The 71664-nt window shown below is 39.0% G+C and overlaps 5 protein-coding genes, 2 long non-coding RNA genes and 3 pseudogenes across 9 annotated transcripts in view; 4 read left to right on the top strand and 6 right to left on the bottom strand.

Moving 5' to 3' along the window:
- Positions 1-412, bottom strand: part of LOC146450952 (uncharacterized) — a 1307-nt gene extending 895 nt beyond the window's left edge. The window contains exon 1 of the mRNA XM_085099807.1: positions 1-412. This exon is cut by the window's left edge and continues 895 nt beyond it. The gene's annotated coding sequence lies outside the window, so the exon portion shown is untranslated.
- Positions 413-1552: 1140 nt separating this feature from the next.
- LOC146450951 (uncharacterized) lies at positions 1553-4505 on the top strand (annotated as a pseudogene).
- A 7476-nt stretch (positions 4506-11981) lies between these two features.
- On the top strand, positions 11982-15884 carry LOC146450949 (uncharacterized). Its single transcript, XR_014860183.1, has 2 exons — positions 11982-12349; positions 15592-15884. It is a non-coding gene; the product is annotated as an uncharacterized LOC146450949 (long non-coding RNA).
- Positions 12367-15699, bottom strand: LOC146450950 (uncharacterized). Its single transcript, XM_085099805.1, has 3 exons — positions 15574-15699; positions 15329-15422; positions 12367-14964 (listed from the first exon to the last, which is right to left on the bottom strand). The coding sequence occupies exons 2-3, from the start codon at positions 15420-15422 to the stop codon at positions 14681-14683; spliced, it is 378 nt and encodes a 125-aa protein (XP_084955931.1). The 5' UTR covers positions 15574-15699; the 3' UTR covers positions 12367-14680.
- A 223-nt stretch (positions 15885-16107) lies between the features above and the next one.
- LOC146450947 (uncharacterized) lies at positions 16108-20956 on the bottom strand (annotated as a pseudogene). The gene is made up of 5 exons (XR_014860171.1): positions 19459-20956; positions 18750-18953; positions 18216-18461; positions 17929-18074; positions 16108-17705 (listed from the first exon to the last, which is right to left on the bottom strand). The product of XR_014860171.1 is annotated as an uncharacterized LOC146450947 (transcript).
- LOC146450948 (uncharacterized) lies at positions 17631-18202 on the top strand. The gene is made up of 2 exons (XR_014860188.1): positions 17631-17758; positions 18034-18202. It is a non-coding gene; the product is annotated as an uncharacterized LOC146450948 (long non-coding RNA).
- Positions 20957-26932: 5976 nt separating the features above from the next.
- On the bottom strand, positions 26933-30846 carry LOC146450946 (uncharacterized). Its single transcript, XM_085099810.1, has 2 exons — positions 28150-30846; positions 26933-27606 (listed from the first exon to the last, which is right to left on the bottom strand). Exons 1-2 carry the CDS (start codon positions 28166-28168, stop codon positions 27293-27295), a joined length of 333 nt encoding a protein of 110 aa, XP_084955936.1. The 5' UTR covers positions 28169-30846; the 3' UTR covers positions 26933-27292.
- Positions 30847-37246: 6400 nt separating this feature from the next.
- Positions 37247-40895, bottom strand: LOC146450945 (uncharacterized). Its single transcript, XM_085099840.1, has 3 exons — positions 40890-40895; positions 37973-40423; positions 37247-37285 (listed from the first exon to the last, which is right to left on the bottom strand). Exons 1-3 carry the CDS (start codon positions 40893-40895, stop codon positions 37247-37249), a joined length of 2496 nt encoding a protein of 831 aa, XP_084955966.1.
- A 14340-nt stretch (positions 40896-55235) lies between these two features.
- Positions 55236-57549, top strand: LOC146450944 (uncharacterized; annotated as a pseudogene). The gene is made up of 2 exons (XR_014860200.1): positions 55236-56794; positions 56890-57549. The product of XR_014860200.1 is annotated as an uncharacterized LOC146450944 (transcript).
- Positions 57550-60611: 3062 nt separating this feature from the next.
- LOC146450943 (uncharacterized protein F54H12.2-like) lies at positions 60612-61502 on the bottom strand. Its single transcript, XM_085099839.1, has one exon. The coding sequence runs from the start codon at positions 61500-61502 to the stop codon at positions 60612-60614; it is 891 nt and encodes a 296-aa protein (XP_084955965.1).
- Positions 61503-71664: the final 10162 nt, after the last annotated feature.

Here is a 71664-nt window from a genome sequence, read left to right as displayed (position 1 = left end):
TTTTCCTCATCTGGTAGTCATGCATTCTAACAACACCGGGATAGAGACACCCAAGAACATCTCTTTCAACAATAACATTATGAATGGCAACTCTAAGACCACCCCAGGCAAGAACATTACGAACAAATCTCCTAAGTTATTTACAAATCATAAAAAATAATAATAATCGAATTAAAGCCTTGTTGAATACACCATGGGACACTTTGTGGACTATTGTATAACCAGTTTTATGAAACAGACAAATTGTAATGCATTAAATATTAAAACAACTGCAAAACAAGTTTGGTTGTACTTTATTCACAGAACTAAACTACACGGCCGGGCACTACCACAACGCCTCAGATTGTTTTGAATACCCAAAAAATTCCCTACTTAATCGAGCAGCTCTTCCCAAATTTTCTTAACCAAAAATTCCCAGAAAATCGAAAATTTTAAACCCAAAAAATCCAGAGTACCCCCCCTGCTGGGACATTACAGCCCCTCTCACGCCCTCTACAATGTAACAGACCTTTCCACGGTTTTTGATGCCATCTTGGTTTGGGGGCAAAAACGGCTAAAATTACAGTGAATGTACAGTATGGTATTTTGGCCGACTTTGAACCGCTTTAATGCCGCCACAAAATGCGGATTTCCAACATTTGCCACTATTTGTAATAGTTTTGTTGATATCATTCATCCAACAGAAAATTAGGCCATTAAAGAAGGTACAAAGTCCGTAAATTGGAATTATAAACTTTCTTATGTGGCTTCTAATTTCGCGGTAACTTGCATAATCAGAAGGGTTTGTATGAAATCTTAAAAATTCGTTTATGGTCGTTGTAACCTGAATCTGTTTTTTATAATTCAAGAAAATAATCTCAGTAGAAATGTCTTTCAAAAGCCATTTTCGCTATCAAAAACGTGCCTCCGTGGTGGAGTTACAGCGGTTCAAAGTCGGCCAAAAAAATCCCATACATTTACTGTAATGTCTGGCTTGCCTCGCAAGCCATGAAATCATAAGCTTAAATGTAATCGATGGCCCTTGCAGTGAAGCCGGCTTTAAACAGTCATATGTATAAGTCTTACATACATAATGTAACCTTTAAGAATACATCTAAGCTTATTTACATCTAGCTAGGTCACTGCCATATTATTTGTGTTCAATGAGATGCAAATTGGCAATGTTGTCTGGTTTGTTCAAGGGAAAAGACTACGTGCATCGCTGTATGCAAAGAAAATACAAAAGAATACGTCAAACTTACCTCCTAAAATCTCACGTTTGAAGCCTTGGATTTGCGCAAAACCTTCAACTCATGTCAGGCTCGTGTGTTCCCCGCTGTGCGATATCGGTAGAATCGCCTTTTGAGCCTTTGTGTTACGGGTCAGCGAATCTCAGAACCCGAGCGAGGCGAGACATTTATAAAAAAAAGCGCACAAAAACTCTTCGTCTTCGTTGAGAGAACATTGACCCTTGCTCTCGTTGCTCTTGAGCCCACTTCTGAACGTTTTTTCTTCCTCTGAGCTTTTAGATATCGTATTTATATTGTTCTTGTACACTCGGGTAAACTGCACAATGGAAGATGAGATCAGCCAAGTACGTTCTGTTATGTCCAACGATTGCGTCGTTCTATTAGAGGAACTCATACGAAGCAACCGTGATCTTGCCGCACAGAACGAAAGGCTGCGGCAAGAGCACGAAAAGACAAACAAGCACCAAGCAGAAGCACTCAACCGGATTAAGCAGAGGTTAAAGGAGGGTGAAACTCCAGGCATTTCTCGTGGAAGAAATCTCCGCAGACGAGCAAGAGACTCGAGGAACATTGCCGTTCCCACTGCTTGTAGAGTAAGTAGAGGAATTGCACCTTTTAATCACATAAATACTGCATATGCATGGAAATCAAATAATTTTATATTGAATTCAGCATATTAGAACAACATGACGCGTTGACCCGTAAAATTCGGTATAGATCGCTTTGTTTTTGAAATAAGTTTTGGCGCCCAAAGTTTGCATAAATTATACGCATTTAAATAATTATCTCAATAATAATGACAGTTTGGCGGTCGTTCCATTGCAATTGCTCTGCGAAGTAAAGTTAAGACTTTAGACACAAGTACAAGTTTTTTTGGCTGAGCTACAGTATGTAAACAGGAGGGGAACAACGAGGACAGTCCTTTAGCAGAGGAGGTTTAGCCTGTTAAAACATCAGACAATATTTTTTCATCTTGTTGTTTAATAGAGATCTGTCAGGAAATTATACAGAGTCCTGATCAAAAGGGAGGATTTCAATGGATTTCACCTAGATGAAAAGTGAGTCTCTGTAATTTCTCCAAAGAGGAACAATAACTACAGTATTACAGTATAAGTACGGTATAAGTACAGTATTACACAATAATTATTATTGTGTAATACTATTATGCTTGGCTCGTGTGTAGAATTTTTAGCAATATTATCCTTCCCAAACCTGAGTCTGATTACCGCTCAGCAGAATATATACTGCATTGACAAGTATTGATAATAGAGTCCTAAAGTGTGACATCACAAATATTTGAAGTTTTGAAATTATTGGGTTTGTTGAGATTTCAGAAAGAGCAAGATAAAAACGCTTCCTTGCCAAAAATCAGGATGTAAAGGCAAATTTGCTCTGAGATGTTAGCACTGTTATGCTCTAATGACTCCATACAAATCCTTCTAAATTTGACTCGGGTCATAATGTTATGACCCAAGTCAAATTTAGAAGGATTTATATGGAGTCATCAGAGTATAACAATAATATCTCGCTCTTCAGCTGTAAGAAAATGCCGATTGATCATTTTTGGCAAGTGTGTCTGTTTTATCATTTTCTTTCTGAATTCACAAAATTAATTTAGTTTTTGTGACGTCATCACTTGAGGATTCCATAGTCTTTTCACCCTTGCACACGGTACATATTTAAGTTGAGGTTGATGTCTGCAGAAATATACATTCCAGCTTTGTGATGTGATAAATATGCATGTATTGTTTGTTTCCTTTGTTCACAAGCCTCATCTGTGCATTACACCTATCTAGGGATTAGTGTAGGGGTGGTTGTGTAATTAAAATGCCATTCCATGGCTGTCATTTCCCAGGTGATATGGCTATGCGCATGCATCAGGTACTGGCCAGGCCATGGCTTGATGTCTGAGTGTGTCACGTGAATTGCTTTTAATGCCATTTTAATTACTTGTTGTACAATTTCAGATAACGCTTGCTGTTCCCCTGTTTGGTTTCCCATTTCTTTTGTTTTACTATTAGGAGACCTTGAGACTCAATGGGCAAGCTCTTTCATTATATTTTTGCTGCTGGCTTCATTTGCTTTGTGCAGACTAAAGCAGTCCCTGTACTTCACCGTGGGTTGTTTCCCTCTGTTATGATGTAGTGTGGTTGTTAAGCAGAGTGCAAGAGAATACTAACATATTTAAACAGAGACCCATTCCCAGTTACAATAGGTCTGAATATGGGTTTGGAAAATGGCAAGTTTTGGGCTTAATTTAAGGTTAAGTCTAAGGGGCAGGGAGCAACCCTCTCTTCCCTTCTTATATGCTGTTCACGCCTGTAGTTCATATTGATAATACAAGCATGCCAGAGTACAACTGGACAAATCTGCATGGATTTTCAAAATCGATATCGATTTTATAAAACCGTAACAATTCTAGTTTAAAAACAAATAAGGTTCATTGTTTCTTAATGTTTCCTTCCAAAGTACTGAGCAAATTGTAGGGAGCAAGTGAAATGTTTAATCAAAATTGGATTACAACTGACATACTACCTGTATTTTTTTCCTTTTCAGCGCAAATTCAGACAACAACAGGGGAATTTTTGATAGGGTGATTGAGCAGGTCCTTCATGAGTATGGAGGACAAAAAAGGTGTCTTGGTCAAGGGCGATCATGGAAGGTAAATTATCCATGAAAACAATGCATGTATTGGTCTTGACACTGACGTAGCTGCATGGTTATCAAATTCAAAACCAGCCAAAAAATTAACTGCGCAATAATTATAAGTGTAAATGCCTTTTCTGAAACCTAGTGAGCAAATACTATGTCTTGTATTTCCACCCTAAGGCATAAAAATAATAATTTACACTGATCATGAATAAAAGGTCACCATAATTACAGTGTTGCCTGTATAGCTAAACCATATTTAAAGAGACCAGTAAATCCAGACTTTCATATAAGGAGAGTAGGGGGTGGGTGGAATTTCTTTTTTAAACTGGAATCAAATTTTTCTCTAACTGTAGATTCCTTTATCATGCTTTGAACTAGAATTACATGTACTTATTTACATGCTTTTATTTCTTCTGAGAAGATAGTAATAATACACTGTACATTTGCTTATGTCTCTAATGATGATTATTCTAAATGGTATTTGACGGCTTCACTGGCTAGTCTGGCCACATTGTGATTGTTGTTTCAGCTTTGCTTTCCCTCATTAAGGGAACAGTGTCACGGCCGAGGGTGCATGATGACACACGATTAAGTCCCAAAGTTTTCATCGGTCTGCCAACTTGAATTTGGTTCGTTAATTCGCTCTCGGCTAATATTCCTTATAATACACGTTGAAGCCGTAGCTATTTTGCGCTTTTGGAGTTGGTATTGTTTTTCCGTCCCATAAACCGCTGTGTTTGCATGGTATTCCTTGTAATAAATGCTGAGGCCAGTAGAGAGTCTTCAACAGAGACTGTACATGTGGTAAGTTTCTTTGCGAAAGTTCATAGGTTGAAGGTGGGGAATTTGTTTTCATTATTGTGGATAAATTGAAATCAATGACATCGTCAATTTATAGGAAAGTAGAATTTCGTGCTCATGTAAGAGCACATGTTCCACGAAAAGGACAAGTGGATCTAATCGTGATTGCCCTTACAAGGGCGAAGGTCTTCAATGTGGCTCCAGATGCACGTGTGATTCGACAGCGAAACCTTGCAGAAATAAGGTATGTTTGCTGCGTTATTAGTGTATAATGCTTTTTTTTTCTGGATGGCTAGACACTATTTATTTGTTACTTCATACCAATAAATTATTGAGTTTCAATCAAAATTGACGCTGATACTTGTGTATTATGCAAATTATTTGTGACAGCACTGTATTCTTGGTTCCCCTATTTACATTTGGCAGCGAAATGGGGATCAAAGGAAAAAAGAAATAATATATGGTCAATGGACACATTTTTGTTTTCTTCTCTATACAAAGTCATAATGGACCAGCCCATTGACCTCCAATCTCATACCCAGAGTCCTCAGGCTTTTTGGTCAGCGGGTGGGCGCCAGGAGAGACTCTGGAGAATTCGAAAAAATTTAAATTTTTTGACTGGCTGTCCCGTAGCAGTTTGCATTGTTTTACCGCAGATATCCCGTGGTAATAAAATTCCAATACCCCAGTCTCTCTCCTGGCGACAAACCGCTGGCCAAAGAGCCTGGGGACTCTTAGTACGAGATTGATTGACCTCAGGAAAAATCTAGAACTCTTGAAGTTGACCTCTGTCATGAATAACTGTGGGAACACTTCTATTTATGATTAGCAGTGTACATAGTCTCAACAAGAACTCGGCTGCGATTTTTGCTATGCAAGCCGTGTGTTTTCAAGAAAATATTTATCGTGCGCGATCGTGGCGGCCACGCAATTTCAAGCAGACAATTGCGAAGATATGGAACGTCTTTTAACCCACGTCTGGGCATCTGAATCGGATGAAAACCTTGGAGAGAGTTCCGATAGTGAATTTTCTGAGTTAGGAACAGAAGAAAGTGACGGAGAAAGTGAGAAGGCTTTCCAAAGCTTTGAACAAAATCAGGATTTTTCTAGCGAAGCAGCAATTTTTGTGATAAGAGGGAAATGCCACGACCTTCTTTCTTCACTTTTGCTGCTCCATCGAATGGTTCAAAAAGAAAACGAACAGCAAAATCAAAACCACCATCGAAATGACCTCAAAAACACGAGGAACAAGACGGCGAGTTAGCGCACGTGGTCGATCAGCTGGTGGAGGCACATGTACAAACCGCTAAAATCTGTCAAGTCGATTCCAATGGAAAGAAGATTTCGCACCAAGAAATGGGAAAACCTATTGACTATTTTGAACAGTTTTTCTCACCTGAAATATTTGATTTGTTCGTGCCAATGACAAACTTAAATGCCAAACGAAAAGTAGAAGCAGGAGCCAAGGGACAGTGGAAGAATGTGACTTTGTCAGAGATGAAAGCTTTTTTCGGTCTGTGCGTAACAATGGGGATTTTGAGGTTGTCTAGAGTAGAAGAGTACTGGAGAAAAGTAGACTGGTTGTTCCTGACTCCATCTTTTGGTGAGGTCATGAGCGTTGGACAGGTTTGTCTTGATATTTTGATATTTACATGTCTGTGATGAAGATAAAGCCATACCAAGGGGTCAGCCTGGGCATGACAAACTCTTCAAGGTAAGAAGCCTTCTTGATTTATTATTGACAAACCTGACATCCCACTATCAGTTGGATAGAGAACTATCAATTGATGAAAGCATGATACCCTTCAAGGGGAGACTGTCTTTTAGACAGTTTTTACTAAGCAAGCCAATCAGATTTGGAATCAAGTGCTTCGTATTTGCAGAGGCAAAATCTGGATATGTTGCAAACTTTATGGAAAGGAAGAAAATGCTACAGAAGTCAACCTCTCCTCAAGGGTAGTAAAAGATCTAATGGAGAAATTTCAGAACAAAGGTCACCATTTATTTACTGACAATTATTACACCGGTCCTGAATTGTTTGATGAAAGATCTGGAAAGAAGCAGACTGGAAACAATTGTTATAAGAATAACGACATATTTGAGTTTACAAGACATGTTTCGGTCGTGCAACGGCCATCTTCAGTTGAAAGTAGAATTAATTTGAAGTTACATTTGAATTTATAATGTAATGCTGAACAAAGATAAATGGCAAACGTGTAATAAATAAGGAATGTAACGAAATAGCCAAAGGTAACAAAACAGTGTACAATAGAATGTAACTTCAAATTAATTCTACTTTCAACTGAAGATGGTCGTTGCACGACCGAAACATGTCTTGTAAACTCAAATGTGTCGTTATTCTGATAAAAATTGTTTGATGACCGTGCCAATGTTGATGTGCATGCATGTGGAACAGTGAAAGGGCAGAGAACGGGATTCCCAAGGAAACTTGTTTTGACTAATGTTAAAGATAAGGAGATAGGGTACACAGCTTCAATTCCAAACACTTCATTGCAACCCTCCGAAGTCTTTCCCATCGATGTAAAATGAGATTCAACAGGGGTATTACTCTTATCTTCTTTTTCTCTTTCTCTGTTGATAATTGCTTTTCATTCCGGATATACACCGTTTTAACTTGTCCGAAATTGATAACATGGAAAAGATTAATTCAGATGTAGGCCAAGAGAACTCAACGGCTGATGTGGCTGCAAGGGTTAACTCTTTAAATGTTGATCATTCTTCTGACTCCCGATCAGATGAAAATGAGTGCTGCAATGAGGAAGATAGCTTCACCCATCCACAAGTCTCATTCAGTGAGAGCCACAGAGCCAGAGTGTTAAGCTCTTCGAAAACTATGGAGGAACTTTGTACATATATACAGTCAGTTGGCCAATTTGAAAAATTCCGGCCAAACGTCGTATTGTTTGCACGTAGTTCATTAGCAATTCTAAACTCTGATCTACCAAACCAAAGAGAATCTTCTGTTCTAGACAATGTTTTAGCAAATTACAACATGGTTAGGATTGGTTCTGCACCCAACGGTAACTGTTTCTTTCTCTCAGTAGCCCATGCTTTAAAAAATAGCATCATCTCAAATAAGTCTACCTCAAGTGATGTTATCAAACACCTTGATGCGCTGGGGTTGATAAACAACGGTGACATAAATGGTATATGTGCAGGACTGAGAAAGTTTATTGTCGAAGAGTGGTTAGCACATTCTGCCTCCTACAGTCCATTTCTTACTGGCAGCCAGACATTTGGAGATGAAGCAAAGGCATTTTTAGTTGATGGGCACTTTGCAACTGATTTAGGCAATTCAATGCCTCTGGCAATGGCAAATGTACTGTGTCTCCCAATTGTTGTTTTCGCACAGATGGAAAATTTACCAGTCTTGCCTATTAGCCCGAGGGACTGTATTCAATGCATGCCAATTTTCGTTGCCTTTGACCAATCAGGTGTGGGGCATTATGATGCTGTTACTCAAATAACACACTCGGAGCCATCCTGTGAAGTTGAAAAAACTGATGAACTGCAGAACAAACATGAGTTTTGTCGATGTGGCCAGGGGGCGAAAAAGAATGAGAAAGACATTGTCTCATGTGACCAATTTAAAGAACGATGTAAGTGCTTCCAACGGGTCAGAAGTTGCACAGACAAGTGTCAATGCCTGGGCTGTGAAAACCCGTATGGAAAAAAGATTTATCAAGAACAGAAAACTAGATCAAGCACAGGTACAAGGAAAAGGAGACCAGCACAGATGACATCAGAGACCATGTCAGGAAGTGAGTTGATGAAGAAGAGACCATGTCAAGGCATTGTTTTTTCGATGGACCTTAAGTGAGGAACTTGTTCTTGCTCAACTGCTTCAGGCACAGTTACCTAGCACTGACATTGACATTACCACTATTCACGTGCAATTTCAACAACTAGTTGATAATGCAAGTATTCATCCAAAAACATTGCAGCAAGTTACAAGGAAAGTTATGCTTTATCTAAGTGAGAATGAAGCATTCCAGACATTGTTTAAGGAACAAGTAAGATTGAATTGGTTTGTGTAGCTGTACATTCTACTTGCGTATTCTGCTTGGGTGCAAAACAGTTCTCAAGTGATAGCAAGTTTATACGTATGAACAAACTATCAACTTCCTGGAGATGGAGTATGTAGTTGTTGCCAAACATATGCTGGATGAAACTCTAAAACACAATTAACAAGAATAACAATTATTCCCATTTAGCATGAGGTTTATTTTTCTCTCCCTTGATTGGTTGTTCACATAATACAATAATTGTTTTTATTTACCCCAACTTGTAAGTGACATGCCCTTACTTGTTAGATTCATCATGCATTACTGTACTCAACTTTATTTGACTATTTTTGTCTAAAATTAGTTTACTTATTGACTTTATTTTCGACAAAGGTTTCACCATTTTAAACAACATTCTTTGATTTACCAAAACACTTACTAGTGATGGGCCACTTTCTTTCGAAATCAGAAACTGTATTCCAAAACAACATAAACAACAGCTATCAGCTTATAAAATTCAATAATATTATTTGACATCAACAACCTTAATTAAAATTGTGTTGTTTAAGAAATTATCTGAATATGAGTTTTTTGGTTGGAACCACCCCCCCCCCCCCCCCCAACACACACATCCGGAGATTCCTTTTCAGCTTCATGCTTTCCTTAAAAACGTGTGTTGGCTTTTGAGACCCCCAATACCCCTCGAATTCCCAATGGCCATTCATGGGGTGAGTGTAGATATTTTCTGGAACCACACATTTTAATTTCACTAACAGTAACATGATACGGTCATGATTATGTGCCATTTTTAACAGAAACAATAAGAAGCCGAGCAGAAGTAAGATTGCTCCAACTGCCCTCCTTGAATTAAAACTCCAGCAACTGAGTGAACCCATATAAGTATATAAACATTTTTCTTTGTTTAAATAGTTATATGATATTGAGAATAAATTTTGAGAAATTAATGCCAATAAAGAGTAGTAAAGTTTCCACAATAACGCTTTAAAGACAGTGTAATGCTATTCAGGTTACCTTTAAAGCTAAGATATTTATTTGCATCAATAACGGAAGCCCAAAGATAAAGGTCTACTTTTGTTACCGGAGCTTGTTATTATTGCATTAACGCTATCATTTACAAAAGATTTGTGTAACTGTGTTTAAAGGAATTTTCCAATAATTTGGTATGGCTTGCTCTTCCTAACAAAATGTTTTTAACATATTCCTTGTAATTTTGCAGATGCATCTTGTATACAGCTATTTCAATTAACGTTGTCGGAGTACAATCAAGCTAAAAGACAAGACCGCAATGTTTTGTGGGATTATTTTTTATGAATAATTTCATCAAAATCATCCCTGCACGTGCAGGTCATTGTACTGCTAATTACAACCTATTGTTTTCTCCAGGCATGACTGATTTTGATGAATTTATTCATAAAAATCCGACGTAAACTTTCGGTCTTGTCTTTTAGCTTCATGCTTTGAACCGACAACGTTAATTGAAATAGCTGTATTGGTAAAGGTACTAAGTTATAACTGTTTCTGCAGCTTTGACCTTAACAGTGACAACCCCTGTGACTGTGCCCCTGTAAGGCTGTATAGAATGCCCACACGTTGTATTGGGAGAGGGGAGAAGGTGGTTTAAGAACAGTTGACCACCAATTAACTGAAACTCTCATGACGTGGACCTCCTGATAACTTAAAGAAAATTTATATTCCCTTTAACAAGGCAATTTGTGTAAAAACACTTTGAAGTTTTCTTCTCCAAGTACAGCAGTTATCAACATAACAAGTTTGAACAATCTGTTTCTTTTTGTCGCAACATCCCTTAATTCCTTGTAAGAGATTCCTGACATTTTCAAAGGAAGTCCCCTTAGTAAACTGCCATCCCATTAGCTGTCCCTTTTCATTCATGACGCAGAATAGTGAGTCATATAGTGTTTCCCATTTATTATCTGATTTCCTCTTTATTCCAATGTTACAGGCCACTTTTAAGGTATGGTCCATAGATATCCATCGATTTGGTCCAATATCAATATCTACCATTCTAGCTGTATACAGTTTCTCTTTATCCATGAAATCAGCTAGGAAGACACTTTCTATAAAATCATTGCTGGGTGCACTCCAAATGTCTCTCAAATCCTTTTCCAAATTCGAAGGGGAGAGCTTTCCAGTGTGTGGAAAATGTACATGAAATGTTTTGCATCACTCTGCTAGACTGTTCCACAGGTGTTGTCTCAACATGTTTTCAATATGATAAACACAGAAATAGTAAACACAACACTAACACAGAACATTGCACATGAGGCTTATCACAAAAGAAATGTCTCACTCTCAAAAGCAGGCTGTCATCTCATTAATTGAAAAGAAAGAAAAGGACAGAAATTATTTGGAAAACTGGAGACCAATATCCCTAATTAATGTACATGCAAAATTGGGGTAATTAAAGCCCTCCCAGAAATAATTCACTGTAATCAAACGGGCTATGTTAAAGGCAGGTTTATTGGTGAAGCAGCTAGATCAATTATGGATGTTATGGATAACACGAAAAAACAAAACATACCAGGGATATTGCTCTTCATTGTCTTCGAAAAAGCTTTTGATAGTATTGACTGGGAATTCATGGTAAAATGCTTAGATGTGTTTGGTTTTGGGCCAAGTTTAAAAGGGTGGATAGAAACATTCTACAAAAACATATCTAGCTGCGTCATAAACAATGGAACGTGCACTTCTCAATTTAAGATACAGAGAGGGGTCAGGCAAGGAGATCCGATGTCACCTTATCTTTTTATTATTGTTGCTGAAGTTCTAGCAACTGCTATTCGTACAACAAATATTCAAGGCATCGAACTAGGAAAAGAGGAGTTTAAGGGCCCTCTGACGTATTTTTCAAGGTCGTTGCTAAGGAAATTCAAGGAAAGTTTCCGTGATCGCTTTTTGACGATCAGTAGTCGTTTTGCAGGTATGCCTATGGACATCGGTCTCAAATGGAAAAATGACGTCATCAGACCACGCCCATGATCACGTGACCAAAACAGAAAAAGTCTATAATCTTTTATGTTTATTCATTCGCTGGTAGTTTTTCTGTGAATTTGTTAATTTTAATTAAATTTACATGTGCTAATGTATCGAATTTGTATCATTTTGGAAAAAACATGTTTTTAAAAGAGGTTTCAAGGTTTTAAATGCTCACATTTTTGACAGGAGGACAAAATTTCCGAGAAGGAATGCATAGATATATTTGTACATCCGTTTTACAAAGTTTGTCTCCTGAAAACTTGTTCTCTAAACAAAAACGGCGAATATTTTAGAGTTTTTGTAAACCGGAAGTAATTTTGTCGAAGCATGCGCAGTTCACTTGACCAGAAAGCCGTGCGAGCATGGGGAACTCTCGATCAGAACAACCACGAGGGACGGGAAAAATCTCTCTGTGGCTGTTGATGTTTTTGGAACTTTCCGAAACTGACTTTGTCCTGGATGAAAACGTTTCTAAAGATAACAACAGCTTTTTGAGCGTCACATAGCTACAACTTTTTCATGGAATTTAATCGATGTGGGATGGAGGAAAAGCTGGACGAAGTTTGAAGTTGGCTTACTTTCGGGATGTTTAACCAGTGGAAACCAAGATGAAATCTGCGTGCTAAGGTAAGGAAAGCACAAGTTTTACTGTCAGTATAAAGCATTGCCAAGTCATAATTATGCCACCCGTGTTAATGCAAATGGACGTACAATGTTCAGTTCGTGGTGTGCAAGTACAAGGTAGATTTCAACATAGATTTGCAGCAAGGTTTTTCGATGCATGGTCACGTTCATAAGGATGATTTATTGCTTGCATTTCTATGTTTGTGTGCATGTCTGAATTTGTTTTCGTATGTAAAACAACGGATACTAATTAACGACTTGTTGACTGTTTTCATTTTATACAGTGGGGCATTTTTCTGCAGTGCTGCATGTTTTTATAAATGCCAGGGTGGCCATATGAAATAGCATGAAAAGCCTATCCTGAAGTTTTTATCTTCATCGCACTCGCTCTTGTATTTTTCTCCAAACGGATCAAATTATTGAATTTGCAAACGGAAAGACCGAGCTACAATTGTCAGTACCCTCCAAATAATGTTGTTTTATTTTGATATATAATTATTATTTTGTCCATCTATATTTACAATGTTTACAAATTATATGAAACTGCTAAGATATGTAACCACTCTAAAATATTCAAATTATTATTCAGTTTTAAAACTAGCTACTCTTACTTTTTTACAATCAATACTGCAAATGTATCTGTTTGGTACTTGAACCAGTATTTACATTATTTACAACAACAGTTTATATTAAGGGCCTGTTTACACGGAGGTGTGGGAACCAAGGTAGGTGAGGTTCTGACCCATCTGTGATCAAAGAATAGCCAGCATTTACATGCAATCTTACTGGGGTGAACTTTCTCAAGGTTATTGTCCAGAAATTTATTGATATCAGTCTTGCAGGTCTTGTCTAAAGAGTGCATTCATAACTATATGGACCGGTTATTACCTCACCTACCCAGGGTCCCCCACCTCCATGTAAACAGGCCCGTAACTGCTTTTATTAATTATCTTCTGGCTAAATCAATTGCCATAACCCTTGATTCAAAAGCCACCATCACTCTGACACTATCCTGAAGTACAAGGGACCAATATTTCACTAGTACTGGTACATCAACATTACTGTTACAGAGGGTTTCACATAACTTTTGACCGCTGGATTTCAAAGTTCGTTAGGAAATTCAGAACTACGCTACGAACTTGTCAATTACATTATATTGCTAATTACCCAATCGAGTTGCAAACTTTGGAACAGAGTGCCAACAGAGTTCACAAGTTGAGAGAACACATTGCTTGCAAAATAAAAAAACAAACAAACTATTTTCTAAGATCTGGGTTGTTTTCTGAAAAGGTTTTCCAGAAAAATATATTACTCCCTGAGAGATCTTGCAATGACTAGATTCACAAGAAAAATACTGAAACAAGGAAATTCGCTATGTAACATTTTGTGGTTCAAAACAGCTGTTTACATCTTTGGTAGTATTGTTCAAATAAAGCATTCCTTGAATGACGCTAAATATATTTTAAATAACAGAAATGAGCACAGAGAAAGTTCTTGGAAGGAAATATAAATGTGTTAATTGTTTCATGACTGGATAAATCGGGAGTATACAATTCAAATTGACACACAAGCTAAACTTGTAAACAAGTAAAATCAAACCACTCTACACAAGAAAAATGACCTCAGGAAGTGAATCTCCTGCTTGAAATACATTATTTTTTTTCGGGCAAGTAAAAATTAAGTTTTTTGGTGTAATTCTAAGTTAAGTTTACAACCTTGAAAACTGATTACACTGATAGCTTGTAACCACTGATTGGAGAACTCAAAATAACACTCAGTCAAAGGACAGTCCAGTACGAATGGTGACGACAGGACAAAATCTGCTATTGTCGGTCATGTTGACCAGTCATTGTTTTACAGGTCATGTTGACCAGTCATGTATTGCAGGTCGTGAGACATATATCTGTTCACCTGAATCACTAGCCAACAGGCTAGTGAACTAGTGAAATCTATGAGAAAATCAATCAATAGTTAATATAAGCCCAGCTCCATTTTGACTAGCCTTGGGCTACTGGATAGTGGAAATATTGAACCCTGTATGTTAAATGTAATTTGTACGTATGATACATCTGCTGGCTTGTCTTTCATCACGTCTGCAGGATATAATTTTATTTCGATAATCATACAGTAAACTCTAGCTTCTGTGTTTCTCCATAATTGTCAGTTTTGCAACCTAGTAAGTGTGGCAATACTTTGAGTGGTCAGAAATGATTATATCAACATGACTTGTCAACATTCGGAAATTATTTTGAGCCTTGGATTTATGGAAATGCTTGTTACTACTGCTTATACAAGTGGGCAGCTAACTTTTTACAGCAAATCACAGACAGGCCTTTAGGACAAGTGCTGCTTGTCCTGGTTTTGACTCCTCAGATCTTGCAGCTGAGCAAAGTCAATCCCCTCGCTTGCCACCTTCCGTACCATGTTTCCAGATAGTGTATTGCCCAGTTTAAATAACAGCGACTTGCTCTGTTCTCTTGTTTGAACCATTGTTCTGTACTTTTGTTTTTGGTCAAGAGCGGTAGGCGGTAGTGGCTCGTACCAGCAGATCAAATGCTTCATCTCTGTACAAAACAGTACATCACACATTGCTTGTACATCTGCCAGTGCTCTGTGGCCTTAAAAATACAGCACAACACTTGTTCACATACCCTTAGTTTCTCTAGTTAGCTTATTATTGGAGGGTTTTGTGCAGATCGGGAGAAAGGTTTACTTTGGGAGGGCTTATTATGGAAGTCTTAAGGCATACACCATATAATGCAGGTTTGATTTTTGACCTCAGGGGGGTACTCAGCTATATATAGGGGGGGTGGGGAGTGTGGTGTTGCAAAGACCTTTTGTGTCTTGAAATTCTTAGCTTGGGACTACAAGGATTTTAGTACAATGGGACTTTTTGGGTGAACAGATTTGGTGTCATTCTCACATCCCGGTCACTGATATACCCGAGTACCCCACTTGGTTGTTTACTGCATAAGTGCTTACCTTGGAAATCTCTGTTGGGAAAATACAATGCATAAAGTGCTGGCATGCCAAGCTTTTGTTTCTTATCTAAGGGAAGACACCCTTGTTTCCTCATCTGAAAGTTAGAGTAAAATAAGAGATTTTTTTTTTTTAATTTAAATTATATATAGTAAAACTCTGTAATTTGTGATGCCATCATCAAATCTGCCGTAAGGACTGCTACCAATGCTATCTTCAATTGTCTTTTGTTTCACTGTGTAACTTACAGTTCTTATGTTTGCCAGGGAATCTCCAAAGCGGATGAGGCTAAACAGTTTGTTTGTCAGCAGTGGATAGCGTCTGTCTACCTCGGCAAACAGCAAAGGAAAGTCATACACAAAGCCATTGTGTGCAAGAAGTGCTGAAAAGTAATGATATGCTGTTCATAAAATTATTTTTCTTTTGCGTGTTCTATTTTTATTGTTATGATTGTTTCATAGAATTGACAGTAACATGTTAAAATAAATGTAACATTTTTAGCATTTAGCTGTATTACAAACCAGGCAAACCTCCCATATTAGAATGGACATCACAATCAGTTGTCTGCTTAGATTGTTCTCTTAGGGAAGATGCCTACTTATGTTTGTGTGTGGTTGCAACTACCCTGATTGTGTTATTCCTTTTTTTAGAATTCCTACCCAGTCATTAAGGTTTTCAGTATAGAGGAGATGACAACTCAGGGTAATTGGTAAATAGGGACTGGCAAAACTCACAATACTGCAATACCCCAACATCATTCACGATAGATTTGACATACAATATTGTACCTGGATAATATTTCCTCTTGGTTAAGGTAGAAATTTCGTTGGTGAGAGCTTTCACCCATGAAATAAAACGAGGAAGCACTTCAGAAAGTTTGGGCTGATAAAGTAGGTCTTTCTGTTTTATTCCACATTTCCTTACGACTAAAAAGAATAAAATACATCGAAATTAAAAATGCAAGTACTGTTAGGTAGAACAAACATTCACTTGACTTGAGGATGTCTTATTGATAGCATGCTTTATTTTCCACTACTGAAAGGGGCTCAATCACGCTGAAAGTATTGTTTGTTACCTGCGATCGGCTGCTTTCTCCCCGGGACATTTTTCAACCTAAAACACACAAAATGTATATTTAAGAAAGCTTTAAATTCATTTGATAGACAATCAAAACCTTAACGGTATTTTATACTCGAATACAATCGATACACATTCTCACCTTTCTCTTCACCGTAACTCCAATGAAAGCAAATCGGCGACGAACGAGTCACTGTCAAATGTGCTCTCGCTCTTCAGCGTATTCCAGGTCTTATAAATATCCTTGGCAATTCTAATTCTATGAAACTTCGATTCCCACAGTCGTTTCGTTCTCTGAATACTGCTAGGGGGCAAAACTTCCCGGCCTGAAAGCGAATGTCGACCGCCATAACTTCCACTTCTTGTTGACAACATCGAAAATATAACTGTACAATTGGCAAATTGGGGAAATAATCCCGCCAAAATAAAGTTAAAAGAATAAACTTTACACTCGTAGAACTCCTTGGCTCGCCAAAAACGCCAGGATTGGATTGAATCCGAACACGACAGCGATGGCGAGGAACTTGAAAAGAGCGGCCCGCCGTTTTTCAAGTTTGTTACGCGTGACATTGCGTGACGCGGCCCAGTGATTGAGCCCCTTTAAAAATGTATATTATGGATGTCAAAACAATAGATATGTTGTAGGTCAAAATGGATTGCAGGTTAAAATTATTTCAAACTAGTTTGATTTTGATTTTCCTTTGTTTCATAATCCTTATCATAAACTGAAATAAAGGAAAATATAAATGACACTAGTTTGAAATCATTTGACCTGAAATCGTTTTAACCTGCAACATATACAATGCACTTGAAAATGATTATTTTGACGACGAGTACCTGAGTAAAATAATGTTGTATATAATCATGGTATTGTTTTTGTTGCTAACCTGGTGCTGCTATTCTTTTAGAAGTGTTTACCAGGGACTGAAAACTTGTTGGCAGTTGGGTTTGTAAATTTCCAAGCATGGGTTGGAGTACCGCTGCAATCTCCACAATGTGGTCCTTGTAGACTGATCCACCAGTGCCTTCACAGTCGTAGAGGAAATAAAGTGGGGAAGGCTGTTGCGACAGTTCATCACCAGGCTCTTCATCGCTGCTGTCTGCTGAAACTGGAATACAGTGGTCTGGTTCTGGTTCGGACAACTCTGCATCTGAACCTTCAGAATCACTGCACTCCATCTCAGACTCACTGTCGTCACATCCTTCCCCACTGTATGTTGTTGTTACTGACACTGCTTTCAGTGACTTCATGAATTCTTTCTGCTGCTCATGCCTTTTCATCTTGCCTTTCTTGCTTTCATTTCTATGAGAGATAAATAAGTCTCTGTTGTAACTAAGAATGGGGAGGAGATCATAGTTTATATAGAGGGGGGCAGGGGCTGTGGTGATATTTTAATTTTCTCTTCTCATACATTGCCTTCTTTCAGGTAATTTTTTAAAGCTTGACTCATAGTCCTCCTCACAATGATCATAGTCCCTGTCGACCTAAGTTAGATGGTATAAATTTGATGTCACAAAGAATGAACCTTTTCTTTTGATGCTCCGGTGTACTTCGTCTCTTGGCATCCCTCTCGTACACTTCCTGTCGCTGAATGAGATACTCGATAGCTTTCTTCGGCATTGGAATTGAGAGCAGTTGGAAAAGAAGTGCTATCCATATAGGACTAATGTTCTATATAACAAAAGTACAATAGGTGTAATATTGATATCAGCAATAATAAAATGTATAGCTGTTATAAGACATACATGAAACGTATAATAAATTATTTGACAAATTAAATTATAGCTTGTTGGAAATTGCATAGTTGTTTACCTTGTGTGGTATAGACATGTTTGTCTTGCACTTGTAGTGCACAGAGCCCAGGTCAATTCTTTTGTCCCTGTACACCAGTGCAATGCCATGGTAGCCCTCAGGGATGTTGTTAGTGACTCGACCATCAACTGTGATGTATTCGTCTGGTCGTGTGGCCATTTTTTCCAACACCTCTTTGAATTCTTTCAGTTGGGATGGGCAACTGAAGGCATGTTTACAGTGATAGGGTTTGCCATCCTCATCTTCCTGTACATAAATAGTGTTTCTCAGCAAAACTGCCAGTTTTCATGCATGCAAAGCATTTTTTTTTACTAGGTATAGTAAAGATTTTTTTTTGGATGTAGTGATGTACAACTTCTCATGAAAAAGGAGACCTAACAGAGGGTTCATAATGTTTGTCAAGCATGGCACCCCCAACCCTCACATTGTCATCTGTACCCCCCCCCCCCCCCCTATAAATAAATGATCCCTGGATCCCAAAATGTCCACTTTAGTTTTTATGTCAACCGTTAAGTAATGTATTGTTACTGGCACCTTTTTGTGAAACCTGCACCAGGTCGATGAGTGGTCATCCGTATAATGGGAGTAGAAATTCCTGATGGCCTCTCCGAAACCTCCCATCGGATCTTCGGAGGAGTATATCTCTTGGCACTTTGTCAGGTTCTTCAGGCATTTCTTGGCGTTTGTAATCATAGCATCTGACATGCGTTTGCACCTTGGGAGGCCGAGGCTTTTACACTGCAAATTGGGAATCAAGTATCAGTTCATTATAATTGAAAACAAACAAAATATGGAGGCTTTTGTTGACAGTTGAAAAACAATTGATCGGTGAAGACTCGACTTTTATAAGCGTTAGAAAATAGAAGGATAAAAAATGGTATTGTTTACCTTGTAATAACTATCGATGATAGCTAAAATAAAGCTTATCATCGAGATAGATAGTTTTTGTCACAAAAAAACAAAACGCATGCTGATATAAAATTTACTTCTTGTTCCCTCTGCAGTCCGCATGCTCGCTCGAAAATAAAAAAGTATATTTTTGTGTTGAAAAGCGATCCTTTATTCATACAAGGTCGCTTTTTTTGGGAAGAAATAATCATGTCAAAGCACATGCTGTTTAATTAAGTGGTTTTTTTTAGCTTTCACATTAGAAAAACGGATTAGAAATACAACTTTTCTAGTTTTAATCGTCGATAAACTTGTGAGCTAATGCGGTTAGAAAAAAATAAATAAAAAAGAGTACCTGGCAAGGAGTCTTTTTCACTCGTTCCAAGTCTGTGTGGAACGTCTTTGCAGTATGATTTCCGCAGTAAACGATGTCGGTCTCCGGACTTCTGGAAAGAATGACCTCATGGCATGCGGCATCCTTGTCGATTATTGCGTTCGCAATCTTCATCTTCTCCTTCTCAATCAGCTCTACCAGGATCTCATCCAACATGTTTCCTTCCGCCCCTCCTGACATCCCCTCCCAGTTGGCACCTTGTCCACGCTTGGTTCTGTGTGAATACCCAATGATATTTCCAGTTTTGGCGTCGTGCATAGTGGCAGATGAGTTGTTGGAGTAGTGACCCCGAGTGAGATAGAAACCATCAAACATGACCTCCAGCTTGTCTTGATCGCCGCGCACTCTGATCTCTTTCCGTGACTGCATGACACTCCAGTTGGCGATTTGTTCCACGGCTGGAGCAATCCACTCTATAACCCGAATCCACTGCTTTTCGCTGAAATGACTGATGCCAAGAGTTCCCATCACATGAGCGTAGTCTTTGTAATACTCCCCGCAGACGAGAAGTGAGAGAAGGACGTAGTTCGCCAGGTAGGTTTTTGGTCTGGTTCACGTGCGAATAATGTCATTGCTGCTCGAGATGCTGAAAGGTTTCTTACAGTCATAACAAATATATTTCAGGTTCAGCACACCTGTCTGTGGCTCTTTTTCCTTGACAAATTCAAGCGTTTCCGACTTTCCACACCCGCTGCACTTACCCAAAAGCACGGCATCTCTCAGAACGTCCGAATCGGAAATGACAAAACAAGACGGCTTGATATCAAAATTGTTACTTGTAAGTTCTTGAACTTTATGGCTTTTTCGGTTAAAAAAGCTTTCTACCTTCCGAGAGAGAGTTTCTTTTTCGTTGTCTACGCAGTTACTTTCCTCTGGTGGATGTTTCTTGATAGGTTCGCTCAAGGGTTCGCATGTAAACTTTGAACATAACTCTTTAATTTTTTCGGCAGATATTACTATTGGTTCGTCCTCTGCAGTGGTCGGCGTGCAGTCCGTTTGTGTTGACATGGCAGTTTGCATTCTAACAGTTACAAGATTGGTGGATTTTGTCAGCTTCAGGTCAACATTTTCAATAACATCAAAGTCCACTTGGCAGGCAGTGTCTTTTTTTCCGGGAGACTCCAACGACCAGCGACGAACTGAGGCTGTAGTGCAGAGCCTTTTTCGCTTGTTTACCTTCTTTCCCAACATTACGGACACCAGCTTACCCCATTGTTGTTTCTACTTCTCAATTTGTTCTTTTTGTTTTCACATTTTTACTTGTTTAAACAGAAATGACTTTCAAAGTTGCAACTTTGCACCGAGATAAAAGGTTTCAAATTTGCTGGGCTCGAGCGAGATTGGCTTTCCTCTGCAGATGAAAATTTTTGATAAAATGCTGACGTCATTAACCAGAAGTGAATTTTGACTTCCTTAGCAACGCGCGCGCGAAAGATACGTCAGTGGGCCCTTAAATTTGTACAATACGCTCACAATCTTACCGTGTTTGTGCCTGATATTGAAAATGCTCAATTTGCCAGATCAATTTAAAACCTGTTCCGGATTGCAGGTTAACTATAAAAAAACTGAAGCTATGTGGATGGGTTCCTGTCGAAACGATATAGCGGCACCCCTAGGGCTAACATGGGTCAATACCGTTAAAGCACTCGGTATAGTTTTCACATATAATGAAATCGAACAATTGCAGAAAAAAATGTTATGATAAACTAAAAGATATTCGGCTGCAGATACGACTGTGGCGTTGCAGGGGCCTCTCACTGCTCAGCAAAATTACAATTATTAAATCCTTTTTGCTTTCAAAAATGACATTTGTGTTTTCAGTTTTGCCAACTCCACAAGAGTTTATAAAACAACTTAATACTATTATATATAATTTTCTGTGGAATGGACCTCACAAAATAGCTTGATTAGCAGTAGTTAACAACACAAAATTTGGAGGAATTTGGTTAACTGATATTGAAACATCTATAATATCACTAAGATTAGCTTGGCTTGCAAGAATTTATTCACCGGGCCGATTACAATGGAAGGCCTTTTTGGATAACCTGTTGAAAAATTATGGTGGGTCTTTTTTTGTTAGCTGTAATTATAATATGAGGGATTATAATATCAATTCATCATTTTATAGTGAACTCCTCCAGTGGTTGGATGATTTTAGGAATGCTTTCTCTACTTTGCCTCTTACTGCAGAAAATATAATTTGGAAAAATTCACGTTACAAGATGTATATATCGGTAAATTAGAAAAATGCAAGTAATTGAATTATCTTATAACTCTCGCAAAATTGCATATATGGCAAAGTCAAAAACAAGATAAAATTCCAGAATGTGAAGTTTTCTGAAAACAAGTAGACGTCAAATACAGAACTGAGAAATATATTGCTGTTAATAACAATACACAGAAAAAACTTTAGGCTGAGTGGTTATTATATAGATGGCACGTATATAATAAATAATAGTTTACAAATATAATTATAGTAATTGTTTACAAATGTAAATGTGATTTATAATTAATAATAGCTCACAAATGTAAATAGAGTATACTGAGAGTCTTGTAAACACTTCCTTATTTTCAAAATGGCAATAAAATATGTCGGAAAAAAAATGTTTTCAATATCCGAAAATGCCAAACCAGACAAAATGTACGATGATATTGTGATTTGCAGGTCTCGCGTCATTCCGGTTAGGTGTGACAATATGAAAGGTTGTCTGTCAACCTCAAGCAGTTGTTTCAGGACTTCGCTATCATGAGCTATTATCTCATGATTGTGAAACTGACAACGGTATGTTTGGCTTGCCAACATATCAGGACATGTCAGGCCATAAAGTCGACAAGGATTGTTCCTTTCTGTTTTTCCGTCTTTCCATCCAACGGCCCTAAGATAGCTGTTTTTTCCGGAACATGCTTTTATTGGGGACTTCAGAAAGCCTTTAAGTGAAGGAATTGTTGAGAGTGGATCCCAAAATAATATATCTGGAAAGAAATACGAATTGAGTATTTCAGGAAGAACTGAATGATCGACGGCTTCATGGTCAGGATCGGGAGGGAGTCCGTGACAGAAAGAAACCCTTTCACTCGTACCAGGAGCAGTGATGGTCTTCTGTATGATCTTCGGTGAGGAGCAGTGATGGTCTTCTGTATGATCTTCAGTGAAAGTTGCATGTGCTATGCTAAGAAGCAAGAAGAGCACTGCTAACTTTAAGTAGATGTCCATGTTTTTTCAGTTTATCCCTTTGCCTTTGCCTCGGCTTCTTTCACTAGTTTATATGGCACCACTACTCGATTTGTGTTGCCATCTTGGAATTTACCCACAGCCCGAGGCTTGACGGGAAACTATCTCGTTCCCAGGGCCGTTGTTGAAAAAACGCAGCGGCCCTGGGAACGAAGGTGCTCTTATGGTCTTCTTGGAACTGTTTTGCAAGAGCAGGAATTCTCGTGCCGAATTTTCAAAATGGCTACGTGGAAATCACCGAATAAACGAATCTGTTTAACAAAGACCAGAGTGGATGACCGCCAATTTTAAGAAGCGGCTGTCAAGGCAGCAGACGTGGTTCTACCTTGGGAGGACGTATCCCCTCCGTACTTCAGCCAATGGCTCGAGAAATTCTCCAAAGCACAGGGCGCCAAGAAAGAGCTGATGTTCATGTCCATCTTGCCAGCTGTCTCGTCCCTCCTTGGCCTTAGTAAACTACAATTTGACCTCACCATACAGGGAAAACTTGGGGCTCTTCTCGCTGGGCATTTGTCCACCATCTGGTTAAAAAAAAACAGTGCTTTTCCTTCAGATGTAAGCAGCCGGTTTCCTTGGTGGAAATCAAGTCGGGAACGTGCTTACTACTGGATAAATTGACCGAAGTTGGCCTTCGGCAGCATCTCCTGCAGAACAGTGGTGTTGGGCTACTCATGAATGAAGAAATGGAGGATACTTTGCAGCACATACATTCGGAAAGAGAGTGTGGCACGCTTTGCAGACTGTTTGATGGTGACTCTTTGTACATCAATACCGGAGTAGTAATGCTGGGCAAGAAATTGAACGATCTAGCCTAGTAATAGGCGGATTTATGCAGGTAAGTTATGGGCCATTACATTTTATATCCACACCTCCTCTTGTGATAAGATTTAAAGGGGGGTGTGCAAAATGTCGTATCCCAAGGGGTAGCTTTGTCGGCGCCTTTGATCCTTATCTTTTAAACATTTCCTCTTTTTTTGTTAGCAAGCAAATTTCGACTGACTTTATCAACAGGGGGCGGGGGGAGGCAAGGGTTGAAAAAAATGGAATGACCTTATTAAAAAAATGTTGGTTACACAGTCATAACTTATTCAAAAATTTACAGCTGATTGAAGTGGCAGGAACATAAAGAGCCCATGCCGATTTCAAAACTCGTTACTCTCAAAATTAGCTTTTTTGCATATAGTTTCGAATCTGTAGCCTCTTATGTAGACATTATTTAGGTTTGTCACGCATCCCCACTAATTGTTGGCATGAAACGATTGCGTGACGAACCAACAGAACGTCTCTGTTAGAAGCTATGAATCTGGAGCTTAAGAGCGAATGCCCAAAAGAATCAAACAAAATCGGAAAATAGCGCCAAAAGTGTAAAAACTCAAAATCGCTCAAACTTTGGCTATCAGTAGTCCACACAGAGTTATTTATCGCAATGTAATTAATTTGTCAAATAATTTTTTGTTTTGGCAGAAAATGACTATAATAAATTTCGGTTCTAGTCACGAGAAATTTCAACTTGAAAATTAACGGTTTTTAAGCAAGCCGCTCGCCTTAACTGTAGAGCGAGAAGACATCCACTTATTATCAGCTTATTCTACAACTCTTCCCGATTTGATTTTATTATTTCTACGAAGTTTGAAAAAACCATGACATCGAGAGGGACCTAAACGAAATCCCACTGTTACTCTATGGAAATGACTAGCTAAGTTTAAAAGATTATTTACCATACTACCTTTATCACAAATGACGTGAAATTTCAAGAGTAAAGTTAGGAAGAAATGGGCTCTAAATTGATGTAACGTTTGTTTTGGGGAAATTAAATCGTTGTCTATAACAGAGCACTAAAAACCACTGAAATACAGGCAAATAAGAGATTGCGTGACAGATCGTGACAGAGGTTACAATTGTGTTTTACGGATATTTAATCCCGAACCCGATATTTATGCTGTTCAAAAACAATAGCATTCTCTTTTGGGAATGTAATGGTTTTCCTGTATTATACAAAACTTCGTTCGTACTTTGTGTAAACAAATTCATAACTCCCAGGAAAAAAAGTTATGACATCGCGAGACATCGAGAGGCGTTCTTGTCTCAGACCCCTCAATCCTTTAACTGAAGTTTCCGTTTGGAGTTTATCTATTTCTTTGTTGCGTGTGAGATAATTTGTCTTTATTCTATTTGGTTGTGAGAACTACTAACTCGCTCGTTTCATTTAGCATGAGATCTGATCATGACAATAAATGCTATTATTGCCTACTTGTGACATCTTTGATTGGCAACTAAATTTCAGCTCGTTGTGTATAAATGCCATATTTCCTCAAACAATAGCCGGGGCGATTTATTTCCACACCAAAAGAGGGCAATTATTCGAGCGTCCAACTAGGCCCTCCTTCCCGTTGTCTTAACAATTCGTTCGGATACTACTTTGGAAATACCCTGATCTGCTTGTCTATTTATTCCATGTTTGGATAGGATTTGGGGTACACAGCACTTAGTAGAGTTACGCCGCCAACCAATCCCGAGTTCACGGCTGTGATATGGGCAAATGGTGTCCAATTTTTGTGCTGAAGTCTCTTTCTCGCTGAAAACACCCACTCTAGCAAGCAGCAGTTCCCTCTCCGTGTTTACTCCAGAAAATGACTAGTAAGAGCAATGATCCGTAATACTCTTTGAGCAATTATGTAAACTTATTCAACACTCCTGCTTTTATCTAACCTATCATACTTGCAGGCTGTTTCAGTTATACTCTAAAAAGAGCACGAAAACTGCGAAAACGCCATTGCAGTGCTGCACAATACAAGAAAACTAGCTAGCTTTACAAAGCGCGTCACTCTGAGTAAGAAAGTTCCGTGGGACAATTCCATAACTTTTGCGTGGAACTCGTTTATAATTGGCTATTAGTATAGCAACACGCTCAAATAGTTTAGATAGTTAATTTCAAGAGTCAGCAAAATAATTATTTCTAAGTCTAATATTAAACAAAAACTAGGGACTTTAAATTTTGAAGTCTTTGTTTTGCCAGCTTTCTATAATTTGTGGTCATTGGCATTCGGTTTTAATATTTTAACTCGTAAAGAAACTCGTAGTCATCCAAGTAAAGAGGCTTCGTGGCTACGTGAAAATTGGAGAGGGAGCGAGGGAAAGCTTGAATGAAACAAATATGCTGTTTAACATTTTATTTATCAAACAAAATGATGAATAATAAAAATCAGAAACAATAACAAGGCCATTAATGTATTTTTATCCGGTTAGGTCTGAATGTTCCCCGAAATACGTTTGCAATATCTGTCATGGTGCGTCACGCAATCTCGGTTTGATTTTGCGATTTTGTCAAATTTTGAGCGTTCTTCCGCAGAGCACGATTAAGTTTCCCCAGAAAATTTTTAATTTTAGTTGACAGCCCATTTACTCCTTACTTCACTCTTACAGTTTCATTTGATTTGTGATAAAGGTAGTACGATAAATTATCTTTTCAATTTGGCAAGCGATTTCTATAGAGTTACGGGTCCTTTTTTTTCTGGTCGGTCTCAGTGTTACAAGCTCGATCGATCTTGATGGGAATTAAAAGATAAAACCTGAAAAGGTTGTAGAACAAGCTGATAACAAATAGATGTCTTCCAGCTTTATCAGTAGGGCAAGTGGGTTGCTTCAAAATGACTGATTTTTCAACCCGAATTTTCTAGTGTCTGGCTATGAAATCAAACTTCGTCATTTTCTGCTGAATCAAAAAGCTATTTCACAAATGAACCACACAGCAATGAATAACTCAATATGGACTACTAATAGCTAAAGTTTCAGCTATTTTCAAAATTTGAAAGTTTGCCGCACAATGTTCGATTTTTGTGTGCTCTCGCTCTTAAACCACTTTGTGCTATTTTAATATTTCCTGATTGATAAAATCTATAAACGTTTCTGAGAAATGAAATTTAAATGGTTTACTAGAAGTAAGCGTACATGTACATCTGGTATAATCACTTGGGAATTTCCTCTTAAACAGAAATCAGAATGGAGTATCCGTTACAAACACTAGCTTTCATAGCCTCTGATGAAGATTAGTTTTGGCTAACTGAGATATTGGGCACAATAATTATTAAAAGAAAAAATTAATTCAGCTGTTTGATCAGCCTTGATCCTGATCTCCACAAAATTTTCCTGCTGTTTGTTTCAGTGGTCCTTGCATCATTATAGAAGTCATTGTTATCCTTTAGAGCCTGTTCAGATGCTCTACTCTGTTGTTTACGGTAGAGGGTGGGGGCTACTGTGAAGACCTTGGAGAGTGAACTGTACAGAGCCATAGTTCTTACTCAATTTTATTGTCTTTTCTAGGTTAGAAAGTTCTTTAGTGAAATCTATCCAATGAAAGTGGAGATGGTGATTTCCACCCTTCCACACTCGGAACTAAATATTTTCATGCCCAAATTTGCTCTGCAGTGTCTTAATTATGAATAAGTTTGCTTTTGGTTCATTCCATTCTGATGACGCATTGTGTGCCCTTCTACCCGAAGTGAAAGCCCTTTCTTACTTTCTGGCTGTCCTTATGGCCTGTAAGCAGTTGTACCATCTCACAGGTCACATTCTTGATAAGTGCATGACATCTGTAAAGACCTGCGTGGTACGATCGTGGTCTGGAAGGAGCATCAAGCAATAGCAACCTTTGCTTCCAGTTGCTGTAGCAAAACCTGCAGCTTGGGTACGATTTTTGGCATTTTCATAGGCCAAGCTATTCACCATCACTTCTTCCTGTGTCATCTTGTCAAGAGGGGGCCGGCATTCTGGTTTGCCTGACGGGAATTCCTTCTTTGCCTTCCTCAAGGGGTGTGAGGCAGGTAGGAAACACCTGTTGTTGAGGTAGACAACTTTATCTATTGCAGCAAAATGTGTACCTGAAAATATGTAAGAATGATGCTTGTATTAATATAATTTGTTTCTCTTTTCCTATCCATAGGTGAGCTGACACTCCAACAAATATCTCTCTTGCTTAGTATAAGGTTTCCAAGCTTGCAGAGCTGGAAACTAAATTTTGACAGTATCAGGAGATCTAGAGCCCATAACTGCAAATTTCTACTCTCCCAAAACGAATCGTAAAACAAAAACCAAAGGAATTACACTAACCAATGAATTGCAACAGACAAAAACACCAGAATGAACCATCAGAATACAAAGCAAATACATGTCACTGGCCCCAAGTGTGGGTAAAGACGTCCAAGCAAGTCATGATTGGTTATGTTTTCTGACTGGTTGAGAAAGTGGCGAGCGATTTCTAAGCAATCACAAAGCATAGTAACGCAAAATAAAAGGAAACAAGAAGTTACTTTTCACACTAACCGTCTACTGAAAACCGCTGTCTAATATAGCAACAATGATCTATTGTAGATCTTGTGTGTTGTGTTAAAATTATATTATTAGAAAAAGAGAACTAAACTCACCAATAATTTCACATAACATGCATCCTTGTAAGGCCCCTGCACCAGTACAGCAAAACACTTTGTTCAGATCTGGATAATCCAGGACAAAGTTGTGAAGGTGTGCACGGAAACAAAACCATTGGTCTTTTTAGGCGTCATAAAATGAATTTCCAGATAATTCGTCCAGCTCATCTACAATAACCTGTAGGTAGGGATCAACTGACTTAGGCTTGTCGTTGCCATTTGCAGGAATAATACCAACCAGCATCATGTTCTCAAAGTGGTTTCGGCGAACTTTAGGCCAGTTTAGGATGGTCAACATGATTGGCCACATAGAGTAACAGATCTTGTTTGCACTAAATGGGTTGACTCCATCTGTACTCAACTACACTGAAAGGCCACAGGGATCCCCTTGGAACACACCATCTAGGGCATAAACGGCTCTCCATGATACAGAATCGTGGACATCTGACATCAAGTCATCCTGGCTTTGACGAAGTGCATGCTCTTGTAACAACCTAGATGTTTCTTTACACTGGAAAAGATGTCTCCATCTTGGGCCTAAGCGGTAATACACAAACCGTCTCACAGGCTGTCCATTCGCAGCATAACGCTTTCCATTGCACTTGGGGCAATTCTTCAACTTTGTGTATTTAGTCTTTCAAAATTGGATGCAGTCATTAGGGCAAGCACGGTAACAAACCGTAGGCACTAGGTGTGGTTTTATTACATTGTACACTTGCTCGTATGAAGATGGCAAATTATTTCCTGGCGGCAACACATTAAAATGCTCATGATTAAGCAAACTTGAAAGTGCACTTTTACTGATCGAGGGATGGTTTGAAAACCAATTAAAGTACCCAGCCAATGCCTCAAGGACTGTCACTGAACGTCCCTCAAACAACGGCAATGTTGAAGGGCCATCGACCGAAACCTCGTCATGCGAACCCTCACTGGAATCACTGTCCACTTCGAATTCGTCCACATCATGATCAATCTCATGAAAGCTCGCATCAATATTGTCCACGTCATCCTCGTCACTTGATTTGGTATTCGAAGACACAGAGGAATCAGACAAAGAACTGCCAGCTATTTCGATTTCTTGATCGCCTGAATTAACAGGATCGCTTGTTCCAGCCAAAGAGATTGCATTGTCATCTTCAGATCAATGCATCTAAGACACAGGCAATGACTTTAGCTCCAGTATCATATCGCTATAACTTCAGTGTAGATAACAATGAAGTGGACGCTAATGATACAATTAAAATCCTTGGTGTTACATTAGATCGTAAGCTCAATTTTGTCACTCATGTGTCTGAACAAACAAAAAAGGCGTGTGCCAAAGCCTATGCGTTAAGGAGGATTCGCCGGTTTATTCCTTTGGACGTAATGTGTCACCTTTATAAAGCATATATTTTGCCTCATTTAGAATATTGTTGTCCACTATTACTTGGAGTTGGAAGAGGTCAAATTAAAAAATTAGAAGATACCAATGATTATATTCTTAGATCTATTTTAGGGTATGGAAAGCATACACCATACAACCATTTATTAAATATGGCTGGTATAAGAACGCTTGAAGAAAGAAGAAAATTCCAGGCCCTAGTTTTGGTATGTAAATGTATTAATAAAGAAGCCACAAGGTACATAGAGGATTTTTTTGAGATTAAAATTTGTAATTACAATTTAAGAGGGTCGGGGACACTTTTAAGGCTACCCACTTTTAATCTAGAATGGCGCCATAAGTCATTCTCATTTCTAGCCGCAAAACTTTGGAATTGGTTACCTACGTATGTTAGAAATACCAAGGATATTTCTACTTTTAAATGTCCTATGAAGAAGCAGGTTTTTAGATAGTTTTAAGATTTAAGTAATTTAAGTAATTTTTAATTTTTTTTTTTATGCTTTTCATTTCACGCACATGTTTTAACGAGTTTTACCACTCCTAGATGTAGCGTGGGTAAATAAAGTATTGTTGTTGTTGTTGTTGTTGTGCTGCCACTAGCACTGTACATGTAAAAGTTTTCTCCCTGAGCATTCGTTTCATTGCGATCACTCGGTGTCCTGCACCAATGAATTTTCCCCCTGAGAAGCTTCAGCGAGATCAACCTCATCTGAAGAGTCACTGGACGACCCTTGATCGTCTTGATCATCTAGCAATACAACGTGTATTTACCCTTGACCGTCTACCACAACATGCCGTACATTCGCCGCTTTCTCAAACCCAAAAATAGACTTATGTCGACGTGCTGTTTTGGCTGAACACAAAGTTCCATTACACAGGTGGCATTGACAAAGTACAAGGGTTGCTTTCCTTTCCCTGTCCTTTTGCTTTCGCTTGTTTCTTGTCACAGCGTGCATGACACATTGGAAAAAACACTTATTTTGCTGAGCCGATCGATCGATCGATCGAGAACCTGATGATTTTTCTGGTCATGATGGGTTGAACAAAAGGTCCTGGAACGAAAAAAGGGCTCGTCCAATAGAATTTAAGAAAGTTAATGATGTGGTATAGCTTCCAAGCGTGGAAGCTTCGGATCGTTTATTCCCACTTCTTTTCAAAGTCACTCGCTCGTGAATGCTAAATGTCATTGTTTTCGTAGTTCTTTAGCGGGTTCTTTGGTTCGCAAGTGAATTTAAATCATGTCTTCATTGGCTCCGTATATTCTCAGCACTTTTGCACACTCAGCAGCACGCCAAACACTTGAGGCCCGATCACCAATAAGCGAAACAATGGCTCGTCACATCGATTCTGCTTCTCTCGTCCGCATTGATAGAGCGACCGAAGATGAACCTCTGTTCAACGTTGAGAGAACCACAGCACAGGCTTCACTGCAGAAAAACTGACAAAAAGACGCAAAAGAAAGGAGAAAGCCAGCTAAGCTCAACAGATGCTTGTGATAGGAATATAACAATCTTTCTTTCCTCATTCGCTGTTTCAAGTTTTGGGCGGGAAAACCAAACTATGAACTTATAATTCCCCAATGTTTTGTACAATGTGTGGCTGCTTGTATTGTAAGTCAGATTATTATATTTCAAATGTATAATTTGATTGATTTGCAGTATGTGTTGTGAGAATCAGCAAAGATTATGGGGCTGTGGGAGAATGCACCTCAATATAGTGTTAAGTTATGCCTCCTTCTTCAAATTCAATTAGCCCTGAACTGTACTTTGCGCACCGACGCATTTGAGATGGACAAAAGTGTTTACTCTGGACAAATTAAAGGCTGATTATAAAATTAAAACTGAAATATAAAGGAAGTTGAGTTTACTTACATGGCATCGTGCCACACATCCACGTTGCACCTACTCGATTCTTCTTTTGGGCTAAACAGGGAGTATCCCCCAAAACGATTTTCCGCGTGATTTCGGCACCCCCCTCGCCATAATCCCTTGTGATCTTTTGCAGCCATGGACGAATTGGTTACTTATCAAAAACTGACGTTTGGAACGGAAATCTCGCCGCCATGTGGCCTGCCATGTTGAAGCCGTCCAAAAGCAGAGACCACGTGACACTGAAACTCACTTTTTAAAGAATCAAGTTTGTGTTTTCAAGGAATCAAGTTTGCGTTTTAAAGAATCAAGTTTGTGGTTTTAAAGAATCAAGTTTTCTTTCTATAGAATCAAGTTTGCGTTTCAAAGAATCAAGTTTTATTTCTAAAGAATCAAGATTGCGTTTTCAAGAATCAAGTTTGTGTTTTCAAAGAATCAAGTTTTCTTTCTAAAGAATCAAGTTTGCATTTCAAAGAATCAAGTTTTATTTCTAAAGAATCAAGATTGCGTTTTCAAGAATCAAGTTTTCTTTTTAAAGAATCAAGTTTGCGTTTCAAAGAATCAAGTTTTATTTCTAAAGAATCAAGATTGCGTTTTCAAGAATCAAGTTTGTGTTTTCAAAGAATCAAGTTTTCTAAAGAATCAAGTTTGCGTTTCAAAGAATCAAGTTTTATTTCTAAAGAATCAAGATTGCGTTTTCAAGAATCAAGTTTGTGTTTTCAAAGAATCAAGTTTTCTTTCTAAAGAATCAAGTTTGCGTTTCAAAGAATCAAGTTTTATTTCTAAAGAATCAAGATTGCGTTTTCAAGAATCAAGTTTTCTTTTTAAAGAATCAAGTTTGCGTTTCAAAGAATCAAGTTTTATTTCTAAAGAATCAAGATTGCGTTTTCAAGAATCAAGTTTGTGTTTTCAAAGAATCAAGTTTTCTAAAGAATCAAGTTTGCGTTTCAAAGAATCAAGTTTTATTTCTAAAGAATCAAGATTGTGTTTTCAAGAATCAAGTTTGTGTTTTCAAAGAATCAAGTTTTCTTTTTAAAGAATCAAGATTGCGTTTTCAAGAATCAAGTTTGTGTTTTCAAAGAATCAAGTTTTCTTTCTAAAGAATCAAGTTTGCGTTTCAAAGAATCAAGTTTTCTTTCTAAAGAATCAAGTTTGCGTTTCAAAGAATCAAGTTTTATTTCTGAAGAATCAAGTTTGTGTTTTTAAAGAATCAAGTTTTATTTCTAAAGAATCCAGTTTGTGTTTTCAAAGAATCAAGTTTCCGTTCTAAAGAATCAAGTTTGCGTTTCAAAAAATCAAGTTTTATTTCTAAAGAATCAAGTTTGCGTTTTAAAGAATCAAGTTTGTGTTTTCAAAGAATCAAGTTTTATTTCTAAAGAATCAAGTTTTATTTCTAAAGAATCAAGTTTGCGTTTCAAAGAATCAAGTTTGTGTTTTCAAAGAATCAAGTTTTATTTCTAAAGAATCAAGTTTTATTTCTAAAGAATCAAGATTGCGTTTTCAAGAATCAAGTTTGTGTTTTCAAAGAATCAAGTTTGCGTTTCAAAAAATCAAGTTTTATTTCTAAAGAATCAAGTTTGCGTTTTAAAGAATCAAGTTTTCTTTCTAAAGAATCAAGTTTGCGTTTCAAAGAATCAAGTTTGTGTTTTCAAAGAATCAAGTTTTATTTCTAAAGAATCAAGTTTGCGTTTTAAAGAATCAGGTTTGTGTTTTTAAAGAATCAAGTTTTCTTTCTAAAGAATCAAGTTTGCGTTACAAAGAATCAAGTTTTATTTCACAGAATCAAAAGTAGGTAATTGTGTTACTGAGCTTCATAGGACACCATAAATTGTGAGTCTTATATGATTATTGTTAAGTAGGCGTCGGTATAATTATTGTTATAGGCGTTCCCCGGCTGCAGGACGAATGAAGTAGTTTAAATTAAATCGCTATTAAGTCAAGAGAGAATATATTGCATTTGATAAGCTTTGTTGATTTTCAATGAAAATAACACCGAAAACTCCATCGTCCGAATTAAAATTCTCACCACCATTTCGGTCTTTTTACTCTTATTGTTACTTTTTCTAAACACTTGGGGAAAGATTACGGCACAGACCCATACATTAATTGTACACACTAGCCGTCTATATAATTATATTACAGTAACACTCTTCTTGAACCAGCGAGCATGAAAAACGTTTGAGTAGCCAAATGCTTAACTTAAATCTTTTCAAATATAATAGTAATTAATTGTAGTCTACTGAGCCACAAAACTACATTAATTGTCACCAATCAGCTTTTAAATTTTACGTGCTTTGTTACAGGAAAGCGGGATTCATCAAAGTTACGATAAGCCACCGGAAGTACCTCCATTTACAGAGAGTCGACTACATCGACTTCTTCACGTGGAGAGACATTTGTCCAGCTGGCCGAGGCATTTACGACCATCATGACCAGGCCCCAACAGGCTGAAAAAACAGCTGATCATGCTGCGACGAAAGAGAAACCAGCAAATGTAAGCTATTACTGTATTAACATTTAGCCGCGCGGCCCACGAAGGAAAAAAAATTGACATTGGACACTGCTTCTAAAGACAAAAAGCTCTTTTGTCTGGGCCCCCCTAAGACCTAAAAATATATGCGCAGTAAGTGGATTCTGATTGGTCAGTCCTTTCTAAAGACAATAAGAACAAAAGGGGACAAAAAAATTCCCTTCTAGAGGTGGTAGGCTCAAATCGTGTAGTGCGCACAGATGAGCCCGAAATCATGGCCGGTTTTGGCCGGCACGGTGCATTATGGGTTAAATAGATTATTGAGATTTTTCCCACTTGATTACAAGGGTGGATCCAGAAGGGGGGATTGGGGGCTTGGGTAACACCCCGCCCTCCCTTGAAAAGTTAAACGTATTAAGGTTCAACTACTTTACTTAGTAACTGTACCATCAACCGTTTTTCAAATTTTGAGGGGATGGTTTGCACCAGACCCCCATTGGGGCTCATGGCTTTGACTCCCCTTTAGGGCTTTTTTTCTAGCCTGTTCCATTGATGCAAACTCTGACCTTTTATTGAATGGTGTATACTTTTTTGTACTATAATGGAGCACTGTAGTAATAAAATATTAATGACATTTTTTTAACACTGTCGGATAGGGTCACATATTATTACACATTCTCATTATAAAATGTCTGTAACAGGTATACCTAATATGTATCTACATGTGTAATGTTGTAACAAACCGTAAAAGATGATAATCAGAATGATGTCAATGGTATCAATAATATTGCTAATGGGTCCAACTCTATGTTCTTTTCAGAGTATTGATGAAACTGAGGATTCCCCTGATTGGTTTGCTGACATTGATGTTGATGAGCTTCCTGGTGATGAGGAGCTGTTTAACAGCTTGTCTCATTCACGCAACACAGGATACAATTCATCAGGTATTAAGTGTATAGTGACTTTCATAAGAAACTTTGATTTCATTGCTATCAGAAACACATTTCCATGCGATTTCAGTCATTCTTGAGCCTGCAGCTCCAATTATACCATGAGATTGATAAATAGAATTTATACTGCAAAAAAACTCCTTATAATTTAAGTAAATACTTTCCATGTATCTAAGACTTTATAATATTGGTTTGGCTGTAATGCTCATCATATCTAAAGACATACTTCCCAAAGCAATAAGAAATAACATAAGTGAAACATTAAAAATGTGATTATTTTCTACAAAGCCCTGCATATTTGAAATAATAATAATAATAATAATAATAATAATAATAATAATAATAAATTATAACACTGGTAAGTTGTTGTTACGAAACGTCAATTTCATTCATTTGATTTATTCATTTGGATAATTGGTTCATTTACAAATCATGTTCTGAATATAACAGCATACATTTTAATTATATGTATTTGTCATTGCTTTTAAATCAATGTTCTTAAATGTCATTAACTGCACTGCTAGGTTTGTCCTAAAAAATACTTCTCCATATTTAGTGTTTATCCATTATTTATGTCCAAAACCTACCCAGCATAAATTGATCTTGCAGTCAATTGATTATATCTATTCATATTTTATTAACTTTTTTTTTGAAGGGTCAACTGTATCCTCCACTGTCATGCACCAGCTGAGTGTCAGGGCTGAACACTTGGCTAATCTGAAGTTCTTACGAACTCCTGTAAGAAGTAACATCCCAAAGCAGCCACTGCCAACACCTTCAAATATACTTTTGCTGGGAAGATCAGTTGCTAACCCTAAACCACAGTATAATGGTACTGTTATGCCATTTTCTTTTTATACTTTTATGTATGTGCTACCCTTACAAGAGTATTGCAAGATGCCTACAGTACAATAAGTGTGTTACTTATTTTTTTATTAAAGTCAACACAACAACAACTCGCTTGAAGCCACATAACTGCTGATGACACTTCATTCCAACACATTCCCTCCTCATGTTTATTTCACATTTGTTCACGTTTTGATAATCAATGTTGCTTTAAACAATATTGTAGTCTTCAAACTATGAAAGCGTTGTGTTGCCATTCATGTCGCAAGATTTTATGGCACTTCTCAACATAATATCACCTCAGAGAAAAACCAATTCCGTTTTCCTCATTGCAATATTACTTCACTCAGTTTTGATGCCATTTCGAAACACCATACAAACAGTCGTTCAATATTCAAAATTATCCAGAAAGAGGCAATAGAGACCTGGGAAAGAGACCCTCCACCCATAGTAATTTTTCGTCCACCCTCTTTTCCACCACAAACCCAGTGACTCAAGAATGATTTCTCTGGCTAATCTAACTAACTAATCGTGGCCTTTCTCTATAACCTCCAATTCACTCCAATGCTACGCTCAAAAAACCCCAAAGCATCCCACGGAATCGCCTTAAGCATTTTGATTATTCAAGGAACACAATAAAAACAAAACTTGGGGAATTGAGAATGAAAAGACGATCTCTGTAACAATTTCTACACTATAAAGTATACTAGTTGAGCCCAAAGTATTCTCTAGTGGTCAAAGTCCTAAACTCGTGATCTTTAGCAAAAAGCCATTTATTGAACTAGCCTTCAACTCTTGTGATTAAACGTGAGTACTGTTAAAGCATGGTAGATGCAGACACAAAACAAGCTGAACGAACCGTAAACTTGGTTGTGATGGCCCTCCACCACATTGTTCAAGATTACTTTGGAATTCAGACATTGGGTATGGCATCTCACAGTTTAAACAATTTAGCATCAAAGGAGCTGATGCCCCTTTCTGGATACCTTATTCATTTCTTCATAGATGAATATATATTTGGGAATGGGCAAGACACCCTTCACCATTCAGAATTGTCATAAAATGAACCTTGGAAAACTGCTTTGCCGTGCTGTAGCTTACTTACATAACTTAAGGTCAGCTATTGTCCACAGAGACATCAAACCAGATAATGTTTTAGTAGGAAGAAAGCTGCAAATAACGAACCTTTGGAACATGGGGCTGAGCAGATTAAAGTCTCAACAATCCCTTAGCCATACTTGCATTACATTGGTATCGGAACACCATCAAACATGGCACCAGAAGGTTTGGTCGAAAAGAAAAAAGCCACCCTAGAATCAGATGTCTGGTCACTTGGCCGCACGTTGGTGGAGCTCTTCACCAAGAAGGACTGCTGGAAAGACCAATTAGCACAGAAAGCCCCTCAAGCTGGACAGGAGAATGATCATCTGGGTGCGGCCAACAAAATGATTAACGTCATGAGAAGTAAAGCGGCTCCTAGTGCACTGCTTTGGCTTCCATCGCACATGTTTGGAGCTTCACTTGAAAAAGTTCCGAACGACTGTTTACAATGTGACGGTTTACATAAGACCTAAACCCATTAACCTCGTTCAGACATTTCCAAACTAGGATACTGGAACTGAAATGGGGTATCAGTAACACGTTTGTTTGATTTGGGTTGAAGCAAATGTCTTATTGAAGAAAAAGCTACTATCTCTTTACTCAGCAGAAGGTTTTCACAACTGAAGTTGCATGCTTCTTCAAAGGCAGTAGACATAAAGTCTCAAGTTAAAGTTAAACGGAGCGAACCCAAACCTGCTTGTTACATGTGATATATTGTTCATTTTGCTTTGTAACCAGAAATGAAATACTTCATTTCAAAAGCTTCAAATATATATTTTGGTCGATCTTGGATGAGTTGTGCTGTTAGACTTAAACGACTGATAGAAAAAAAGGGCGATGAGTGGTTTTTTGGCTGTCTGTGTTCAGTTGTCATTGCATAGGGGAGGGGGTGGGAAAGAGAAGTAAAGTTCTATGGTAGAATGAACACGAGAGAAATAGTAAGCAAGTGGTTTTTGTGCCGTTCGTGTTTGCTTTTCTCAAGGAGGTCTTCGATTTAAAAGTTCTTACAACATAGCCAGTCTTATATTAATGTCTTATTAATGCTGACAGTTTCGATGACTGTCAGCCATCTTTATCAAAACTTGAAAAGCATGAAAAGTGTCAGAAGCCTTAAATAGGCTTTTGAAGGTGTTGATTATTGCGATAAATGCGCAAAGTCACTCTGTAGACGCCCGCTCCCCCCTGGTTTGGGGGTGGAGATCACTTGTGTCCATATGGGAGAAAGGTGATAGGCTCCCTCATCCCTGTTCATAGTAGGAGTGTTCGATCTAATACATATGCTTTCTTTAATCCATCGCTTAAACTTGTCGCCGTCCTGCTCAACTATTTCACTTGCTTCCCAATTCATAATATGATTGTTCTGACAGACGTGGTCTGTTATGGCTGATTTATGGTGTTCATTGGTAGAAGCTCTGCGGGTGGTTCTTGTGAAATTTCTGTTAGAGATCTTTTCTGCTTCCTTTCTGTGTTCTGTGATCCTGGTTCCCAGCTGTCTCCCTGTTTCACCGATATATACCTTTTCGCATTGGCTGCATGGAATTTTGTACACCACTCCAGCCTTTTTGTGCTTCTCCACTTTGTCCTTCAGGTGAACTAAAACCTGTCTGAGGGTGGTTTGAGGTTTAATCACTGTGGCTACCCTGTGTTTGGTGAATATGCGTTGTATTTTCTCTGTGAATGAACGGACATATGGGACAGTCACCACTGCTCTTGATTTTTCTTGAGCTTTATCTTTCTTGGGTTTATCTTTTCTAATAGCTTTCTTGCTGTTCATTTGCTCTTTGACCTTCTTTATCGCCCAATCCGGGTAACCACATGTATGGAGGGCTGTTCTTATGTCTTCTTCCTCTTGTTTACGGTCTTCTTCCTCCGTGACAATGCTGTCACTTCTTTCCAATAACGTCCGTATGACAGCAGGTTTGTGCTGAAGTGGATGATGCGATTGAAACGACAGGTACTGGTCTGTGTGTGTGGCTTTCCTGTAAACCAGAAGTTTGATGGATCCATCCTCCCTCCTGGTAATAAGGGTGTCCAGAAATGGGATCTGGGCATTTTTCTCTGGTTCGTGCGTGAATTTGATGCTGTTTGTTTTGTCAATTCCATTAAGATGATCTGTCAGAGCCTCCACCTTTCCCCTCTTAATGATTTCTAGGATGTCATCCACATATCGTTTCCATAGCTTAGGTTTACAGTCTATGGGAGCAGTGGCGATGGCCTGTTGTTCAAGCCATTCCATAAAAAAGTTAGCCAGGATCGGGGATACTGGGCTGCCCATGGCTGTGCCGAACTTCTGTTTGAATAATTGTCCTCTGAAACTGAAGTATGTGGTGGTGGCAATAAATTCTGTGAGATCCATTATATCCTCAACCTCTAGGTTTGTTCTTTTCTTTAGATCTTGATCTTGATCTAAGCGTTGTCTTATGATGGTTAATGTCTCCTGTATAGGGGTCTTGGTAAATAGTGACACAACATCGTGGGAGTTGAAGATGTCTTCTTGTTCTAATGTGACTGAGGATAATTCTTCAGCAAGGTCTTTGGAATTTTTGACATGATGTTCCGTAGTGCCAACCAGAGGTCCAAGGAGGTCAGCTAGGGCTCTAGATGTATTGTAACAAATCGATCCTGTGTAATCCAATATAGGTCTCAAAGGGTTGTTAGTCTTGTGGATTTTTGGTGTGCAGTACAATCTAGGTGTGGCCTCAGATGTAGGGTACAAGTATTTGCACTGATCTTCCGTTATCTTGCCATCCTTTTTTAACTTGGTCAGCTTTTCGATCAGCTTTCTCTTATAAGAACTGGTTGGATCGGCCTGCAATTTCTCATAAGTGTGAGCGTCATTCAACATGGTGTTGACTTTTTCCTCATACTCGGTCTTATCCATGACTACTGTGGCTCTTCCCGTGTCTGCTGGCAGTATCATGATGGAATCCTCCTGTTTTAGTGACCGAAGTGCCGTTTTTTCTCCTTTCGAAACATTGCTTTTCGGGACCTTTGATGACTTGATCGCTCCGACTATTTCTGTTCTCAGTTGGGTTGCTTCGTTGGTAGGGAGCGATTTGCAAGCCAGTTCCGTAGCTACTATGATGTCGTTTGTGGGAATGTGGCGTGGTGTTATTGCAAAATTTAAACCTTTTGACAGAACACTTGTTTGATCCTGGTTAAGTTTATATTTGGAAAGATTGACAACCCACCGTTTTATCTGTGTACCACTAAGGTCTGGTTCCGAAGGACTATTTTTCTTCGGCTCCGAGATCAAGCTTGCAAGCTTGTCTTGCTGTCTGCATTTTGATTGTTTGTGCACACTCTCATGAACTCTTGTTAGATGCGTGTTTAATTGTTGTTGGACGTCGCTTGGGAATCGCTCTGTTAGCCGTCGCTTCGTGTCTCGTAGATCACTTATTTTCTGGTTTGTTAGCCGAATCCTCTCTCGAAGAAGGTTCTTACTGGCTTTCTCTACAATGTTTCTTGCTTTGACGCAATTAATAGGGCACTTTAAACGAAGGCTTGGAGGAATGACACATTCGTCTTTACATCTCAAGTTGAACACCAAATGATTTCTATGGCGCGCTAGTTGACGTGTGGAGTTTTCCGCTTTTCGGACAATCTTGATAGTCTCCTGTCCGTAGTTCGTAAATTCTTGAAGAAATTCATCAGGCTAGATAAGTGAACAGTCGATTTAAAAGTTCTTCCAACATAGCCAGTCTTATATTAATGTCTTATTAATGCTGACAGTTTCGATGACTGTCAGCCATCTTTATCAAAACTTGAAAAGCATCAAAGGTGTCAGAAGCCTTAAATAGGCTTTTGAAGGTGTTGATTATTGCGATAAATGCACAAAGTCACTCTGTAGACGCCCGCTCCCCCCTGGTTTGGGGGTGGAGATCACTTGTGTCCATATGGTTGTAAGAACTTTTAAATCGACTGTTCACTTATCTAGCCTGATGAATTTCTTCAAGAAATCAAGGAGGTCTTGTCTACGATTGTAAAACCGAAAAATGTTTTCAAAACCAGGGACAGCGAAAATTCAGACAAATCCGTAGGTCGGTTATGCTCTCAGCCCTTCATTTGATCTCCATGTTGCAAAAAGAATAAACAGAGGAGCCAGTCCGTTTATTCATTACATGCATTTTAGAAGTTATTATGCTTGTAAGCCTTCTTTATGCCTATTTGTAGGGTCTGCTGTTTATGATCGTCTGTGCAGTGCCCTCACAAACAATTCGTTGGTAAGGTGAATAATGAAGGCATCTCCATTAGCACAGACCAGCTGTCTGGAGGGATTTCATTCCGTCCTGAACCAGTTTGACTCAAAAATGATAGGATACTCCTACACTGGAATGAAATGCAGGTGTGATGTTGTTCTAAGAGTTTGTAACTTTGTTCTCAGAATTTCAAATATACGTTTAATGAGGAAGCAATTCCAAGCAATTTTTCTTTGTAACTAATTTCTAGGCACATTCTGGCTGCTGTGCATTTTAACTTCAACTTGCACAGGGATGTCAAACAACGGGAAGCTGACGGTGCTGACCGGGTCAAGATCTGATACCTGAAATTTAAGAATGGCGAGGCAACAGTGCGGGATGTGAAAATAACACAAAATTTTGGTAAGTATAACCTTCCTATTTGCAATATTCATAATGAGCGAACCTGTGAATATGGACATGGGCTATACAAGTGCACATATAATTTTATATAAAAGGTTTTGCACAAATGTCGTTATAAACGCTCCCACGGCAGGCCTGAAATTTGTTGAGAGTGAGGGTAAGGTGATCCAGGATGAAAGGATCGCTGAGAGCATGACATCAAAGTTGCATGGATGTGGTCCAGAAGATCGGCAACAGCATTTACCCCTCCATTTAGTTGGAAGTTGATTATCTGTCATGGCATGAAGATGGCAAACTACCCATACTTAATCTGAAGGTATGGGTGGGGATGAAACGAAGGCAGGACAAGTGTGGTTTTACATGAGCTCTATTCCACGGACGTTGCCTCAACGTCGGCCTTGCCATGGAAGTCTAAGAGGAACATACTCACCCAAGACGTTTTGAGGATCCTTCTAAATTGCAGTAGAGAGCTTCACTGGGCAACTGTGATCAGCCTCGTGAACAACATGATGCTGCGCCTCCAGTACTCTGGTTATGATCAGAAGTTCAGAGCGGAAGTAGTGCGATCAGCCCTGAAAGCCTACAACCATTTGGTGGAGCTAGACGCAAGCAGTGAACAACCATTGTACAGGCCAAGAGAATGGAGACGGTTAGAACGGGCTCAAGAGAGACGGAAGAAACGGGAGTCTTGGTACAGGACGGGTGGATTCAATACAGAGATCTTTGTGGCAGCAACACCAGAATCTCAGTTGAAAGATCCGTACGTGAGAGAGATAAAAGATGCAGCCTTTAAGATCAAGGTTGTAGAGCAATCAGGTAAAACCCTCAAGAGAATGTTACAGAGGTCAGACCCATTCAAGAAAAAGAACTGTCGCAACATCAACTGTCTTGTCTGCAGCACTGGAGAAAAAGGATCTTGCCACAGTATTGGGATCACTTACGACCTGGTATGTCAGGTTTGCCACCATAAGTACATCGGGGAAACATCTTGAAGTGCTTACACTCACAGTAAGAAACATTTACGTGCTCTGGAGCAATAGGAAGAAGGCTCAGTGATGTGGAGACATTCCTGTGAAAAACATGGGGAGGACATTCTGGGCTTCACCATGAATGTCACAGTAATGTTTTAAAACGATGCGATGTTGAGACAGATAACTGAATCAGACAGGATTAATCAAGTTAACAAAGGTCAATTGATCAACACGAGAGGCGAGTGGAGCCATTTCCGGATCCCAAGGGCTGATGTCACGCAAACATGATAAGCTACAAACATTACTTCATATGACTATTGCACAATAGGAAGTGAACTATATTTTATTTTGTTGTATTTATATTTTTTAATTATTCATGATTTTTATATTTTCCATTTTTTATACTTTTATTCCCCCCCCCCCCCCCTTATCCATGTAGCTTTATTGTTACTTAGCTACTAGGGTTATTCCTCGTGCTATATTATATCAAGTCGTCTGTATTTTTACAACAAACTGTGGCTACCAACTGACGAGGTCTATTGATGAAACTAGTTTTGTAGTCGCGAATGTAAGTGTGTTGAAAGTAAAGGCAAATGAGGTTTTTTCTTATCACTATGACGCAAAGATATCTGACAAGTATTGTACAAATTTCATAGCCTTTGAAATGGGCAACTTTGTTATCTCTAATAACTATTTTCCTAGATTATGAGGAGAAAATCTACCAAACCTTTCTCAGATCAACAACCGATGAACTGAAAGAAGCTACCCGAAAGTTAAATGAAAAATGTCCTGCCCCTATGAACGAAATGCTGCAGAAACAAAAGCAAAAGATGTCCCCCCCACCACACCAGGTATTATTTGTATTTGTGGTGTAAGTGCTGCTATAACTGAAGTATGTGTATCCACCCTTTTACCACCCCCGCCCCCCTGATTCAACTTATCCTCCTCATTGTTTTCTTATGGGTGGGGTAGATAGCCTCAATTCAGTCCCCTCACTTAGTGGTAATCAACCAACACATGGACAAATACTTTTTTAGATAATTGCATAATTTGTAGTGTTTCATGTTGTGTGTCTTCTTTCCCCAGTAGTTGAGATTTCTAAGGAACCAAGATCCCAACCAAAGACAGTGCCTTAGTGTAAACAATGCAATTGGCCAATGACCAACCACAAAAAATGGACTGATTGTCCAAAAAAAAAAAAACAGAAAGGATAATTAGGTAATTAAATAGTTTTCTAAACACTTAATAATTAGTTACACCATTCTGTTTGAAAACAATTTTATTGGTTCTTTTGAAAAAGATAGGATTTAAACTCAATTGTAAGTCTGAGTTCTAGCAACACCATGCTATGTAAACACTGGCTGCTTTAGGCAGTAAAAGTTTCCAGCATGTTTCATATGGAGCTGTTGACAAATGAACTCTGTCTCAAACAAAGGATCAATCTTTTTTACATGTTCCAGGTCATATACACTCACAATTAAACTGGTGAAGCATATGTAACCAACCCTTGAGGGTACCCACGACCGCCTCAATCAATCATCAACAATTAGGATACATATAGACTGTGGAAAATGACTGTGGAAGTGAAATGTCCACACCCTAGAATGTGTAGCCCATACTGTCTTCTGTAATTGTCTGTCAATAAAGATGATTTGAAAACTATGCAGAAGTCTTTCGCTGGAACACTTAAGAAAGAAAGTAGATTTATTTTGCCGAATAAAAAAATGTACAGTAAGGTGCACTTTAAGGTTGTTTAGATCGTTTCAGTTAAGGTTTTAAGTTAGAACATGCGATTATACCTGCGCGTCCACTCCTTAATATCTTTTCTCCACCAATGGTCTTTGGTTCATTGCATTTCCCCATGGAGCAGATAAGAGCTGTATCCAGCCCTCGCAACCAGGTAGAGAAAGGGTCTTGGAGAATGGGCTTAGCACAGGGTACTTCCCGTATTACTCGGTGTCTTGGGCCAGGAATGGTTGCCTGCGGAACCCCTTCAGCCCTGTCATGAAGCCCCCTCAGGGAGGGGGGCTATAGGATTTCCTTAACTTGGTTAACTTGGCCCAAGAACATTATGCCAGCCATCCGTTTTCACGTGTGAACTATGCCCCCCCCCCACCCCCTGCAGTACAGGTATGAGGCCCAAACCTTGGTATAGCACCATGCACCGAGGCCCCTCAGTCGGTGGGTTTTATCCGAGCCTTGCTGGAATATTCCCGGCGCAAGTTTTCCCACAAAAGAATATTGTGGTTTCTCTGTGTCCGCGCACCCTAACAACCAACATTTTGTGTAATGTAACAACTATTTCGTATTGACATACGTGTACCAGTGTAAAACTACATACAAAAGGTGACAAGTCCAATGAGGGTTTTGTTACACAGTAGGAGTGTAAAAAAAAACATCTTTACATTGACATTAACATCGGTGTTCTTTTCCGCCCTCAATTTTTCTGTGTGTATCATTCAAATTGCAGATCAGCCTCTAAATGGCTATATAAATCTGACTTACTTCCTTATAGCTTCAATAACATGTTTTTGGTCACATGCCAAGTGCATTCCTACGGCACTAGAAGTTTGGAGCTTTTTTATTTACCACAATGCAGGACAAATATAAGAAGTTTTCCAATCAGTTTCCCAAGTCCTCTTAGTCTTGAAATTCGAAATGCAACTTGTACCACTTCCTTTTGCAGTAAGCTAAAAACATTCCTCTTATCATAAATATTCATCCTTATAGTTATTTACTTATTTATTTACCTCTGCTTTTCACTTTCATTTTCGCTTTTTTTAGCCTAGCTATGATCAATATCACTAGATTTTGGTCCCATGTGTATACTTTTTTCTAATTACTTAACTCAGGGAGCCCATTCCTTAGAAGGCCAGGTGGCTTCCCTTAGGCTTCCTCACCATTAGTGTTTAACATACAGTTTATGTTTACATTATTTTTTCAAAACCTTACAGTCCTTGATTGAACACTGATTGTTAGTTGCTATTATAGGCACGAGCTTCAACAACACCAACAAACCTTTCAGGATGGAGCCAATGATGAGCCATCCAAGGATGGTGATCAGCAAGATCACCTTTATAATTACCATAGTGCAAAACTAGGTTTTGGTTTGATTTTATTTTGAGTTCAACGATGTCGTTAAAGAAGGAGATGGCCATAGGTAATTTTTTTCTCAACAAGTTAGCTCATTTCAAATTTGCCTATGTTGTTCTTCTCTATTAAGTCAAGTGTATTGCAATCGTTCCAGAGTTTCATGCTCTCAGTTTTAAGTGGAACCGTTTTAACAATGCAGATGGGGGGAAGGGGTAAAATACCTCCTTAAATAAATAAATAAATAAATAAATAAACTTTGTAGACCTTGAGAAGGAATTTCAAAACAAAGATTTCAAGGTCATTTGGGCTGCTTTGGGACCCAATTTAGGTGAAAGTAATGCTGAACTTCGGTGGCCCACAACTGTCACGGCAAAAAGAAAAGCCTCCCGCCAAAAAGAAAAACCTCACGGCAAGTAGAAAAAGAGAGTGGGCTGGGTTAAGTTAAGTTTTTTAAGTTAAGTTTTTCCATGGGATAAGATGATGCAAAGAAAAGGTCAGCGGTTTATTATCACTTTCCACTATCTTGAAACACTTCAGGAGAGACAGGAGAGAGATGTTTTGCTCCAACTGCGATCACCAAATTGCAAATTGCCCAAACTGTGGAAAAGGTGAGCACTTCCAAGTGGCTAGCTTTGAATTTGTACCTGCACGTGTATAGAGACCATTTTCACTTGTGTTTGAAAATTTGAAAATCTTATGTTATTATGAACTGTTCACAGATTTGAAAGAGGCAGTAGTCAAATATCACTTCCATAGGGGCTTTGAGTACCAAAAAATAATCCTCTTTCTTGCCAAGAATCATAACTACTCCATCAGCTACAGTTCCCTATTGAGAAAACTTAAGCAGTATGGGCTGTCTAGAAGGAACCTAAATGGCCAGGACCAAGTTGCTGATATACGTAAATGTATTAAAGAAATTGTAAGTGGCCCAGGATCAGCTGGAGGGTACCGATCTGTCTGGCATACACTTCAACTAGAAGGCCTGAGAGTACCTAGAATAATTGCTCAACACTTACTTCAAGAAATAGATCCGAGAGGTGTCACAACACATAAAGCACACCGACTAAAGGGGAGAGTTTACAGAAATCCAGGCCCAACCTATGCATGGCACACTGACGGGTACAACAAATTGGAGCCATGGGGTTCCCAACACATGGATGCATTGATGGCTTCAGTAGGCCCATACTATGGCTTAAAGTTGCACGCTCAAATAATTTGCCAGAGAATCCAGGAAGGTACTATGTAGAAACCATTGCTGGACAAGGAGGTGTCCCAGTTGAACTGGTAACAGATCTGGGGTTCTCTCTTCCAACCTTTTGCAAGTTTGCAGGCACGTTACGTTTTAAAATGGCGAGTCAGTATAAAATGAATTTTTTCTCCTATCAAAGATTCTTGCGGATCACAATGGGTGCATCGGGTGGTGCAAGGAACACAACCTACTTGCATCGTCTGTTAAATGTCTAATGGCTGACTGCACCAATGCACTCACCTGGACTAAACGATCTTCATCGTGAGATGGGTTTGAGTGGTGATGCTTGAAGAGAGGTTGCAATGGAATGGTATCAATACGCCAGAACTCATGGTTTTTTTGGTAGTAAGCTTTCCATTGAAAAATATTGGCCCTTACTTTACACTTGGGCATACAAATTTATGGCTTCACAAGCAGTGCAAAAAAGCTTGTTAGACAGTGAAGCGATGTCTACGGAAATGATGGTAGATTGGTATAACTATTGCCAAAAGAATTATGAATCATCATGCGGGGCCTAAAGGGGAACCTGGTACAACTCAAGATCAACAAGTCCTAGTTTGGCAAGTATCACCGTGGTCGCACAGTGGAAAGAAAGTGGGTTTTTGGTGGTATTTGCCGAGAAACAAAGGCCTCCTTCCTTGTTCCAGTAGAGCACAGGGATAAAGATACTCTCTTACCCATTAAACGCACTCACATATTGCCTGGAACATGCGTAATGAGCGACTTATGGAAAGCTTACCATTGCCTACAAGACAAGGGCTACGATCATCTCACGGTTAATTACAATCTAAACTTCGTCAACCCAGATACAGGTGCCCACACAGAGGCATCGAGAACACATGGAAGGAAGTAAAGCGAAGTTGGCCTCTTACAGGAACATCCAAAGAACTCTTTGATGGTTGCCTACAGGAGTTTATGTGGCATCAGCAATATGGAGAGGATCCCTTTGGAAACATCATCAAGCATATTGCAGACCTTTATGAGGTTCGAAAGGTTCCAAAAGTATCACTCTATGCACCGTTTGTGATACTTCAGCCCAAACAAAGTGCATTGCAAAAATTGAACTTGCACCCAATGCAAGGGGTACAAGCTGTCGTCATCTTTATATATCAGAGAGGAAAGGAGGAAAATCCAACAGAACAACAAGACAGGTAAAAAATTATTTTCAATATTCAACTGTTGCGATGTTTTATAACACGTTGACTTAAGCCTAGCTTTCACGTCTGTCGCAACAGTAAAAGCACAGAATTTTGCATATTTTGAACAAGCCGATCAAATAACAAACACGAAAAATCAGCAAAATTGGACAATTTTATGTTGAAAACACGTATTTTTGAGCAAAAATTCGAAAATATCGGCAAAGCCCATATGGACAAAGAAAATATAAAAACTAAGAGGAACAAGGCAAAGTAATCCCAATGGCACGCTTTTGTTATCCCTTTTGTTTCCTTTGAACAAAGACTATGCATAATTAATGTACGGGGCTGTGCGGAAATCTTGCTTTATTTACTGTAAGTGTTGCACTACATACACTGAATGCATGAGACCATGAATTTCATCAATGTAGTTCATTTTAATGGATTATTACATTTGGTGTCCAGTTGACCCTACAAAAAAGGTCTAACAGAATTTGAGTACTATTGTAAAACAGTAAGCCTATTGTCTTGAAAATATGTATAACCATAATAAGTGACCTAGACATTAGCAATGTCTGATGTTCATTTTGGTAAATAACTTTACCAAATACCAAATCTTGCACACATACATGTTACCACATTTTATTAAGTGTATCTTCTAAAAAATGTCTCCAACTACCATGAAATGTCAGATGGTGTACGCGATATGATCGCGTTGCATTGTGGATGGTTGATTTCCAAGTTGGCGGCGTAAACTTGCAAGGATTGTGAGTTTTCCACAGTATTTTTCCATATGAAGGAGGATTTGTTTTTCCTTTGTTTTACGAAAGAAAACTCCTTGGTACCCTTACAGACGTATGAAGTACTCTATTTATAGAAGAAGGTTAGTGATGCTATGTTATATACCAAGAACATTTACACACGTATACATGGTCTAATTTGTGACCATTTCTTTCGAGCCTGAAACTTCTTTGTTCTCTTCGTTTCAACCTTCAGTAGTGTCTAGAATGTTTTTTTTCACTTTTAATCTACAGCTGGAAATAATCGCGTCCCAACGCGCCCAACGCTATCTTGATGTTTTTCGCCTTTTACTTGAGGCAACATGGCCTCCAAAAGGCCTTTTGTTACGGAAGGAAACACACCAGGAAAACCAGTTTCCAAGCGAGCACCAGTGGAAGGATCGTCAAGGAAAAGTCTCTTCCCAGAACCAAACAAGGCATTAGGTCCAAGAGAATGGTCCTCCGAAGAAATTTCGGCTCTCGTACAATATATTTGTCTATTTTGGGAGGAAGCGTGGAAAGACAAATGGTCTACCATGAAAAACGAAGCATTCTGGAATGCCTGTGCCAATTCTGTCAACATTACATGCAATTCCTCGAGGACAGGTTTGTACAGAAATCTATTAACAAAGTGTTTTTATAGCCAAGGAAAAGTAACTTTTTCTCTCGTAAGTGATGATCCATTCCTTCTCAAATTTTTCTTAAGTGGGGAAGCATCACGGAAATTTGCTGTCATTTCAAAACCCAAGAATGTTTGTCTGTCAGCAGAAACAACGAAATAATTGTCGAGTTTGTTATAAATTATCACCCCAGTGCAATAAAACTGTCGATTAGTGCCTCTGGCCAGAAACAGAGTAGGCCGGTTTGGATTAAACTTAAAAAATGTTAGGCTAAAATGCGCTAGAACAGATCATGAGTTATTCCTTTCAAGCATTGAGTATATTTCTTTCCTCTCGTCATTCTAGAATTATTTGGCAGCTGATTGAAGGAGTTATTTCATCATTTTTACCAAAAGATATGAAAAACCCCATGATACTTCCCCTTAAATCCGATCACTAGAGTAATTTTTGTGTATTTGTTGTGCTTTAAAGGTTCATCCTGTCGCTCAAGAGTCAACAAACATCTAACAAAAGAGTTCAAGTCTTTATCTGAAGCTGAAGAGGCACTCAATATTGAGTATGTCTTCGAGTCTGGAAATTCTGAAGTAACTTGTGACAACATTCAACCTCCAAGGCTTATTCAAGAAGATATCTCGTTGTCACCTATCTTCAGCTGCTCCCCCTCGAAGTATACACATCCTCCTCAGAGCCGAAGTGTTGGAGATATGCTGAAGGAGTTTGTTTCGTTATTCAAAAGTTCAATGTCTGCGAGGCTTGAGTCACAAATCCTAAACCATTTGTTTAAGGTCGCCTTGGTGGAGGATGGAGGTCTAGAATTTTTTAAAGTTGTGAAAAGTGGTTTCGTTATCTCGAGTGTAAAGGCAATGGAAACATTGTATAAAGGAAGGAACCAAAACCTCATTTATTCCTTGAGCAAATGCTTTGAAGGCCCTGCACCAAGAATGGATCTAAATCGTATGCCCTACGGTTTACTTGATTATAATATACGTTTCTTTGCATGCAATAGACCAGAGAAACTTGGCATGGAAGAAAATTACGCTTCTTGGCTTAAAACCATGTTCAGCCAGTTTGGACATAAATGGCTGTGTCTCCATAGGGGCCCAGTATGGCAATATGAAGTAGAACTGCAGGCAGCAGTACATGTTAATGTTGATGAAACTGACAGCTCCAACATGGACATTATTCAAAGTGCCTTGCAGCAGTCTTCACTTAGTCTTGAAGACAGTTATGCACTAGACCTGAGCGACACAACCTTCACGGGCAATGAATCTGTTGCAATACCTACTTCTTATTCACCTTTATCTGAAGAAAACATCCCTGAAATCACACATGAAACAAGCGATGTGGAAGATGTGATTCATGTGTCACACTTGTGGAATCGTGTCTCAGAAAGTACAAGACAGGAAGTGGAACAAGGACTGGTTTAGTAGTAGATAATGGTCAAATTTAACTTCGCCATGGATTTCCCTTGGATTGCCCGCATACTAATTTGGATTGTCTGCATACTAATTTGGATTGCCTGCATACTAATTTGGATTCCCTTTTTATGACAATAGAAACAATAGGCCTGCCCAAACTTGCCCGGACCATAACAACCCTGATTGGATCTTAAGATTTGTATTGTCCGTTTGAATAAAACGCATGAATTCAAAGAAAGCGTCATTTCTGAGGTTAGTTCGCCTACTTGGAAAACTTTTCGCACTAGTTCTTAGAAAACTTTGTTTGATTTTCGAAAATTTATTACGATGGCTTTTTTCACGGACGCCGATGTTTTTCAAGCCGCTTTGAACGCTTGTTTGTCTCTCCGTGACTGGGATTTTCTCGTGGAGTCGTTCTTAATTCCAGACGAAATGATGCCCATGGCGTTCGCTAGGCTAGCTGAACTCGCAGCACAAGAATGCGCGGTAAGTTCTGTTCTTTGAAATTGAATTTTGTGATCTGTTACTTTCTTACTAGCGTTGATTCACAGCTAAGTTGTGGTTCTGTTCTTTTACAGCTTCCATCGGATCATTCCGCTGAAAATGTTTTGCCGGCTATTCCTGAAACCACGATAATGGTAAGTGAAACGCTTTCAAGTTTGCTTAACTTTCTTTCCATAACAATTCCCACTCAGAAAACAAACGCGCTAGCGAAACATAGATTTCTTGTAGATTTCTAAAACTTTCTTCTCGTAACTATTTTAGAGCGTAAATTTTAACTCTTAGATCATTCAAACATTGCTTTCAATAACGGTTAAAATTTTAACCCTTAGATCATTCAAACATTGCTTTCAATAACAGTTAAAGAATCAATCTTTTTCATAACGTAACTTATTCTCTTATATCACAGGCATCAAACAATGACCTTTCGCCAACAAACGTGGAAGCTGATTTTGAGGAGGAACTGAGTGATTCGTTGAGTTTAATTTTCCCAAGTCAAACTTTAAAAGTTTTGAAGTTGATTTTCAGTTGAAACAATGTTAATTATGCGACCTTACACAAGCTTACGCTAAGCTAAGCTAAGCTAAGCTAAGCTAAATAATAAGTGCCTCTTTGTTCAATGAGTTAAGACACAATAAGACTTAATACCCACAGGATTTATATTTTAAAACTTGAACCCGTGTTGAAATATTGTTTTTGCTTAACAGATGACAACGGCCGAATTGGAAGACATTGAGAATATGAAACGCTTGGCACTAGAAAATGTAAGTCATGTTTAATTTGTGAGTGAATGTTTTATTGTTTAGTGACTTCAACGCTTTAGGTGTTCTAAACAATTACGCGACTCCATGCTTTGTAATTGATTTAGAAACCGTTGGCTGAAGTTTTGAACGTTCAACAAGTGTTTTGATCTTTTCATTCAGACATCAAGCAATGACGCGCGATCTGTGAGTGTCGTAGAAGCTGATTTGGAGGAGGAACTGAGTGATTCGGTGAGTTTAATTTTGCCAAGTCAAACTTTGAAGTTGATTTTGAGTTGAAACAACGTTAATTATGCGACCTTACACAAGCTAAGCTAAGCTAAATTTACTTGAAAAATAAGTGCCTCTTTGTTCAATGAGTTAGGACAAAATAAGACTTAATACCCACAGGATTTATATTTTAAAACTCAAACCAGTGTTGAAATATTGTTTTTTGCTTAACAGATGACAACGGCCGAATTGCAAGACATCCAGGATATGGAGAATATGCCGCCCAGCAATGTAAGTTGAATATCAGTTTTCATTTGTCCGAAACATTTTACTTTTTGTTTAATAGCTAGCTATCTTTTGTCCCGTTTATATAAAGCACCCATGCAATCTACAGGTTTTGTTTTCAAGATCGCGAAATTTTGTTTGGTGGATTATGTTAAGTTTAATACACGAGTAGCAGTGTTTTATCAGGTCTAAAACCCCGGTGTGTTTTGTTTAAAGACTCATGTTCTGTTCTTTTTTTTTACATTGCTTGGGAGAGGCGAATCAACTGCCAAATTGGAATCGACAAACCGTAAGTGATTTGATTTATTGTACTTACTAGTTTTTTTGTTTTTTGGAGAAAATAAGTTATCAGAAACGATCTGATTAAAAGCTCAATTCTCGTTTCATTGTTCATTGGAATTACATTCTCGTTCGGTTTTGTTGTCAGAGAATCAATTAAGTTATCAGAAGCGATCTGAACAAAAGCTCAATTTCCCTTTACTTAAAATTTTTATAGACATGTTATTAACCAAGTTGTTTTTACGCATTCGCGATTTTCCGAACTGTTTTCATAGTCTTGTTCTAAAAGCATGTGTTATTTTTATTCGATCAAAAGCTCAATTCTTTCTTTATCGTTGATTGATCCAACACTCAACTCTCGTTTCATTGTCTGCGATGAATGAATTAAATCTCCTTCATGCCTGACCGAGCGAAGACTGGGTAATCCAAAATGGCGGACGAAATCAAAACAAATGCTGGTTTCTCTCGAATTTTTGAAACATTTCAACTTGTTTTGATTTTTTTATACCTCCAAATAATTAGATGGACTATTTGCTAGTGAAATGATCTTATTTACTCGAGTAACGTTAAGATAAGAACTTATTTATCGATCGTAGAGGGTTATATAACTAAGACTAGATAATATTATTTTAGGGTGCTGGTGGTCACCCTCCGTCCAAAAAACCTCGCAAAGAGCATCGCTGCGACACCTGTGGCAAAACGTTCACTCACTTAAACCACCTGGAGACCCACCAGCGAAGCCACACTGGCGAGAAATCGCACTAGTGCACCCGCTGTGATAAACGATTTCAAACGAGATCGAATCTAAACAAACATCTCAAGGGGCACGACAAACGCGTTGCCGAGCACACCTTCACTTGTGGAACCTGTGGCGAAACCTTTCACAACCTCGCACCTTACAACGCTCATATTCGCACCACTCATCAATCTTCGCAACCACCCACCACTGCATCCGTTAGTCGCAAACGCACCGCCGCTAAAACCACAGAGGCGCCACCCTCTAAGAAAAGCAAACCCCAGCAACAAGCCCTGAAGACGCCGCTGTCAGCTAAGATTGGCAAGAAGATTCTGCCCTGATACCTTCGAACTTGGTTCCTAGTGGCGAAGCAGATATTGCTCAGATGTACCGCCAACACTGGCCCCAAATCAGGACCCGCTTTAGTCACTGTAACCGCTTGCAAGATTGGTACAATTTTCGTCTATCCACGATCAGTCCAGCTTCCCTTCGCAAACAGCTAAACCGAATCTTTGCTGACCAGACAACCGTTTTCAAGGTGAACTTTGCTTTTGGGTTTATTCAATTTCGTGCTAGAACAACCGTTCCAGATCTCAAATCAAGAGGATTTAGACCGTGCCATACAAGAGATCACCAACATAGATTTCTAAGAATGGATTCGACAGCAAAGACCGAATAGTAAATGGGTTGTGGATCTCACCACGAATGTCACCTGGTTTGTAACGAAAATCCGCGATCACCCTATCTGTCGAGGGAAATATCTGCCCGGGCATATTGTGGACAATCGTGGTATTGACGCCTTGGAAACAAATGCGAACACCGGGAAACCCTACAAAGACAATCTCTGTTTCTTCCGCTGCCTAGCCCTTCATAACGGCTGCCACACAAAGAACGTTGAGAGAGACACGCAGCACTATTACCAACAGTACAGGGACGCTGGGCTATCCAAGAAGAAGTTTCATGGGGTCAAGCTTAATAAGCTAGACAAGTTGGAGAAGCTTTTTGAAGTGAATATACAAGTGTACAATCTCACTCTGACTCAGAAAAATGGCGAAGATGAAGAAAATGAACACAAGCCCGACATCGCCGCTACACTCATTCGCCGCTCTCACCGTCATTATCCAAGCACGCTGTACTTCAACTTGTACGAAAACCATTTTTCGTATATCAAAGATCTTGCCTGCTATAGTAAATCGTTTCAGTGTTCAAGATGTGGCAAGTATTGGAAAGGTACCAATAAGTTAAGAAGACACAAGAAGACCTGTGACGGCAAAGTGCAGCTGAAATATCCTGGCAGAGCATACCATGTACCCAAAACCGTCTTTGAAGAATTAGAAGAGGAGGGCATTATTGTCCCTGACGAAGCACGGTACCTCCCTTACAGAGCCACCTATGACTTTGAGTGCTACTTCGATCAAGAAAAAGTGCAAGAATTAAAGAACACCGAAAAATTGACCTGGCAAACGTCGCATGTACCCCTTAGTGTGAGTGTTTGTAGTAATGTGCCTGATTACCAAGCGCTCAACTGTTTCGTCTCTAACGGTGACCCGAAGCAGATGCTTCAAGATTTTGTACAGTACCTAACCGAGATCAGTACCAAGAGCTCTTCTCTGCTACGTGAACAGTACGCAACCGTGTTTGAAGCACTCAAGAGCTCGAAGATTTACTGTTTGGAGAGGAACAGACCAGCGATAGCAAAGTGTTGAACAAGCTCGAAGAAAAACTGAACGCATACCTTCAAGAACTGCCTGTACTTGGTTTCCATTCTGGCCAGTATGATTTCAACGCTGTGAAAGAATTTTTATTTCCCCACCTCATCGAGACTCAACCAGTCAAGTTCACCATCAAGAGAAACAGCAATCACATGTGTCTCAAGACGGAATACCTCAAGTTTCTCGACATTTCCAACTATTTAGCTCCTGAGTTCAGTTATAACCAGTTCTTAAAGGCATACGAATGTCCTCAAACGAAAGGTTATTTCCCATACGAGTGGGTTGACAACCTGGACAAGCTAGAAGAAACGTCATTACCTCCCCACGAAGCTTTCTACTCAAGTCTGAAGAATGCCAACATAACAACGGAAGAGTACGCCTATTGCCAACAAGTCTGGGAAGAAAACGAGATGACCAGTTTTAAGGATTTTCTAGTTTGGTACAATAATCTCGACGTGGAACCTTTCCTAGAAGCGGTAGAGAAAATGAGTCAGTTCTGGCAAGAGACAAAGATCGACATGTTGAAAGGTGGCATTTCTGTTCCTGGTCTCACGTTAAAGTATCTCTTCTCTTACCTGTCGCCGCAAACCTATTTCTCTTCGACCAAGCCAACAGCGACGTGTACCACCTTATCCGGGACAATAACACAGGCGGGCCTAGTATAATTTTCTATCGCTACCACGAAACCGGCAAAACAAAACTCAGGGAAGCAGAGAAAGGCCAGGCTGCTAAGCTGTGTCAGAAGATCGTGGGGTATGATGCAAATGCTTTATACCTGTGGGCTGTGATGCAGAACATGCCCACTGGAAGCTTTACAATAAGAGTGGCAGAGAACCAGTTTAAATCAAAAGGTTCTATGAAGATGGCGATCGAATGGCTGGAATGGGTGGCGCAGCAAGAGAGAATTCACATCCGCCATCAACTCAACAACACCGAGAAGCGTATCGGCGATGGCAGACTCCCTGTGGACGAATTCAACGCACAGACACAAACCGTCTATCAATTCCATGGCTGCTATTGGCACGGGCATAACTGCTCGCTCAACCGTGGTAAAGATTTTAACGAAAAGCGCAAGAAGCCCATGTGTGAGCTGCTGGAAGAAACAAGAGCCAACACCGAGTATATCAAGAGTAAAGGATACAACGTGGTAGAGATGTGGGAGCGTGAATAATGAGAGATGAAGAAAAACAATCGTGAACTGCAGCGATTCATCGCTACCGAAGTAAAAAGAAAGTTGGATCAAGTGAAAACGATGAGCCCCGAGTGAATTTTGAACGAGGTGCGAAATGAGCATTTGTTTGGTTGTGTGGAAGTGGATATTCGCGTGCCAGATCACCTCAAGGACAAGTTCAGCGAGATGTGCCTGATCGTTAAAAACACCAACATCAGCCGTGACGATATTGGGGAGTTCATGAAAAGTTACGCTGAGGAGAACAACACCATGCCACAACCCCGACGCAGTCTCATCGGAAGCATGAAAGGGGAAAAAATTCTGCTTGCAACGCCCCTCCTCAAATGGTATCTTGAGCATGGCCTGGAGGTCACAAAAGTCTACCAAGTCATTGAATATACTCCTGAACCCTGCTTCAAACCGTTTGGTGACGCAGTATCTGACACGAGACGAGCAGGAGACGCAGACCGTTACAAAGCCATCATCGCGGATACAATGAAACTGGTAAGTTGTTGTTTTGTTATGGAAAATAAGGGGTGGGAACAATATACATATTTCACGGATAGACAACTGATTTCATTCAATATTATTATTTCTAGTCTGGAAATAGCGCTTACGGCAAATGCATAACGAACCAAGTGAAGCATATGAATGTGGAATTTTGCAGTGACGCGGGAGCTAGCAGAAAAGTGAACAGCCCTCTCTTCAGGAAATTGGACAATATAACCGAAGATACGTATGAGGTTCAGTCCTGCAAGAAAACTATTAATTTAAATTTACCTATTCAAGTCGGTTTTCTTATGTATCAATACGCAAAACTTCGCATGTTAGAATTTTATTATGATTTTTTAGACAAGTATTTGGATCGCTCAGATTTTCAAATGTGCGAAATGGATACAGATAGTGCGTATATCGCAATTTCTGGGGAAAGCGTGGAAAGTCTGGTCAAGCCAGAGTTAAGAGAGGAATTCGCACTAGATAAGTGTAACTGGTTTCCGTGTACCGACACTCCAGAGCATAAAGCGTATGACAAGCGAACCCCCGGGTTGTTCAAAGTGGAATGGGAGGGACAAGGCATTATTGGGTTGTGTAGTAAGACTTATTATTGTTTTGGGGCGGAAGATAAGTTCAGTTGTAAAGGTGTCAATAAGAAAACAAACGAAATTAACAAAGACAAGTATCTCAATGTACTGTTGACCAAACAGAATAGTGCTGGGGTGAATCGAGGTTTCTGAGTAGTCAACAACACGATGTTTACTTATACTCAAGTTAGAGATGCGTTCTCATATTTTTATCCTAAAAAAGTAAAGTTTTGGCTGATGGAGTCATTACAACTCCACTCGATATTTTAGATTTATTTATACATAGATTTTTCTCGCTTGTAAATAATTTTCGCTTTTTGTAAATAGTTGTAAATATATAGATTCTAGTGGTAAATAGTATTTTTCATAGAATTGTTTTGTACATAGGAAAATAGTTTTGTAAATAAACAAAGTTGGCAGAATTGTAATCATGGCTTGTTGTCTGTCTAGTCACGCGCGCGCGACCTCCGCGCGGGAGCCTCTCACGCGCGATCCCAGGGAAACACACACCTCAAAAGCGGCGATTATGGCGTCTTTGGCATTTATGACGGTCGTTTTGTGTTAAATTAACAATAAATTTCGTGTTTCAAACAGTTTTATTCAGTTGAAAGCAAACTTTCATACTGTCAACATGAAGAGAAAATGCAAGCATTGCCTGATCCCCGGTTGCGGGTCCAAATTTTTAGTGCAATTGGCAGATCATTTAGCTCGTGTGCACGACTTAACTGAACTGGAACGGAAATATTGGCTCCAATCTGCTAAATTACAAAATACCAACATGATTCGCGTGCATGAGAAAGAGGCTGAGCCTAAAACAATTTTTCTATAAATCAAAGTGTTCGCAGTTTAAACCGTCAGTTGTGACTATGGATCCGAGGTGGATACATCCCTTCCTGGCACTACTGGCCGGCCCAACGTGTTGTGGTAAAAGTCAGTTTGTTAAACGTTTACTTGAATCTGGAGAAGAAATGATTAATGGCACACCTGAAAATATTATATGGTGTTATGGAATGTATCAACCAGCGTACGATGAAATGCTTAAAACTATTCCAAACATTACGTTTGTCGAAGGAGTGCCTGGCGATTTAGAATCCATTATAAATCCATCGCTTCGAAACCTTGTCGTTATTGATGATTTGATGCAAAAACTAAGTAATATTCAGCGGATTACAAATCTATTCACCAAAGGATGTCACCATCGCAATCTCAGCGTTATTTTTATTCTCCAAAACATTTTTGACCGCGGAAAAGAATTAAGAGATATGAGTTTGAACTGTCATTATCTAGTGGTGTTCAAACGCCCGCGTGACAGTAGTCAGATCAATCATTTAGCAAAACAGATGTTCCCCGGTCATACAAAATATATGCAAGAGGCTTTTGAGGATGCGACCATAAGGCCTTATGGGCACTTGTTATGCAATCTTAAACCGGAAACGCCTACAGACTTCCGGTTGCGTACGAATATTTTCCCCGGGGAGACTCAGTACGCCTACGTCAGAAACCTATAAAAAAGCGTGAACCACATCAAATTTCTTCAGTTGAGCATGGCCCAGCGTCTGAGAAAGAACCACGATTTTCTGAAGCTCCTTGTCAGGTGTACTCCAGCTCAACGTAAAGCCATTTTGAAAGTGGCCGACGACGCTTTAGTAAGAACCATTTGTGAGTGTGTTTTAAACGTGCTTAAAGGAAGAGTGCCTGTCAGTAAGCCAGCTAAGAAAAAGCTTTTGGCTCACAAGAAATCTTAGATCGCTTTAGCCGAAAAAAGTACACCCCTTGCTAAGAAAAAGAAAGTGTTGGTACAACACGGGGGAAACTTTTTAAGTGTTTTGTTACCTCCCGTGCTTCGTGTATTAAGTGCGATTCTTACCTAAAATGAATCACACAAAGCGTATGGTTCTCGTCCCCAAGAATACACTGGAAAGATTGCAAGAACGCCAGCAGATATTAACTCCACCAGTGACACAAACTCTTTAAAACTTAGACAGTGAAATGGGTCAGATTTTATCCAGTAAAAAGCTCGATGATGACGAAAAAGCGAGGCTTTACAACCAAGTGTTGCAGCGGTACTTGACTTATTACGATCAGAGAAAAGGTCAACCACTTCAAGTGAAATTAACAGCCCCCAAAGCTACAGAAACACCTAAACCAGAGGAGAATGAACAACCTACGGGAGAAACACCCACCGAGGTGGGAACTATACCTACAGCGGTCGAAGAAGAAGTCATGAAAAGTGTACCTAAGATGTACAAAGCTGGGGCGAGACAACTCTTGGATAAAATAAAATAAAACCGAGATCTCCTGCATTGGAATGATAAGGGAGAATTGCTGTATGAAAACAAACCGATACCCGGGTCTCACGTGGTGGATTTAGTCAATGATATAGTACGTCACCGAAAAGGTTTTGAGCCTGTTGGATGGTCAGTGTTTGCGAGAGGCCAAGCACAAATGAACGTCCCTGAAAACTTGGTGCATAATCCCCAGAGGCAAAGTGCTATCCAGGAATTTAAAACCAGGGTTCGAGACGAGACTCCAGCTAGCCCTTCCCTACCCCGCCCACTGCCTCATCACCCGTGAAAAAACAAAAGCGAAGGGTCGCGAGTCCACGCCCCCAAGCTGTCGGTTGACTAAAGTTATAAAAACCATGGCGAGAGACATTTTTTCATTGTAATCACATCTTTATTTTTTGATCACTCAATAAAATTCATTAAAATGAAATTACATGGTGTCTTTGTTTGTTTACAGGGTATGATATTTTTTTAGACTTAAAGGGAAATGTTTTTCGATAAAGCGTTTTACAAAAAAATCATTTCGATGTTTATTGCTAGCAAACCTATGTACAATGGTGCTCATCGTAATATTACGGCAGCGAAACAAGGCATAGTATAAGCTGAAATGCCCACACACTTTTGAGTTTATGCTTTGTAATGTCACAGAGTTAAATATTCACTGGTTAGAAAGAAATCAGTAAATGTTCCAGTATAATTGCTTGGCATGATCCGTAAGAGTCGAAAAATTCTCCCTCACGGTCTTTGGTGAAATAAAACGCAACCCATTCTGATCCGGGCTTGTCACTCGTATCCACATTGGCAATGAACAGGGCTGGGTAGGATGAAACACTTTTTGGTAGTTTATCTGACGGATACACTCCTTGAAACACGCCTCGGGTATATTTATCCTTTCTCAAAATGAGCATCAGTTGAACGGTATCCATTCTAGTTTGTGTAGTCGTACAGAACGTTTCAGTTAGCGTCAATCCTGATCACGTTTTGAAACTCAGCGTAAACGATGAGGTTAACCGTATTGGCGAGTGCCTGTGCGAAATGAAGCTCCACGTGCAGGCTGCCTCGTTTTATAAGCTCAAAATGATCACCTGAGAAATGGTCTGGGGACAGGTCAAAACAGAATGCTGTGTAGCTGGAACCGTAATCACTTCTATTGATCTGGTTGCCTGTATCCAGGGAGAGCTTTCCAGTGCCTAAAAACAGGCTTTGATATCCAGCAATGAAATTCTGACCACCGGCCTCATCAAATTTCAGAAACAGGGGTTTTCGAGGAATTTGTTCTCCGTCTACGTACACACCCACTTGAGTCAAGCTGTGGTGCTTAAAGTTAAACGGATTGGAGGAGTAAGTTCCATTAAAGGCTTCTGTATCCACCAACACCAGTACTAAGCGCTTGGGTATGTGCCCCAAGAAAAGGTTATTTGGGGTAAAGGTGCTGAATCCTCCTGGGATGGAGAGAACTTTGCAGTCAACTCGACGGATTGGATACTTGGCACTTGTTTGCTTAAGCGCAGCCGCATGTCCCATAATAATGGAAGAGCCTACTTTAACTTTGCGAACATACAGGATCGCTTCTGTAATTACTACCTTGAAATCGGGAGCTGCGGCTGATGACAGCAAGCAGAAAGAATTCTTAGCTCTGTTAAGCTTGATTCTCAGATTGACTCCGTTCAGTATTAAGCGGTCTTGGAAGAAAATATCACTGTGAATGGGGCCCAACATATCGACAGTGTCACTTTGTTTTGTGAATTCATAACGAGCTTTTAAACCCATGTTTGCATCTTCATCTTCAGCCACAGGGTTCACGGCATCCATCTTTCCAGGGATGTCTTTGTAAAACATAGCCATGGACAGTTGACTTGTTTTGGCGTCTTTCCCTGATGACACAACCCCACCCGACGGCCTGTCACCGTTGCCAACGGCTTCCACATCGCTGGCACCAGTCCTCACCAACTATCCGTGCCCTGGACCTCCCTCCGCTCCTGAGACACCAGCACCAGACCAGCAACGGCACCCAAGACGCAGCCGGCAACCCCCGAAGCACTATGAGCCGGAAACTGGGCAGTGGATTGAACGTTAGGCTTTGAGGTCGCCCTTCTATAAAGGACTATAGAGTCCCGAACTAGGGGGGATGCAGAGATACTGTCGATAGAGATACTGTTACACTTGAGGATAGTAACACAATGCATATACCTCGATTTCGATGTAACCGCTGACCACTTTGTGAGTCCAGTATTCACTGGTCGGACATTTTGTCTAAGCCTTGTTTACAAGCATCTGCTTCCGAAATCATAGCCATATTGTAACTCCTCGCTCGTTTGTGACAATAATACGTAAGTTGATTATTATTTTTATGTACTCCGTCCTTTCGTTCCCCAATCTTACTGTAATTTTGTCTCATTTCTGTGTATTAGGACTCGTTCATCGTTGTGATTAAAGAACTAACTGTCATCGAGAAGGCTTGTTTCTTCACAAGCGGCAGCAGATTTGTACTATATTCAAATTGTTATAGCTTCGACCTTGGGACCTGATGCCACAGTGGCGATTTCTCCCTCTTCTAGCATAACCACTGCAAGAGTTCGGCTGGGGCATTATGCAGAGAACCACGGAGAACACTACATATGTGTGGACGGCAGGGTGTTGCTGGAGGAAGAGGAGCAGGGGAAAAAGGCAAATGGAGAGGTGGAAGATGATGAGCAGGAGGAAAGAGCAGAAGAAGAGGTGGAAGGTGAGGGGACGGATTTGTTATCTACGCAGGAGGATAACACATACTACCAGTATATGGGAAAGGAAAGAGAGGTGCTTGAACATGATCAACACCTTTAACATTGTTGAAAACGAGACCGTTGAAATGGTACCCACAAACGATGGTTCCACCCCCATAGAAAGGGTCCCGAACTAAATTTTAGAGAAAATCCTTTCAAAGGAGTTATTATCGTCAGGTTTTTCGTGGCCTAGCCAGGTATGCGGGATGTATAATATAACCTATGTGAACATCCGTTTTCGTGGTATATCACCCCTAGATATTTACTTCTCTGATGGTGGTGAACTTGGCATCATCAACATCAGAAGCCTAATTAAAAAGTTTGGATCTTTGAGTGGTGTTGTGCTTGAGGTACAGTGAATAGGTGCCAGTGCAAATTGGGCAAATGCTTGGCTGGCGATCTGCGATTTGGAATGGTTTATCATCCTCAACATATTCTGGCGAAATCTGCTTTGTCATACCCATCTAGAATAGAATCAACCATGGTCTTTTAATGACTTTACGTTTAAAAACAGTTCCTTGAACTGAAGAAAGAGAAACATTCTGTTCGTTCAGAAGTTTATTAAGTATTTCAAAACAACTAGTTAATTCCGTTTCATGTTATAGTTAATAACACAATAATAATATCACATAAATGGATGGTTGTTGTTCCATATTCTGGCTTACGTTAAGCTATGCAATTTTTTAATTAAAATATGATAGTATTTGCATATTACGCTTGCGTGCCATGTTTATAACAGGGAGGCTGAAACCGGAAATTGAAATTTTGTTCTGCAACTAAGAACGATCAGAATGCGAAAAATGTGTCAATTGGTACAGTTTGTCACATGGGATCCCAACCTCGAACAATTAATATTTTAAAAGATGGCCGCCATGCTGGCCAGTGTACTCGATTTTCAAAGCCGAAGTTTCGCATCATTGGAGTTTTACCATATATTTAAAAGATTGCAAATGGAAAGCAGCAAGCGATGCAAACTTGTTTCGACGAACCTCATTTGAGATTCGATGCGAACCGACAGTGGAACCGAAGAAGACAACATCTACTTAACTTGAATACAAATTTGGCAATGGGACTTGACATGTGCAACAGTAATATTACTGGATTACAAAGTGCAAGTGGTGGATTACTCGCAGTGAATTTAGCCTTACTTGGTTACATATATACCTACAATTTTGTCACACAATAAGATATTAGACATTCTTTTGCATTTTGGACGATCTATTTTAAGCAGTGCTGGCATGTTTGGCTGGATGAAAACTCTGTCGAAGGGATGTATAATGATGAAGAAAGCGATATAGACCGGCAGCTAGAAAACTAGAGCCAGGAAATGAGATAAGCACTCAACACAAGCCTTCGCGTCTGTTTGCGAAAGCGACACCATCGAGCACATATTTTTGAAATGCGAAGATATAATCCTCAGGTTACCTTTTTCGTTTAATATCTCGTCTCGGACTGGAAATCATCTTCAACAGAGACATACAGGTATTTGACTACCCAACGTGATGGCCAACTAATTTCAATGCTCAACAAAAGTTTCATTGAAAATCCCTTGACTCAGAAGTGTTCTGGCCCGCACTTCCTAACCCTTGGTTATTTCTAGTTCTATTCAATTATAGTTTACGGTACCTTCTTAGAGGACTCCCAGTCAAAGTCAAAACAAATGATAACATAAACATGCACTACAGTGTTCATTGAAATAAACTTTAATCAGGTTGAATCCCTTATAGAAAAGAAACTCTCTCATCTTGTAAATAGCATGCATGTACATGCACGAGCGGTGATGACTCACTGCACCTTGTATTATTCAACAGAAAAATTGTGGTGATGAAGAATGTCAACTGGATTATGTAACAAACAAACGCCAAAGTTGTTGATGTGTTACCCTTGAAATGTAACATTGCAAATATCCCGTTCACTGTTTCCTCCTAAATCAGGGAGTCTAAAGAAAAGTTTTTACTTTGGGTTTTGATAAGCACTGGCAAAAGGGTTAGGTGTCCGCAATAACCATATGTAAATTACCCAAAATTTAGACCCTCCACTGTGGTGTGACCTCTGGTAAGTGACCACCTCCAGTAAGCGAGCACGTATCCTTGACATTATGGGTGGTCAGTTAACTACCTCTTATTACTTACCTTCAAACAAGCAACCAAATGGATAAAACTGTTTTTGTCCCTTGGTGGAGAGGTATCTGGTTTTGGAAATGCAGCTATCACCCCTTATCTTCACATCCTGATGGACCATGTACCTAAATTCCTGAAGGATGGCAGCTGCTTAAAATCATTTACTGGCCAAGGAGTGGAGAAAACAAATGATATTGTTCGCTTTATCTACCATAACAAAAGCAATAGGCATGATGCCTGCAAGGAGACTATACTGGCTCTGAAAAGAATTGATCATCTACAGGATTTTGAAGGATTGCAACATCAGTATACGAAACGAAACAATTTTTTTTTGAAGTGTATAATAAATTTATTGTAAATAACACAGGCCGATGTTACAAAGTAGTTACACAAGGACAAAGGAAAATAAAAGAAGCAGATATACAAATGCAATTATCCCTAACTGAAAACGAATAAATTACATGCAAACAAACAAAGAAGCTGAGAAGATAAAGGATACAATAGAGGTTCTTACAAGACTAGTGTGATATTTACAATGGTATTATGTTTACAGAGATGGTGGCTCTATAACAATCCTTCTAATCTGCACTTATAATTAATCTGATTAATAAAGCCAGAAACCAGCAATGAATCAGTCAGGAGTTTTCTCTTATAAATATAATATCGCATAAAGAGGAGGGTGTAACTTAGCTTTTTCGCCAAAACGTCAGATTTGTTTACCAAACCAAAAAGCAATTCCATAGCACAGAGTGAAAAGGAGGAGGTATTAACAGCATTAAACCATTGCAGCACTTTCCCGCTGAATGATTTTATAAACACACAATCGATAAAGGAGTGATCAATGGAATCTGCCTCTCCTCAGTAAATGCAGTCAATGTCTTCCTTAAGTTTAAATCTAAAAAGTTCTTTTTTGACAACAACTATTCTGTGAATAAACTTAAAATGAAATTCACGCAGTTTTTTTTTCTTTAGTGCACTTGCCAATCGTGGAGAAGACTTTCTGCCAGTTTATTATACTCGAAGGGACCGATTTCGTTCAACGTTTTGGGCTGGCATGTAACCCTGTGTGGATTTTATTAATCAAAAGCCAATAGAAATCTTTAGATTTTATGCTCGACAGATTTATTGTCGTGCTTTCATCCAGATGGAAGGACGTTACCTCATCCAAGGAGATTTCAATAGAAGACAGTATTAATTCTTTCGCCCTTTTAAGTAAAAAGTTTGGAATTGCGCTTACCACTTGATAATAGTGTAAAAAAGAGGTCTTTAGTAAGGAGAACTTGGATTTAAGATCGGGAAAAGAAAGAAATTGGCCGTCTGTATCTAAAAGATCCATTATAGTTTTGATTCCAGCTACAAACCATTCTTGAAAAAAGAAAGGTTTCTCATCAATGAGTATGTCTCTATTATTAAAAAGGAGCAAACCAGAGATGCCTTTATGACCATAGAGGGTTTTCAGTTCGTCGACAAAGAGAAGTCAAGTCCTCCCCATTTCTTGAAGTGGTAGTTTGGAACTGTTTTTCAATGCGGATGGCCGTTATTCAAGAGCCTAGGAATCCATGCTAGCCTTAGTGCTTTTATCATAGTTTCTTAATGACTCATACGCAAACCACCTTTCTCGTAATCCTGGTAAACTACTACTCTTTTAATCTTATCCCCTTTATTTTTCCATAGAAATTTGAACAAGTGACCTTGAACATTCTTAAGGTTACCCGGGACCTTCAGAGGTGTCTCGCGTTTAAGCGATGTAGCGCGTCCAGTTTAAACTGTAGATACCTAAAGCCCTGTATCAAATTAAAGCTTATGGAGCTGACTATCAAACCATACCAAGAATTTTGAAATAAAATAAATTGTCGAATTTTTCACGACCTCTAATTGCGAGCGTCCGAATCACCTTTTTAAAGCTACAAGTTAAAGTGAATTTTGTTTGTTGCTAATTTAATTTGCTCCTCAGTTTCCGGACCCAAAGCGCTAAAAAAACGCTTCTGCATTTTGCCATATTCAATCGCAGTGAGAAGTTATAGAGCATTTTCGAAATAGGATGAAAAAAATGTGGAGTAATCGTACAAAAATCGCTCTCGGAGAAAAAATATTTCGAAAGATAAAATTCGCAAACATGTTTTTGTTGTTTATATGTTAAACTAGCTACTGTCCAAATTTGAAGGCAAACGAACAAATTCCATTTGAGTTTTAGCTCTTTGAAGTTGCTCCTCCAAGTGAAAAAAATTTATTCGAAAAAACAGCGCTAAAAATTCGGCAATTCATTATATTTCAAAATTCTTGGTTTAGTTGGATAGCCAGCTCTATAAGCTTTAATTTGATATAAAGGTTCAGGTATCTACAGTTTAAACCGGACGCGCTACATCGCTTGGATGCGAGACACCTCTGAAGACACCTCTGAAGGTACCGGGTAACCTTAATGACCTCCTTCGGTACGTCAATATTTGAGGCAGAGTACACAAAATTGGAAATACCAAGTGTCTTGATTATTAACCCTTTACCAAATAATGTTAAATCTCTTGATCTCCACATATCAAGATTTGTTTGAAGTTTTTGGATTTTATGATCAAAATTTAGCTGGTTGTTGTCTTTAATATCATATGAAAAATACATTCCTAAAATCTTGGTTGGATTTTTAACCCACTTAAGACTTCATGGTTTGGTTGTCCAATTTGCCCATTTCCCAAGCCACATGGCTTTAGTTTTTTCAATATTTAGTCGTAGTCCTGAAATATCTCCAAAAGAGTTAACAGATCTTCCGCGACATGCGCAGAGTCTGTGGAGGCAGATGTGTTCTTTGAACGGCTCAATTTCACTTTCCTCAAAAATGTATTCGAATGTATTCAAGGTTTAAGTGCAGGAGTTAATGACGAATGACAAGAAGAAGAAACGAGGAGAGCGGGGATCCTTGGAAGAGTCTCCTACAGTAAAGCAAAAAACCCAATACACAATCATCTCCATCTGAGGCGGACAAAGCAAACATGGCGGACAACCAAGCAGGTTCCGCTCAGTGCCAAGAAGAACCAACGCTAACACAATTAAGACATGTTGGCAGACCTACAGAATTCAGTGTCTACAATCTTAAGGGATAACAATAATCTTACAGAAGAATTTCCCAAATAAGAAAGTCCTTTCAGTCTCAGGGACGCGACATCAAACAACAAAAGTTAGAAAAATCGATAAGATGCGGGAAATTAAAAAAAAAGCCTCTCAAAGCAAGCAGAACATTTATTTACCAGTTTAGCTTTACACTTTCCATTATAGCTTTGGCTTTTGAGTCTTCCCTCACACTCTGACTTTTTTATGATCTTCTAAGGAATAGGCAGTCTATGGATATTTCACAGAACTTCAAAATCAGAATATCTGTTCTGTTTTTTGTGCATATAAACTGTTAGGGAGGGTCATATTTTAATCACAATGATGCAAAAGTGAAACTAAACTAAACTAAACAATGCAGGGCCACTCCTTTGTATCCTATCAAATTTCAACAAGTGGCTAATGCCTAGCTATTTTAGCATTAGATTATTACACAACCCCACCAGCTGATAAGCTTTAATATTTTATCATGTATAAATAAAGGTTAAAAAGTACTTCATTACTTTCCTACTTTCCTTTTATGTAAATTGTAATCTGGACGTGTGGCGATATGTGACATACCAAGAAGGGACACCATCGGAACATCGAGGTCACATTTTGTATTTGAAGGAAGATTTTGTTCGCCTAAAGTGGTTGCCCGACTATTGGATGTATCATTTACATAGACATGGGCAAGGGACAGCAATTGACTTTCCCATCAGAGTGAAGCCAGTACTGACATGGTCTCATACTTGTACTCATTACATCTTCAAAATTTCCTTTGGAGAAGATTTGTGCGTCAATTGCAAAGCAAGCTTGTAATGTTGCTAACTTGAACATATGAGGATACATAGATAGACAGACAGACAGACAGACAGATAGATAGATAGATAGATAGATAGATAGATAGATAGATAGATAGATAGATAGATACATACATGTAAATAGATAGATAGATAGATAGATAGATAGATAGATAGATAGATAGATAGATAGATAGATAGATAGATAGATAGATAGATAGATAGATAGATAGATAGATAAAGAGAGATATAGATGGATAGAGAGATAGAAGAGAAAACAGCAGTTGCAAATTACCTCCTAACTTCTTGAAGCTGTCTGTCGTCTGGTCTTGTTGGATTTTCATAGCCTCTGTAGGATTTAAATGAGGCAAAATGTTGGCAATGTTTTATGACATATCAGTTGAAACTCACTACACGTAAATGGTGTTTGGTAAGGTGCACTGTTTACTGAGCCTTACAGAATTAAAAGATCCTGACATCCCGGGGTATCAAGTTTCTCCTGGTTGTGTTGTTACCCGCATCATCAGGGAGATGAGACTTCATGGTCAGGGAAAGAAAGACATACAGTCAACCTCAGACTTGATGGTAGACCATTTTTTGGTAAGAACTTCACTCAGGTTTCTAGTTATTCTGACGAACTGGCTTCCCTGGTTGTGCTGCATAGAGGTAAACTAGACATTAGGATAAAATGAGGCTGAAACTTTTTTCAATATATCAAGTAGAGATAATAATAATTGGTGACTACTCCAAGAGAATCTTTGTCTGAAACAAGAGAAGAGAAGGTTCCAAATACATACCAAAAAAACCTGACATCGAGGAAGATAAAGTCCTAATACAATAAATGATATACACCCTTCAGGAAATGGATCTCAACAGTTATTAATGTTAGTCAAGGTTGACCTATTTGCTGACATAGCCATGAGAACAAGTATACAATGATTAAACCATATGATTTAATCAGTCATTTAAGTGCCTAAACAAAATTTATATCAATATATTTTTTGACCTTTTGTTTGCAATTCCATTTCCCTCCATTTGTATGATTCCTGTCTCATCAGGTTTTCATTAACGCTTCATCATACCTTTCCATCTAGTTTAATTTTGACGATTTTGATGTCCAAATCAGGTCCTTATTGGGGTAGTCCATATGGAAACATCTTTCCTGAAAAATCAGAGCTACAAATCAGTTTGTCGTTTTGCTATTGCCAATTGCAAGGAAGACAGGTATGAGGTATTTTCAGTGATAGACAAATAATTTGAACAACAATGCATAGTTCCCATTGTGAAAGGAATAATGCATATTTTAAAACATTTTTGACGGTGTTACTCCTGTGTAGGCTGGTGTGACTTGAAAAATCTGTAATTGTGAAGAATATAAGTCTTTATACCTTACAATTGACTTGGTAATTAGTTTAATTAATAATGCAATTATACTTAAATTTGCGCTTCAACTTAATAACAATTAATCATTAAATTCACGCTTCAAACTCTAATGAAATTTGTTAGAAATGCTAAGTTAATTATATTTCTTTTTACAGGGACTGGAATTGGTGTACAAAACTGTACAGCAAATGATGTGTCTTCACGAGAAGTGATTTTAAAATTGTCAAATTAAGTCACTAGTTGACAGAAAATGAAATAAAGAAAATGACGTTTTGACCAACTAACTTTTAAGGTAATTCGTTTTTCTACACCAGCATATTTGCATAATCTTATACATCTTAGACATAACGAATGCTATTCCCTTGCACATGCCAGGGGGGAATAGCATCCCAGAGGCCTTTGCGTTTTCAAGTATATTATCAGTCTCTCTGAGGGGGCAGACCCTGCCTATCGTTCAAAGATGTGTGACAACTTGACAATGTGTTATCAAGCAAAATGCTGTTTTTCAAGTAACCAGCCTGAGCTATGTTCTTTGCGTACCAGCAGAAGAATTTAGTGCAAATTTAAAAGGTTTCTCCTGTACAGCATTGTGTTGCAAGGAAATTAATAGGAGTTACCTTAAAAGTATGTCCTAATGACACGTTTGCTTAGTCCCAAAATTTGTTCAAGATTGTGTAGTTGATGAACTGTTCGATGGATTACTGAGTCAGTCATGACTTGCATAAATTCTAGTTGCGACACCACTGTGAGTATATTGTTGTTTAATAAGATTTATTTTTTTATCGAGGAGTAAGTTTATGAACAACCATTTGTTGATCGTATGTCTCGGAATAATGAAAGGTAATGTTATCGTCTCATTCAATTGTTTTCTTTAGTTTGTTAATCCTGATGACAACAGTAGAGAATAAATCAGGGCCATTAAATGGGATTTTGAAGTGTTACGCCAAAATTCGTCAGCGGCTGTTGTTCAGGCTTCAATCATTGTTAAAGCAAAAGCTATTGATCCTTGCTTTAATCCTGTTGACCTGGAGGAAGCTGAATTCAACTGCAGCAATTTTTCGCCAAGTATGAAATGTTTTGTATCCTTTGCATGCATTGAAAATTCATCAGGAAGTGTACCAAAACTATCATACATTGATACATTAGTTGTGGGAGGCACTAATGCAAGTGAAACTAATGAAAATAATGATCAAGACTGTAAATCAAACGATGATTTCCACGCAGAAAGATTTAAAGTGAAGGGTTCTTAATTCCAGGAACATTACCAACAGGCATAGCTGAAGTGTGATACTGCCAAGAGGCAAGAACAAGCCATTTCTGTATGTGTTGAAATTGAACCGGAAAGGACAAAAATGGCATCAAATTTGAGGTGTATTTTAATAATGACTGGCATATCATTGGGTACTGTGATGTTAGGGAAATTCCTCAACTAAGGAGAGAAATGAGTGCTAATGAAATAAACACTGTGTCTTTCCTGTAGAGGGTGGATTATGTGGCAGAGTAAACTTAGTTTTGACGCTTGTGTAAGCATTGAAGAAGGGGCACAGTGCGGAAAAGATGATCATGACAATCATTACAACAGTCATCTAAAATAAGAGTTTAGTAATAGCAGTAAGCAACTATCGTTAAAACAGCTGTGAAGATTTGCTTGACTTATTTCGGTTCATGTCCCCCCCCCCCCCCTGCAAAATTGACTTTTCCCTTAGTCACAGTAAGGTTTTAAACGTGCTCTCACATGGTTTGGGACCTTATTTCAAGAACTGCTGTGCAAAACCACCAGGAAAGAAGGCACCCCTTTTACGTTGCAGTTCGATGACACAGTCACTGCTGTGTAATTTTCATGTTGTGCATAATGGCCTTAAAC

Source organism: Pavona decussata, unplaced genomic scaffold (genome assembly GCF_977016875.1).
Source record: "Pavona decussata unplaced genomic scaffold, jaPavDecu1.1 SCAFFOLD_416, whole genome shotgun sequence".
Classification (NCBI taxonomy): domain Eukaryota; kingdom Metazoa; phylum Cnidaria; class Anthozoa; order Scleractinia; family Agariciidae; genus Pavona; species Pavona decussata.
The sequence above is the reverse complement of the archived record's forward strand: the minus strand, read 5'-3'. Positions and strand labels throughout refer to the sequence as shown.

Excerpts from the sequence above, each read along its gene's own strand:
- LOC146450943 (XM_085099839.1), bottom strand. The coding sequence starts at position 61,502 with ATGGCTATGTTTTACAAAGACATCCCTGGAAAGATGGATGCCGTGAAC.
- LOC146450945 (XM_085099840.1), bottom strand. Across the intron at positions 37,286-37,972 it reads TTTCTCCCATATGGACACAA|TTCCAGTATCCTAGTTTGGA; the intron begins GTGATCTCCACC and ends ACCCCATTTCAG.
- LOC146450950 (XM_085099805.1), bottom strand. The coding sequence starts at position 15,422 with ATGAGGAAACAAGGGTGTCTTCCCTTAGATAAGAAACAAAAGCTTGGC. Across the intron at positions 14,965-15,328 it reads TCCCAACAGAGATTTCCAAG|GCCACAGAGCACTGGCAGAT; the intron begins GTAAGCACTTAT and ends TGTATTTTTAAG.